General features: G+C 45.0%; 2 protein-coding genes across 2 annotated transcripts in view; both read left to right on the forward strand.

The window, feature by feature from the left end:
* The first annotated feature begins 22,534 nt into the window (after positions 1 to 22,534).
* LANCL3 (LanC like family member 3) lies at positions 22,535 to 48,692 on the forward strand. Its single transcript, XM_069972404.1, has 5 exons — positions 22,535 to 23,065; positions 35,016 to 35,139; positions 38,751 to 38,948; positions 46,032 to 46,239; positions 48,198 to 48,692. The coding sequence occupies exons 1-5, from the start codon at positions 22,535 to 22,537 to the stop codon at positions 48,355 to 48,357; spliced, it is 1,221 nt and encodes a 406-aa protein (XP_069828505.1). The 3' UTR covers positions 48,358 to 48,692.
* Positions 48,693 to 62,996: 14,304 nt separating this feature from the next.
* The window catches only part of XK (X-linked Kx blood group antigen, Kell and VPS13A binding protein), a 16,538-nt gene continuing 7,445 nt past the window's right edge, over positions 62,997 to 72,089 (forward strand). The window contains exon 1 of the mRNA XM_069972406.1: positions 62,997 to 63,458. Coding sequence (XP_069828507.1) covers positions 63,214 to 63,458 — 245 coding nt within the window. The 5' untranslated portion in view covers positions 62,997 to 63,213. The remainder of the gene's footprint in view (positions 63,459 to 72,089) is intronic.

A 72,089-nucleotide genomic window follows, 5' to 3' on the forward strand; every position in this document is an offset into this window, starting at 1 on the left:
GTCCCACTGATCGATCTGTCTTTGTCTGTCTATCTAGCTAGGAGAAGTGCACTGTTGTCTGCTTCCTTTCTCAGCTTGGTGCTTGATCAATAGACTAATCCAGCTTGTCTCCTGTAGTGAGTTGAAGCGAGCATTGGGCCTGGAGGTGAAGCACATTGCCATTTTGACATTGACATTTTTTTAAATGACAGTAATGTTGTCAATGTAGAGAAAAGCTGGAAACATATAAAATAGGTGCTCCCTGGGTGAATCTGTTTCACAAAGTGTAATAAATTAGAAATGGTGCGGATTGTGCTCACCTGGTAGGGTTGCGCTAAGAGCACAACACCTAAAGTTACATGAATGGTAAATGAGCCTCAATGTTGCCGCTCCAGGAGACCAGGACAAGATGCCTCAAGTCGATGGTTTTAGAACATTGAGAGACGTGCGAAGGAGGTAGTGTGGCACTATTAGTGTAGCATAAGATGCATATTATTTTTGGCTTTAGAAAGAGGCTATGTAGCCTAGAAACGCGTTGGCTATTATGCCAATAAACTATACCAATGGTATATACGTGTCCTGAGACCGCCGTGCGCCATGGACAGCTCATATTGGAAGTGTACACTAATAGTGCCACACTACCTCCTTCGCACGTCTCTCAACAACTTGCTTTAAAATGAAATCTTCCACTAATAAAAAAGTGGTCTGTACCTAGCAAGCCTTCTCCCTTTGGTCCTCAATGGTAAAGATACAGGCCAGTTTATAAAGGAGTTCTCTTGTTCTGCAACGTCACTCCAAATCTTACACTGCATGGCTGTAGCAGTCCATAGCCATATAATATGTAGGTTATGCATTGAAATCTATTTATTATGTCAGATGTGATGAATATAAAAAGAGGGGGGTAACTTAAAGTAAAAGTTTCTGCATGAGATTATGAAAGGAGGCTCACTTGGTATTATTCGCTATTTTTACCCAGCATTAATGGTCGTTCTGGTTGATTTCACAACAGATATAGCAGAACAATGACCCTCAATAAAAGCTAGCTGCCCATTACGATACTATAGTTTGGCTGTTTTTAGAGTTGGCAACAGAACTGAGTTGAACCTTTCTTTTTAGTGACCTGCTCAGTCCTATCTGTGTCCATTCACTTTCTCTGTGTAACTCATCCAATAAGATTCCTTTTATGGCTGGGATAGGAAATGTGAGTTCTACATCCAGTGACCTGCATCTACCTCACTAGGAAGTCCTTAGTCGTGACTAGAAGTATAGCAAGGTCCTAAGCTGACCATACATTTCATGTCAGTGTTCCCTAAGCATCCATCGTTTCCGATTCCCCTAACATCCCACCCTGAGCATGCAAGTACTCTGAGAGAGAGCTGCTGTCACACACCACTGGGGTAGCTTATCACCCCATGAACAAAAGCATTGTGCATGTGAAAATCCAGCTTGCCCAACCGCTCCCCCACAACAACATTATATAATCTGGCTGATCCTGCCAGCTTTACTATAATAGGGTCTTGCTAGTTAGGCAGAAACTGTGCAAATCATTGCTCAACAGCAGTCAATGCATTGAAGCAGGGATACTCTGCCAGCGCTATATGCTGCTAAGAGCTGCAGACAAGGTTGTATGACTGTTGGGGTATAAAAGCAAACCATACCATTCCCAGAATTGGTTGTGGTTACCAAACTTCTAAAATATCCTCCACGTTCATCCTCCCCTCCCAGATTGATGTACAGAGCCTTGTATGTAAGTGGAGAAGAGGCGAGATGTGCCAGGCTGTGGCACTTGAGCACCTTGGACCCATCTCCTGCTTAGCTGGGAAATAAAAAGTTGATTTAATAAGTTTGGCAATAGAGTGAATCAGATTCATTTTGCTTCGTACAAAGCAAAACTGATCTGCATTCATCTCCCTCAGGTTGCCGACTCTGTGCAGAGGAAGGATACCGCCCGGGGGCCACCTGGAAGACATGGATACAGCTATGGCTGTATCCATGTTCTCTGTGCAGTCACCGGGCAGTATTCTCCCTCTGCACAGAGCCGGCAACCTAAAGGAAGATGAATGCAGATCAGTTTTCCTTCGTTCATCTCTATTTGGCAACCAGCATCAGCTCTAGAAAAGGAACAGTTTGCTTTTATACTCTAGCAGCTATCCAACAGTATCTGCATCAAAGACCGCTGACAGATTGACTTTTATGTAGACCCTGTTTTCACATAGGTAGACCATAATAAATATATGCCTCTGCAGTCGTGTCGTCTTGTGGAATAGTCGAGAGTATATTCAGAATGTTCTAGAGTGTGACATTTATAAAAGATACTGCTAAGTAAACTGTACAGGAGGCTTAGAGCAATAATAACCTTCCATCCGTCTTACTTTGTATTTCAACATCAATGGTTATATTGTTTATTTATAGAAAGTTCAGGGGTTGTCACTCTGTATTTGTGGTGCTCACGACCAAGGACCAAATCCCCTAGAATATGTTCACCCACTTTGTAAAAAAAAAACTGTGAAATAGACATAGCGTTCAGAGTGTGTTTCAGCCTGACTTTGGCCTTTCCTTAACCTTTTGAAGTTATGTCTGTTTTTTCACTTTAATTTAATTACAGCTTAAAGTGACACTGTCACCCCATTTTACATCATTAAAAATGTTTAAATGACTAATTTAGCTGTCTCCATACCTTATTTCAGATTATTAATCATGGTGCTTGTTCTTGTTAAAAGTGTACTTTTTATCCGCTTGTTACTGTGCCAAAGGGGCGTGGCTTAGTCTCTAATGCACCACATAGGCCCCGCCCCCTTAGTGGTCATTGGTGTGGGTCAATCTAGGGGGTGGGGCCTAGATCTTTAGGCTGGCCCTTTCAATGGCTGCTAAGGGGACGGGGCCTATGCGACAGTGACATCACAGATGGGGCGGGGCTAAGTGGTGCTTAGCCCGCAAAGCCCTGGCCACATATAACAATCCACAGATAATAAAAACCACTTTTTCCAGAACAAGCACCATGACGAATAATATAAAATAAGTAATGAAAGCTGTAACATTTACCCTTTACACATGTGAAGAGCAGTCAAAATGCAAAAAGGGGGGGGGACAGTGTCACTTTAAGGGTATATTCACACGGGCGGGCTCGCAGCGAGTTTCTCGCTGCGAGCCCGGCAGGTCCTGTCAGTTACCATAAACTACATACTTGCTGCGGTCTAAACGACCGCAGCGAGTATGTAATTATACCGCGCTTAACCCCTTCTACTCCCGCCGGCTCCCCCGCTGTAAGCAGCATACATTACCTGTCCTTGCTGCACGGGTCCGGCGTCCTGCTCTCCCGCCCGGCCAATCAGTGGCTGCGGCTGGGCAACACACTAATTGGCCGGACGGGAGAGCAGGACGCCGGACCCGTGCAGCGAGGACAGGTAATGTATGCTGCTTACAGCGGGGGAGTAGAAGGGGTTAAGCGCGGTATAATTACATACTCGCTGCGGTCGTTTAGACCGCAGCAAGTATGTAGTTTATGGAAACTGACAGGACCTGCCGGGCTCGCAGCGAGAATCTCGCTGCGAGCCCGCCCGTGTGAATATACCCTAAGACTGTTGTTCACACACACTATTTTTGCTCAGTATTTTGGTCACTAGTTTTCACCAAAACCAGGAGTGGATTAAAAACATAGGCTATGTTCATACACTGTTAAAATTTAGTGGATGGCCGCCATTTTAATGGCAAATAACAGCCATTATTTCAAGACAATGGCTGTTGTTTTAAAGTAACAGCAATTATTTGCCCCTAAATTTCAACAGTGTGAGCATAGCCTTTCTGTGTTTTCAATCCACTCCTTGTTGTCGTTGAAAAATACTGACAAAAATACTGTTTGGGAACATGGCCTTAGCGTGGGTTCACACTGAGGAATTTTCACAGAAAAATTTTGCGGAATTCCGTCGGCTGTACATGCGCACGGCTGCTCGCCTTTTCGCCGGCTCCATAGACACCATTCTATGGGCCTGCTGATGGGCCTGCTGATTCCGGTGGAATCCGCCCGTGCATAGAATGGTGTCTATCAAGTAGTAAAGTCCACGGCACTCAATGTTATGCAGAAGTGAAAAAGTTTATTTATACAGTGAAAAGAATGATGTATACTCCGACCAATATGAGATACTATGCAACAGAGATCATAATAGTAAGGCAAGCTTTCGGCCCTTCCCGGACCTTCTTCAGGCTAATGGATCTCGTATGCGGTGTGCAGCTGAGGTCTGGTGGAGTCCACCAGACCTCAGCTGCACACCGCATACGAGATCCATTAGCCTGAAGAAGGTCCGGGAAGGGCCGAAAGCTTGCCTTACTATTATGATCTCTGTTGCATAGTATCTCATATTGGTCGGAGTATACATCATTCTTTTCACTGTATAAATAAACTTTTTCACTTCTGCATAACATTGAGTGCCGTGGACTTTACTACTTGTTGGATACATGGTTGAAGAACCACAACCCACTGAGCACCTACTAGCGAGAGGTGTGCAACACTGATTTGCTATACGTAGAATGGTGTCTATGGCACGGGCGGAGAGGCGCGCGGCCGTTAGCACGTACAGCCAACAGAATTCTGCAGAATTTATCAGTGAAAATTCCTCAGTGTGAACCCACCCTTACTGCTTAAGGGTATATTCACACTAAGTATATCAGTTGGAATTCCGTGGCGGGACCCCGCCTGTCTCAGGCCCCATTCACACGTCCGTGTCAGTTTTTACTGTCAGGGAATCCTGATCAGGAGACCTCAAATGTCATCAGGATAGTATCAGGATTTCCTGACAGTAATCCGTTTTTACCATCAGGAAATCATCAGGAAAAACCTTCAGGATTTCCTGATGAGTAAAAAAAAAGTGTTTCCAACAGGGGCATGATGAGAGTTGTACTTCTGCAACCTAGATGGCCACAGGCTGCAGAAGTACAACTCCCATCATGACCTGTCAACAGGGACATGGTGAGAGTTGTACTCCTGCAACCTGGATGGCCACAGGCTGCAGAAGTACAACTCCCATCATGGCCTGTTAGCAGGACATGTTGGGAGTTTTAGTATTGGGGGGGAGAGGGCTGTGTATCTCACCTGTCGGCGGCGGAAGAACAGCGGCGGCAGCTGGTGGGAGTCCCGGGCGGGCGGGTGCAAGCTGCTGCGGACTCGGAGAGGGAGGGGAACAGAGGTCGGGGTGGCGGCGGGGTGATGCGATGCGGCGCGGTCATCGGGCGGCGGCGGCGGGATGATGCGATGCGGCGGGGTCACCGGCGGGGTGATGTCATGCGGCGGCGGGGTCATCGGGCGGCAGCAGCGGGGTGATGCGATACGGCGGCGGGGCGATGCGGCGCGGCGGGGTAATGCGATGCGGGGTCAGCGGGCGGCGGGGTGATGCGATGCGGGGTCATCGGGCGGCGGCGGCGGGGTGATGCGATACGGCGCTGCGGGGTCATCGGGCGGCGGCGGCGGGGTGATGCGATGCGGCGCTGCGGGGCCACCGGGCGGCGGCAGCTGATGTCCGGGTGCAGGGATCCCTTGGGTGGTGGCGGCGCGGCGTTCGGGCAGCGGGGGTGCCGGCGGGCTGTCAACCATCCGGAATCACGGGCACTTTCCTGATGTACATCAGGAAAGTGCCCGTGATTCCGGCGCCCCCATAGCCTTCTATGGGGGCGTCCGGAACGGAATTCCGGACAAAAATAGGACATGTCCTATTTTTTCCGGATATATTTTCCGGAACGGACACCCTTCCGGAAAAATCCGGAAGAGTGTCCGTGACCAATTAAAGTCTATGGGTCCGGAAATCCGTCCGGATTTCCTGATAGGAAATCCGGATGGTTTTTCCGGACGTGTGAAGGGGGCCTCAGTGTGCAATAGTCTGTGGGAGAGCTTGCACGCCGCCGCTCTCTGCTCAAAGAATTGACAGGCTATGGGACACTAAAGGCCCTATTCCACGGAACGATTATCGTCCGTATTCGGCCGATATCGGCCGCTACGAACGATAATCGTCCCGTGGAATAGAGTGCAACGATCAGCCGTCATCGTTAATGTCGGCTGATCGTTGCAGTCGCTTGTTTTTCAACATGTTGAAAAACAAGCGACTGATATAGCAGCGATCTGCTGCCGGCGCTCCGTTAAATAGGAACGTCGGCAGCAGACGCTGCTCTATCCTATGGGCTGCCCGGACGATCAGCGATTACCCGGGCAGCCCCCCCCCCCCGCTCGCCGCTGCCGCGTTGAATAGCGGCGGCAGCGAGCAGGGAACGAGGAGCAAACGAGCAAATTTGAAGCCAAAGCCAGAAACAGACTATGAATAGACATCAGGTTATAAAGGAAAGCCTTCTCTTTTTAAATCCATTGCTGGCTTTGGCTTCAAATCTTAGGCAAATCTGTCAGATAATTGCATTAGGCTTTTTTTCACATGTTTATTCGTCACCACTTATTCTAAATAAAGCCCTAGAGGTTACCCCCAAAACGCCTCCGCACACACCCACACTTAACATACATTTTATAACCATTCAAATACAGATTTTAAAGCAAAGGCACATGAGAAAACATGACATATGAAATAAAATAATCTGGGAACAGGTGAAAAAGGCCGTACGTTGCGAAAGCAGGTCATAAATTACGGCCGTGTTTATTACTTCTATGCTCTTATATAATCATTTACAGACATTATTCTATACAGAGTGTGCACTGCTGGCCAATTTCCCATCGACTTCAATGGAGAGCATTATTACATTAAAAAGACTGCCATATTTAGGTATTTTACTGTGTGTGAATATAGCCTAAAAGGTTTCAGATTCGTCCCTGCATTCAGGAATGGTCTCTATATACTGTATGATCTATGTATTGCTCCGTTTAAGGTTCTTTTAACAAACCAGTTACCTTATTGTGGATTAGTCAGTCCATACTTCTACATCTTCATAGTTATGCAGCAAACTAGAAGTTTTAAGTAAGCTGGCTACAGATGCAGTACTTCATGTTTGTTGTAGGAAACAAAGAGGAAGACTGATCTGTCCAAGGTAGAGGGGAAACTTTTTTTCACAGGTTGTACTCAAAGACTGACTGAAGAGTATATGAATTTAAAAAAATACACACAAGCACAGATTTATGATTATATCTGAAATAAAGACTATTGTTGTTTGCTCATAGCAACCAATCATAGCACAGCTTTCATAGCTTGATATAATAAGGAGTTCTAATAAAGTGAACCCTGAGCTGTGATTGCTGGTTGTGGGAAAATTACATGTAGATTTATAAATCTTTCCCAATATTTTCATTTAACATTGTTTTTTTATGATTACCTCTATGAATATATTACATAGTTTTATAATATTTGCTCTGACAATAGCTTTTACCAATTTTTTTATTTGATGAGAAATGCTATTTTTTTTTGTAAGTTTGATAACATTTACATTAATTTTTTTTAAATTATTGACTGACTAGTATCATTTGTGCTGTAAGACATTGTATTCAAATAAAGCTGTCTTTTGTCAAGACATTAAACATGCACATGGGTTCAGGCCTTGACTTTATTGTAGCATATAATGGGCTGTTGTATTGTCCGTTGCAAATATCCTCATGCAGAAAATGACTAGAAAAGTATTTATCTCACATCTCAATAAAGCCCTGTACACAGTTTTTTGCACCCTGTTGAAAGGTACGGTTTTAGGTATGTGTGTTTTTGTTTTTTAGGTCTTTTTTTAAAGTCTATGTAACTCCCAGGATTCTCAATTTAAAGCGACTGTATCCACCAACTCACCCAATCAAACCACTAGTACCATCTGTTTGTGAGTAAATCCTTGCCAGTCGTGTCTTTTAAAATGGATTGTATGAGCATGTTGGTGGATACAGAGTGATTTTAAATCTCGATTTTTATTTTTTTTTCAGTTAAATAAACATTTTTCTCCTTGCAGGCACCTCAGTTACTATTTTAATGGTGTTTGAGGCAGCAACTGTATTGCTTCACATAGCAACAATGCCCCCTCTGTGCCCAATATAAGCAGTTACGCCTAATATGTGCCTCCTAATATTATTTGTGCCCCATATAGTAGACAACCCCCCAGTGTTACCATATTGTATAGGAGGTCTCCTGATCACCCATACTTAGGCCCCATCTGCATTCATGTAGGTAGCCCCCTACCCCAATGATTGTTAGCCCACCCAATAAGTAGAATTCAACCATGTACCAATCCTCCATGTGTTGTCGGTCCCCCTAGTAAGCCAACCCCCACCCCTAGATATTGTATCCTGCTGTTAAAGGCTCCTCCCAGTAGTAAACACCTTCCCCTGTAGGCAATTGTCTCTCCCACCCCCAGGAGGCATCTCCTCCATTTTAAAAATTAATACCCCCTCATACTTACCTGGCTTCTGACCTATGGAGAGCTGGAGGAGACAGTGTGAAGTCAAACTTGCAATTTAAAAAAAAAAAAAAATCTTATTTGTCTCCCCAAGGGTGAATTCATTGAATTTATTTGATTTAATCGCCCAGCCCTACCTAGGCCCTAGCACCACTACCCCTCATGCTGCTACATGCACAGTGCATGTCACTGATTATGCAAGGGCAGGCATACAACACAGTGAGGTGCAGAGGTGCTGAAGCCCAGGAAACTGTAGGCTCTACCTCTTGGAGTGGAGAGTGACTGAGTTCAAAAGCAGCTGGCTGACATGCCAAAGGCTGAGCTTATTAAAGAGCTTTACTTCGCTAGCACTGTAAATTTGTTCATCCCTATTTTTTTTTTTTTTTTTTTTTTTTAGTATCTATCCAGACTCAGTAGGCAGTCAGGGGGTGACAGAGGTGGCAGCATGATGGCTTAGGGGTTAGCATTGTTCCAGGCTGCAAAACTACAACTCCCACCACGAACTGTTAGCAGGACATGGTGGGGGTTGGAGTTCTATGGGGATAATCTCACCTGTCCTGGTTACTGCTCTGGCCGCCTGTGGTCCTCAGCCCTGCCATCTTGGATGGCTGGCATTGCTCTGTTTAGGTCCAAGGGAGGAAGGAGGGGGGGGGGGGTTGGTGCAGGTGGCCGGGTGCTCGAGTGTGACAGTAAGCGATGAGGGGTTTTTTTCGGGGGGGGGGGGGGGGGGGGGGGGGGTGTTGTTGCGGAATTCCGGACGCTTTCCCTTTGTGCATCAGGAAAGCCCCTGGGATTCCAGCGCTCCTATAGACTTCTATGGGGGAGTCAGTGCTGGAATTCCAGACAAAAATAGGATAAGGAGCTAACAAACCCTGATTAGTGTCCATCACTAATGTAAGCCTATGGGTCCGGAAATCCGGACAGATTTTCCAGATGTGTGAAGGGGGCCTGAGGCCATATCTGGATCAGGGAGTTGGACTTGTATTCATATAAGCTGCCTTTTGACCTGTTTAATGTTGCTCTTTTTTAGGTAATGTGTGTACGTCATCATTATTGTTTAACAAGATAAAAGTATGCATGGGCAGAATGTGACTGTATATAGCAGCGTTTCCCAACCGGGGTGCTGGGAGAACCCTCCAGGGGTGCCGCGGGATCCCGGAGGGAAATGTGCGCTGTCAGTTTAAGCATCCCGAGAAGCAGCGGCCGCGCAGCTTCTCGGGATGCACAGATCACTTTGGGCAGAACATTAAAGTGAGCATAATGTAGGAGCAGGAAGTGTTATCATCCTGCTCCTACATTCACTCCCATAGGCTGCCGGCACATGCCAGCAGCCTATGGGAGGCCGGGACGTGACCTCTCTGGTAGGCGTGATGATGTGACGTCATCACGCCTGCCGGAGGTCCCGTCCCTGCGGCTCGCAAGATGGAGCCAGAAGAGGAGGAGGAGAGCTTCTGCCTGCAGCCACAGCGCGGATTAGGTGAGTAGGATGTTTGTTTTTTTTAGGGGCAGAGCAGGGGGCATTATTAGTTCATGGGGGCACCTCTGGGGGTGTTATTAGCTCATGGGGGCACAGCAGGGGATCCTACATACAGGGGGCATCCCACATTCCTACTCGCTTTACTGCACATAACACCAGACAGCGCAGTTACTTTGGGAGCCGACAGGAGGGAGAAAGGAAAGGAAGTTGCTAGAAATGTGCGGAGCCTAAATTGTTTGACTCGCAGGTTCTGAGGATGAAACGTATGTGGAAAAAATCATCATGGAGGACTGGACTGGATGGAGAGAAAAAGGGAAAGTGACGCCTCAGATCAAAGAAGACGTCACCTGTGAGTCACTGTATGACAGTTTTCTTATTTTGTAGAACATTATTTAGTAGGGGTGCCCCGAGGAAATTTTTTTCCCCAATGGGTGCCCTGAGGTGGAAAAGGTTGGGAAGCACTGGTCTAGAATAAGATGAAGTATGTTACCCCACCCAGAAAGTGGCAGACATAACCTCTTCTTGCTGAAGGTCCTCTGTGTTGCTATGGTATAGTGTGAAACCACACCAATGAATGGAGTCTAAGAAGCCCCTGGTTCTCCAATATTAAAGGGGTTATCCAGCGCTACAAAAACATGACCACTTTTGCCCCTCTCGTCTCCAGTTCAGGTGCAGTTTGCAATTAAGCTCCATTTACTTCAATGGAACTGAGTTTGAAACTCCACCCAATCTGGAGACAAGAGAGGGGGAAAAGTGGCCATGTTTTTGTAGCGCTGGATAACCCCTTTAACCCCTGCAAGAGGCTTTTCACTTTTTGGGTAGGAATGTCTAAACTACTCTTAAGATGCCTATACACTTTTGAAAGCTGTTGGCCAAATGTTCATTCAATCAATGGCTATCTCTCCTTACCTCCCCATACACGTGGACAATAATTTACTGATGACACAACTGACTTTAAAGGTGTATTCCAGAGACTAATGGTCCCTTTACATGGAGCGATAATTCACCCAATCGATCGTTTAACGATTTTGAGGCAACGATTTTGTTTTTTATAACGATTAGCGTTTAGATGGAAAGATAAATCGTTTGAAAATTTTTTACTGTGATCGTTTATAAGATTGTTTAGCCCATCTCACACATATGGTGAATCTATGAAAGACTGTTCACACGAAGCGATCTGCGAATTTTCAGCGAATGACCAACGATGGTTTGAGAACATGTTGAAAGACCAAAATGAACGATTTCTTGCTCATTGCTTGATTGTTCTGTTTGCACAAGCCTATTATCGCTCAAATGCGATTGTTATCACGAAAATTTGAACGATAATCGCTTCGTGTAAAAAGACCATAACTCATAAACAATTATGCTCAGGCAGATGGTAAGAAGGAAAAAAGGCTCTTCCTACCGTTCTCACTCCTCCACTGCCAGTGGAATAATCCAAGGTCAGAGTCAGCACAAGGAATTGCCCACCTCAGCCACTGTATTTTTTTTTAGCACCTGCCGGACCATAGCTCTTCATAAAAATGAATACACCTTTGGTCTATGTTCATACAACGTAAGTTCCATACTAATCACGGCCGTTGTTGCAACGGCCATGATTAGTGCGGAACTTACGTTGTGCTGAAGGGTGAGAGAATCCTGGCTGGATTGTATACACTCCGGCCGGGATCCCTAGTGGCGCCGTGCATGCTCTATTGCGAGCAATGGGGAATTCTGATGCGGGGACGCACGGATGCGCCCACATCAGAATTCAGGGGTGCTAAAGATCACCCGGCCGGTACTGTCTGAGAAGTATGATGATATGGAGATGGGCAGGTTCATTGGTATTGTAGAGAATTCATCAAGCAGTAACCTGTCACCTTGTGGGACTAAGAGTAATAAAAAAAGTGTTTAAAATCTAAGAATAATTCCCTATTATAAAAATCAACACCTTTTTAAAATAAATAAATAATATATCAAAATTCACAAAAAGTGGTATCAACATTTATTAACAACCAGAATATGGGAATGACCAGCACTTTTTTAAGGTTAGAATTTTGTAAAAGCAGAAAAAAGACAACAAAAACCAAATAAGTTGGTTGTATTTGTGCTGACCCCCAGAATAAAGTGAACAGGTCAGTTTATCTCATTAGTGAACTTGTCATTTCTACAATCCCCCCCCCCCCCCCCCCCCCCATCGCCACACTCTCTAAATTTTTAGGGTGCTATTGAAAAATACAAACCTTATGCTTGAACTCTATATACAATTATATTGCAATTATATTACAACAAGAATATTTCCATATAAAATATGTATTCGGTATGTTTCTTATTAAATGCATTCCATACCTGTCCTTGCCAGTGGTACATCTGTTTCTACATGACAGAATGTTGGTTCATGCATGACAAAATACAAAACCATGTCTATGCGTGCCTGAGGCCATTGTAAAGTGATTGGTTGTCAAGAAATTGTCATTATCTAATGTACATTGGAAGGTCTCATTCCAAATGTTGCATCTTCATTAGTGGTATTGTATGTGATGTTTCTTTACAGGTCTGGACTGTGAAGCTTTGCAGTCAGATGTAGTGTGTCTCCTAAAGGGACATTGCAAATAAACTAGATTTGTATTTCCAGGGAAATATATAGTGCTTGAAAAGAGCGCCTCTTTAAGGGTATGTGCACACAAATCCGTTGCGGAATCCGACGTTCGTGGACTGCGGCGGGTGCGTGCGTCTCTGCCAGTGTCATAGACTCCATTCTATGTACAGGCGGATTCCGTCATCCGTCCAAACAATGAATGTGTTCATTCTTTGGACGGGCGATGGAATCCGTCCTCTACATCTTCTATTGGCCAATGTGATTGCGTGGATGTTGTCAGGCATCGACTGACAAGAACTTACAAATTCTATTGGCTGCTATATTTCAGTTATATGCATAAGTGCTGTGATTGGCTGTTAGCGTTTACAGTGTGGCCATTATTTTCTATGGGAAAATAGGGGTCTTTAAACGTAAATTTCTTAAAAACGACAAATCCGTTTGAAACCAAAAATAGAACACCTCACTGCCGAGGGCTTCGAAACGCAGTTTGAACTGAGTCTGTGCGCAAAGCGGTTCGGGCTGTATTAATCTCAGCAGAATGGCTGGAAGAAGAAGGAGGAGAAGAATACGGATTACAATATAGTGCTTATATAATGGCATCATTAATAGTATAATCGTAGACATCATTGACAACATCACTGATAACAATGATAACTTTATCAACAACATAGCCGTTGACATCACTGATGACATCATCGATGACATCTTCGAATAGTGATGACACAATCGATGACATCTATTACATTATCAATGACATCACTGAGGACAATCATTGACAACAATGATAACTTTATCGACAACATCATAGTTTTCAATTGGACTTTGGACGGTTGGGATCCCGTTTGGTGAGGCGTGCACCCTGCTATTTTTTGAACATCATCGTTGACATCACTGATGACATCATTGATTACATCATCAATGACATCATCGAATAGTGATGACTTCTCCGATGACATCACTGATGACAATCATTGACAACAATGATAACTTTATCGACAACATCATCGTTGAGATCACTGATGATCATCAAAGAGTAGCTTTGGTACAGTCCGTTTCAGAGCAACTTTGGTACAGTCCCCTAACATCACTGATGACATCATTGATTACATCATCAATGACATCATCAGTGACATCATTGTTGATAATAATTGACAACAATAACTTTATCGACAACTCGACAACACTGATGACATCATTGATTACATCATCAATCATCGAGTAGTGATGACATCGATGACATCATCTATGACATCATCGATGACATCACTTATGACAATCATTGACAACAGTGATAACTTTATCGACAACATTAACGTTGACATCACTGATGACAATTGATTACATCATCGAATAGTGATGACATCATCAATGACCTCACTGATGACAATCATTGACAACAATGATAACTCTAACGACAACATCATCATTGACATCACTGATGATCATCAAAGAGTAGCTTTGGTACAGTCCCTTGCAGAGCAACTTTGGTACAGTCCCTTTAAGAGCGGCTTGGGTACTGTCCCCTCTGCTTTACTACTTTACTGACTGACCTCTGCTACGTGATGCGGGTATCGGCTCTATTACATCACTGACTGACCTCTGCTACTTATAGTGGTAAAGATCATTGCTCAGTTACCATGACAATCTTACTCATGTCAGTGAGACAAAATTGTAAAGGACCTTCCATCTTCTATTGGCCAATAGTGGACATGTGACTGTGTGGATGTTTTGAGGCATTGACTGACAAGACCTTAGAGTTCCTATTGGCTGCTATATTTCATATTTGCATACAGTATGTGCTGTGATTGGCTGTTAGTGTTTATAGTGTGGGCATTATTTCCAATGGGCCATTATTTTCTATGGGAAATTAGGGGTCTTTAAATATAAATTTCTTAAAAACGACAAATCCGAAACCATAAATAGATAGCACACCTGTCACCACCGAGGGCTTAGAAATGCAGTTTGAACAGCGGCTTGGGCTTGGGCAAAGCGGCTTGGGCTGTATTAAATGCAGAACAATGGCTGGAAGAAGAATACGGATTACTATATAGTGCTTTTTTAAGCACTATAATGATTACTTAAAGGACAAGTGCCATGAAAAACTTTTTCCCAGTAATTGAAGCACATTACAAAGTTATATAACTCTGTAATATGCTTCAATCACCTATCTGCCTCCCTTCCCTGTATTTTCCCCCCTCCACCCCCCACCAGGAAGTGTCCTAACTCACACAGACCTGATTACTGCCGTCACCGTCACCAGGCAGCTCCTTCTTGTGAGGATGAGTCATCAGCAGGAGGGCTGCTCTAGGTCCTGTTACAGCAGCGCCCCCCCCCCCCCTCCCCAGTCCAAGTGATGGCTTGCATTTGTTCAGCCAATGGGAGCTGAGCAAACTGAGTCACCTGAAAAGGCAGGGGAGGGGGGGGGGGGGCTGCTGTAACAGGAGAAGGAGCTGAGAAAAGAGCTTGGTGACGGTGACGACAGTAATTAGGTCTGTGTGAGTTAGGACACTTCCTGGAGGGGGGAAAAGACAGGGAAGGGAGGCAGATGGGTGATTGAAGCACATTACAGTTATATAACTTTGTAATGTGCTTCAATTACTGGGAAAAAGTTTTTCATGGCACTTGTCCTTTAAGTATATAAACATCAGTGTGGTGTGATAAGCTGACTGGAAATCTACTATATCTGCTTTCTACATAAAGTATTTATATTAGGAATTCCTAATGGTAAAGAGGGCAGGTAGGAGGGACGTAGAGGTGGTGCAAGACTAGGGCACAGACACTCTAGGCCACACCAATTTAACACAGAGCTGCAAGATTAAAAGTTGTTTTTAGGACAATAACTGCATCACCTGCCAAACGGACCCCAGGACAGATCTTAGATTCAAAGCAGCTATCCAAAGACAGCGGCAACCAGAAGCTGTCTTCTCCAGCAGTAACAAGTGATTGCCAGGGCTCAGAGTAATAAAAGGACCTGCAGAGAGCAGCTGTTCACTGGGCTGGCGTCCATTTGTGAAGAAAATCCCATGAGTGATACAGTTTTGTATTAAATAATTATCAATGACATAGTCAACATTGCAATTAACTTGCTAATTTGGCTTTTGGAGGAGCACAGAGTATGTAACACTTTTTTCTAAATACTAGTTAAAGAACATATCTGTACACTGACTGCCAGATGGCGGTTACAGAAGGCAGACCTCTGATCGGGAACGCTGAGTTCCAGAGCAAGAAATATCACCAAGTTAGACCTGGTAGCAATGCAGGACACTTCACAGTAAATGGAAAGAACAGTTCAAAATGACAGGGGTGAGGAAGTCTCTGGTTAGAGACAGAGTGTAGGGTCCAGTGGGCTGCTACCACCTCTCTATCTTCTTTGTTATCCATACATTTATGTTTTATTCATACATAAATGACAGTAAAATGTCCTCTTTAATAATACAGTGAAACCTTGGATTACAAGTAACTTGGTCTAACAGCATTTTGAAAGACAAGCTAACAGTTTTTAAAAATTGTAACTGTAACCGGGCTAGATTTGTACTGGGTAGGGCGCCCTCTCATTTTAACCCACTGCTTCTTGATCAACTCTGCTAGTGATCAGACGCCTTTTGGCTCTCCTGATACCCATCCGCGTCAGGGACCCCGTAGAACTTTGGAGAGCCTCCTGTGGAAGCGAGCAGCTCTGCCTCCTTTTCCTGCTGCCAGAGGAATGAATGTAAGTGAGGACGTGGCACTCTCCTACGCGATGTTCAGGCAGCCTAGATCCTGTGTACACAGATGTAACCCTAGCAGTGAGTGCTCCAATTTCCCTGGGCCTTGGCCGGACATCTCCCGCCACTGATGTACACATGTCTCCGCCATCTTGCTTACATGTGGCGTTGGATGGTGTATGATGGCTGCTTCCCTCTGAGCTCTTAATTAATCCCTTCACCGATATCTACTCCAGGCAATCGGCACTAGTACCAGCAGGTTTGCAGCCACCTGGGAAGTTATAGGTGGAGAGTTAACTGATTAACCTCTTCTTTACTGATACAGAGTTCTTTATTCATACAGATCACCTTACCTACCTTATTTTTGAGCTGTGGAACAAATCGTTTGTGTTTCAGTTATTTCTTATGAGAACATTTGCTTTGATATACAAGTGATTTGGATTACAAGCATGTTCCCAATGAATTATGCTTGTAATCCAAAATTTCACTGCATAGTATTAGCAATTAGAGGTCTTTAATACCTAATGCAACAGTGCTGCTGTCTTGTCTTGCCAGTAAAACAGAAAATAGTCATGGCTAGGGATGGTCCGAATCTGCCGAGGTTCGGGTTCGTATGAACCCGAACAATCGGCATTCGATTCCCGCTGTCTGCCCGCTCCGTGCAGCGGGTGGATACAGTGGGAGGACCGCCTGGAAAACTGGGATACAGCCTATGGTTATGGCTGTATCCCAGTTTTCCAGGCGGTCCTTCCGCTGTATCCACCCTCTCCACGGAGCGGGCAGACAGCGGGAATCATTGCTGAGAGTTCGGGTTCGTACGAACCCGACCCGAACCAGGTTCGGACCATCCCTAGTCATGGGTAAAGGTCACGGTTACAGATGGTTTAGAAACCCCATTGTCAAATACCCTGAATAAGTAGAGGAAGACTGGATGTTAATTATCCATGTTAAAACAAACTACCTTTAAGGGTACCTTGACACATACCGGATTCGCAGCGGATTTCAGCCAATCAGTGAAGCCGTGCACTGATTGGCTGATGGGGACCCGGGAGCTTCACCCACAGCCGCGGTGCCAAGCAGGTAATTTATGCTCCGGGCCGGTTGCTGCGGGTGGTTAAGGGAGCCAGGTTACATGTCAGCAGTAGAATGAAAATTCCGCTGCGGATATGTAACGCCATAGAACTTCACACAACATGGATCCGCTGCGAATCTGATACGTGTGAAGCTACCCTTAAGGTGCTTTGTCTTTAGGCCCTATTCCACGGACAGACAGTGAGGAGCAAACGAGACCTGTGAGCGCTCGTTTGCTCCCCGTTCGTTGCCGCCACTATTACACGTGGTAACAGCGAGCGGGTAAGTCCGGGGAGGGCCGCGGGAAGCTGCCGGGGGGGCTGCCCGGGTGATTGCTGATCATCTGGGCAGCCCACAGGATATAGCAGCAGTCTGCTGCCGCCGCTCCTATTCGGCGGAGCGACGGCAGCAGATCGTTGCTATATAAGTTTTGTCTTTTAACATGTTGAAAGACAAACGACTTCAATGATCAGCCGACGTGAACGATGTCGGCTGATCATTGCCTCCTATTCCACCAGACGATTACCGGCCAATATCGGCCATATACGGACGATAATCATTCCATGGAATAGGGCCTTTTAGACTACCTTGTCCAACTTCGCAATCATTTTTTTTTTTGTAACTCTACACCTTTTTAAAAAATAAACACAAAATAAACATAGAGAAACATTGGTCAACATAGGAGCTGTAAACACAAAGCAGGACATATGATTTGAAGGGGTTGTCTGATCACAGACAATGGGATCTAACATTAGAACTGTGATATCAACAGAGACTTGTAAGTTGTTGTCAGCTGCCCATTTAGTAGTACTTATATACTATAGACCATAATGTCAGCTGCTTTCTGCTCTGAACGATAGAGAAGGATCCCATGCTGAGAGCCAATCTTTAATGTTCATATTAACATATTTAACAGGATGTATGGAAAGAGGGTATCAAGAGGAAATAGCTCATTTATAAGCAAAGTTCAGTTTCTCTTAAATTATATGCACATGTAATAAAACAACAACAAAAAATAGTCCTAGACAATTATAAAACAACAAAACGGCTGTGTAGGTGTAAGTAATAGATTGATGGGCTTTGTACCTTGATTATGAATCATATTAATTATGGTAACCATTTCTAAATTATACATTCTGAGATGTAAAAAGATAAACTCATCTGGAATCATTGAATGCCGGGCCTCATGTATAAAGATTTCCTATCTTGATTATAAGTGAAGGAAACATTTGTAAGCCTGAACTTCTTCATGATCATTTTACATCAAGAATTTAGTATAATCCGTTAAGCTGAACAGCATAACCTCCCTGCAGTTTGTAATTCCAGGAAAGGACATTGTAAAAGTTACAGCTGTCTTTGCACATCTCCTGAGAATTACAGTGAATGTAGAGATATTTATAAATCTGGTTTTAGAACATTATTATACGGCTTGCAGAGCTTCACTGTAAATCAAGAATTAAAGGGGTAGTGCGGCATTTAACTTTTATTCATTAAGTATCAAACATTACAAAGTTATACAACTTTGTAATGTGTGTTATTTAAGTGAATGGCCCCCTTCGCCATGTTCCCCCTACTCCGGAAGTGTGGTGCATTATACTTATGTATTTGCTGTCGACCCCGGCCGCCATCTCCAGCCATCCCTCATGCCGCCCCCCCCCCTCTGCCGCGTCACCAGCTGCTCAGCCGCGATTGGTAAGTTTTTATTGCTGTTGTTAAAGGGGAACTCCAGTGATCCCTCAAAAAATAAAATGCACAAAAAGCATATAGGTGCACTCACTGATCCCCCACCAATCGTTTGACACATTTCCCGCTTGTCTGCGCTACTCCTAGCCCAGGACTTTTACAAATTATGCCAGTTTTTCATCATGGCACCCAGCCAGGAAACTACATCTCCCACCATGCATTGCACCTCAGAGCCAACTGAATATCTGTCCGTCACTGGCTCAATCCGCTTCTGCTTTGCACAGTAAACAAAGCATCTGTTTACCTAGCTTTCTAGATTAGAAAAGAGAGAGAGAGATGAAACAACAGTGTCTCATTTCCCCTATACTACTCAGGAGCTGCTGTTGTTTCCCCATCCCTTGGCCATTAAGGTAAAAAACCCAAAGCAGTGTACTTGGTGATAAATTCACTTGAAGTACATGTAAACATACCCTGACAATTGGCTGCTGTTTGTCGGCCAGTTATGTGCTTGCCCCTAGGCTAAAATTTGCCAGCTAGCCCCTGTCCCTTTAAGTGTCCCGTTAATCGTTTTGTGCAATAGGGCCTTTAGATAATGGTTGTCACACCCAAGGGAGCTGCTGTGACATCACTAATGAGTTTCAGTGAGGTGGGCTGCAGTGACATCACTAATGAGTTTCAGTGAGGTGGGCTGCAGTGACATCACTATTGAGTTTCAGTGAGGTGGGCTGCAGTGACATCACTAATGAGTTTCAGTGAGGTGGGCTGCAGTGACATCATAGATGAGTTTCAGTAAGGTGGTGGGCTGCAGTGACATCATAGATGAGTTTTAGTGAAGTGGTGGGCTGCAGTGACATCATAGATGAGTTTCAGTGAGGTAGGCTGCAGTGACATCATAGATGCGTTTCATTGAGGTGGTGGTCTGCAGTGACATGATAGATGAGTTTCAGTGAGGTGGGCTGTAGTGACATCATAGATGAGTTGCAGTGAGGTGGGCTGCAGTGACATCACAGATGAGTTTCAGTGAGGTGGTGGGCTGCAGTGACATCATAGATGAGTTTTAGTGAGGTGGGCTGCAGTGACATCACAGATGAGTTTCAGTGAGGTGGTGGGCTGCAGTGACATCACAGATGAGTTTCAGTGAGGTGGGCTGCAGTGACATCATAGATGAATTTCAGTGAGGTGGGCTGCAGTGACATCATAGATGAATTTCAGTGAGGTGGTGGGCTGCAGTGGCATCATAGATGAGTTTCAGTGAGGTGGGCTGTAGTGACATCATAGATGAGTTTCAGTAAGGTGGGCTGCAGTGACATGATAGATGAGATTCAGTGAGGTGGGCTGTAGTGACATCATAAATGAATTTCAGTGAGGTGGTGGGCTGCAGTGACATGATAGATGAGTTTCAGTGAGGTGAGCTGCAGTGACATCATAGATGAGTTTCATTGAGGTGGGCTGCAGTGACATGATAGATGAGTTTCAGTGAGGTGAGCTGCAGTGACATCACAGATGAGTTTCAGTGAGGTAGGCTGCAGTGACATGATAGATGAGTTTCAGTGAGGTGGGCTGCAGTGACATCATAGATGAGTTTCAGTGAGGTGGGCTCCAGTGACATCATAGATGAGATTCAGTGAGGTGGGCTGCAGTGACATCATAGATGAGTTTCAGTGAGGTGGGCTGCAGTGACATGATAGATGAGATTCAGTGAGGTGGGCTGCAGTGACATCATAGATGAGTTTCAGTGAGGTGGGCTCCAGTGACATCATAGATGAGATTCAGTGAGGTGGGCTGTAGTGACATCATAGATGAGTTGCAGTGAGGTGGGCTGTAGTGACATCATAGATGAGTTGCAGTGAGGTGGGCTGCAGTGACATCACAGATGAGTTTCAGTGAGGTGGTGGGCTGCAGTGACATCACAGATGAGTTTCAGTGAGGTGGGCTGCAGTGACATGATAGATGAGATTCAGTGAGGTGGGCTGTAGTGACATAGATGAGTTTCAGTGAGGTGGTGGGCTGCAGTGACATGATAGATGAGTTTCAGTGAGGTGGGCTGCAGTGACATGATAGATGAGTTTCAGTGAGGTGGGCTGCAGTGACATCATAGATGAGTTTCAGTGAGGTGGGCTGCAGTGACATCATAGATGAGTTTCAGTGAGGTGGGCTGTAGTGACATCATAGATGAGTTTCAGTGAGGTGGGCTGCAATGACATCATAGATGAGTTTCAGTGAGGTGGGCTGCAGTGACATCATAGATGAATTTCAGTGAGGTGGGCTGCAGTGACATCATAGATGAATTTCAGTGAGGTGGTGGGCTGCAGTGACATCATAGATGAGTTTCAGTGAGGTGGGCTTCAGTGACATGATAGATGAGTTTCAGTGAGGTGGGCTGCAGTGACATCATAGATGAGATTCAGTGAGGTGGGCTGCAGTGACATCATAGATGAGATTCAGTGAGGTGGGCTGCAGTGACATCATAGATGAGTTTCAGTGAGGTGGGCTCCAGTGACATCATAGATGAGATTCAGTGAGGTGGGCTGTAGTGACATAGATGAGTTTCAGTGAGGTGGTGGGCTGCAGTGACATCATAGATGAGTTTCAGTGAGGTGGGCTGTAGTGACATAGATGAGTTTCAGTGAGGTGGTGGGCTGCAGTGACATCACAGATGAGTTTCAGTGAGGTGGTGGGCTGCAGTGACATCACAGATGAGTTTCAGTGAGGTGGGCTGCAGTGACATCATAGATGAGATTCAGTGAGGTGGGCTGCAGTGACATCATAGATGAGATTCAGTGAGGTGGGCTCCAGTGACATCATAGATGAGATTCAGTGAGGTGGGCTGCAGTGACATCATAGATGAGATTCAGTGAGGTGGGCTGCAGTGACATCATAGATGAGATTCAGTGAGGTGGGCTGCAGTGACATCATAGATGAGTTTCAGTGAGGTGGGCTGCAGTGACATCATAGATGAGATTCAGTGAGGTGGGCTGCAGTGACATCATAGATGAGTTTCAGTGAGGTGGGCTGCAGTGACATCATAGATGAGATTCAGTGAGGTGGTGGGCTGCAGTGACATCATAGATGAGTTTCAGTGAGGTGGTGGGCTGCAGTGACATCATAGATGAGATTCAGTGAGGTGGTGGGCTGCAGTGACATCATAGATGAGATTCAGTCAGGTGGGCTGCAGTGACATCATAGATGAGATTCAGTCAGGTGGGCTGCAGTGACATCATAGATGAGATTCAGTGAGGTGGTGGGCTGCAGTGACATCATAGATGAGATTCAGTGAGGTGGTGGGCTGCAGTGACATCATAGATGAGATTCAGTGAGGTGGGCTGCAGTGACATCATAGATGAGATTCAGTGAGGTGGGCTGCAGTGACATCATAGATGAGATTCAGTGAGGTGGGCTGCAGTGACATCATAGATGAGATTCAGTGAGGTTATAAGTAGTGTCAGCATGTGCTGTTCTTCCTCAGGGCTGGCCATAGTGTGTGCCCCCGCTGTCTCCATCCCTCTCCCATCCCGTTACAATGATGCCTGGTGATGGAGTGCAGCATGGCTGAGAGCCTCCCGCCTCCCGTGTACCGAGCGCTCCGCCCCGGTCCAGCACACAGAGCTCTGCCACCAGCCTCAGCGGACACACCGCTCCAGACACCGAGCGAGCACCTGCAGAGCCCCGGCAGCGCCCGGCACAGCCAGGATGGAGAACCGGCGCTGCTTCACCAACCGCTTCTCCGACTACAAGGGCAGCCTGGTCCCCGGCCAGAGCAGCGACCTGGGGGCTCCGCTTATCCTCAGGACGGTGGAGCGCATCCTAGGGAAGCTGCCGGCAGAGGGGGGACAGGAGGGCGGGCTGTACGGAGGGCTGGCCGGGGTGGCATACATGCTGTACCACGTCTCCCAGTGCCCGCTCTTCAGCGCTCAGAGGGACAGCTACCTGCGCCGCGCCGGCTCCATCATAGAGACGTGTGTGCTGTACTACGACCAGGAGCAGGACCGGGACACCCGCGCCTCCTTCCTGCTGGGCGGCGCTGGGGTCTACGCTGTGGCCGCTCTCATCTACCAGGCGCTGGGGCGGGCGGACGTCAGCCAGGTGCTGCACAGGTTCCGGGCGCTGTGCGATGTGTGCGAGCCGCTCGGCTTCCTGGAGTGCGGATCTGACGAGCTGTTCGTGGGCAGGAGCGGCTACCTGTGCGCTGCCCTGGTGATGAGGCAGAAGCTGGGCATGGAGGTAAGAGGATTCTGCCAGGGTTAGCCTGTGGAGACCCCGTGCTGCCCTGTATATACCACTGCATAGAGACATACCATACACCACTGTATACACCACTGTATAGAGACATACAATACACCACTATATGTACCACTGTATAGAGACATACAATACACCACTGCATAGAGACATACCATACACCACTATATGTACCACTGTATAGAGACATACAATACACCACTATATGTACCACTGTATAGAGACATACAATACACCACTGTATACACCACTGTATAGAGACATACAATACACCACTATATGTACCACTGCATAGAGGGAGAAATACACCACTGTATGTACCACTGTATAGAGGGAGAAATACACCACTGTATGTACCACTGTATAGAGACATACAATACACCACTATATGTACCACTGTATAGAGACATACAATACACCACTGTATGTACCACTGCATAGAGACATACCATACACCACTGTATACACCACTGCATAGAGACATACAATACACCACTATATGTACCACTGCATAGAGACATACAATACACCACTGTATGTACCACTGTATAGAGACATACAATACACCACTGTATACACCACTGCATAGAGACATACAATACACCACTGTATACACCACTGCATAGAGACATACAATACACCACTGTATATAACACTGCATAGAGACATACAATACACCACTGTATGTACCACTGTATAGAGACATACAATACACCACTGTATACACCACTGCATAGAGACATACAATACACCACTGTATACACCACTGTATAGAGACATACAATACACCACTGTATGTACCACTGCATAGAGACATACAATACACCACTGTATGTACCACTGTATAGAGACATACAATACACCACTGTATACACCACTGCATAGAGACATACAATACACCACTGTATGTACCACTGTATAGAGACATACAATACACCACTGTATGTACCACTGCATAGAGGGAGAAATACACCACTGTATGTACCACTGTATAGAGGGAGAAATACACCACTGTATGTACCACTGTATAGAGACATACAATACACCACTATATGTACCACTGTATAGAGACATACCATACACCACTATATGTACCACTGTATAGAGACATACAATATACCACTATATGTACCACTGCATAGAGGGAGAAATACACCACTGTATGTACCACTGTATAGAGGGAGAAATACACCACTGTATGTACCACTGTATAGAGACATACCATACACCACTATATGTACCACTGTATAGAGACATACCATACACCACTATATGTACCACTGTATAGAGACATACAATACACCACTGTATGTACCACTGCATAGAGACATACCATACACCACTGTATATACCACTGTATGTACTACTGCATAGAGACATACCATACACCACTGTATGTACCACTGCATAGAGACATACCATACACCACTGTATGTACCCAGGGGCGGCCTTGGCATTTCTGGGGCCCCAAGCGGAATTATGTCTGGGGCCCCCCCCCTCGACACGCATTCCAAAACAATAGACTGCTGTGTGTTGCACCCAGTAGTATATACCCCTTGTGCGCTACCGCCAGTAATATATACTCCTTGTGTGCTGCCCCCAATAGTATATACCCCTTGTGTCCTGCCCCTAGTAGTATATACCACTTGCTTGCTTCCCCCAGCAGTATATAGACCCCTGTGTGTTCCCCCAGTTATATATAGCCCCCCGTGTGCTCCCCCAGAAGTATATAGACCCCCTGTGTGCTCCCCCACTAGTATATAGGCCCCCTGTGTGCTCCCTCAGGGGTATTTAGCTCCCCTGTGTGCTCCCCCACTTGGATATAGACCTCCTGTGTACTCCCTCACTTGGATATAGACCCCTGTGTGCTCCCCCAGTAGTATATAAACCCCCTGTGTGGTTCCCCCAGTAGTATATAGACCTCCTGTGTGCCCCACCAGTATTATATAGACCCCTTGTGTGCTGCCCCAGTAGTATACAGACCCCTGTGTGCTCCCCGAGTTATATATAGACCACCTGTGTCCCTCACAAGTAGTATATAGACCCCCTGTATGTTCCCCCACTAGTATATAGACCCCCTGTGTGCCCCACCAGTAGTATATAGACCCCTGTGTGCTCCCCCAGTAGTATATAGCCCCCCTGTGTGCTCCCCCACTTGGATATAGACCTCCTGTGTGCTCTCCAAGTTCTATATAGACCCCATTCTGCTGCCCCAAGTAGTATATAGACCCCTCTGTGAAGCCCCAGTAGTCTATAGCCCCTTTGTGTGCTCCCCCTGTTATATAGCCCCCCTGTGTGCTCCCCCCATTTATATAAACCCCCGATGTGCAGTCCCCCAGTTAAACAGACCCCTGTGTGCTCCCCCTCCCATATAGTATATAACTCAATAAAACAAACACTTATACTCACCTGGGTCCCGGAGTCTCCTCTTCTCTTCACTCTTTTGGCCGCAGGAAGGGTTTTCCCTGCGATCACAAGAGGCCGCACTCCTCTTGTCCTGGTGCCGATGCTCCAGTGATGTCACTGGAGCGCCGGCACCACAAGACAAAGCTGCCACTTGTGACCCCAGGGAAAACCCTTCCTGCAGCCACAAGAGTGACTGACAGGAAGGGAGCCAATGTCTCCCGCCCTGTCAGTGCTGCTGCATGTAACTATGAGCGCTCATTACGAGTGCTCATAGTTACAGTTCAGATGGCAGCAGTGAGCGGTGCAGCGGCCCTGTCCAGCAGTCTTGAGCACAAGAGTGGAGCGTGGGGGCCCCCCTGGATGTTGGGGGCCCCAAGCGATCGCTTGGGGTGCTTGGTGCCAAAGACCGCCACTGTATGTACCACTGCATAGAGACATACAATACACCACTGTATATACCACTGCATAGAGACATACCATACACCACTGTTTATACCACTGCATAGAGACATACCATACACCACTGTATATACCACTGCACAGAGACATACAATACACCACTGTATATACCACTGCATAGAGACATACAATACACCACTGTATATACCACTGCATAGAGACATACAATACACCACTGTATATACCACTGCATAGAGACATACAATACACCACTGTATATACCACTGCATAGAGACATATAATACACCACTGTATGTACCACTGTATAGAGACATACAATACACCACTATATGTACCACTGCATAGAGGGAGAAATACACCACTGTATGTACCACTGCATAGAGACATACAATACACCACTGTATGTACCACTGCATAGAGACATACAATACACCACTGTATGTACCACTGTATAGAGACATACCATACACCACTGTATACACCACTGTATAGAGACATACAATACACCACTATATGTACCACTGTATAGAGACATACAATACACCACTGCATAGAGACATACCATACACCACTATATGTACCACTGCATAGAGGGAGAAAAACACCACTGTATGTACCATTGCAGAGACATACAATACACCACTGTATATACCACTGCATAGAGACATATAATACACCACTGTATGTACCACTGCATAGAGGGAGAAATACACCACTGCATAGAGACATACAATACACCACTGTATGTACCATTGCAGAGACATACAATACACCACTGTATATACCACTGCATAGAGACATATAATACACCACTGTATGTACCACTGTATAGAGACATGCAATACACCACTGTATGTACCACTGCATAGAGACATACTATACACCACTACATGGGGGCATACTTGGCTGAAGGGGGTGTAGCTAGCTTCAGAGGGAAACTCTGGATACAGGGGGCATATCTGGCCACATTGGGTAACTGACTACAGGAGGAATACTTGGCTGAGGGGGCATATCTGGTACATGGGGCATAACGAGCTGTAATGGATATAATAATCTGCAGGGGGTGGGGGGTATAACTGGCTGCAGGGGGCAATCCTAATTGAGACACCCAGACCAGACACTTTGTTAAGGGATGGATATGATCTGGGAAGGAAACAATAGTCAGACTTGATAAAGATCTGTTTCCCTTTTATATACAATGTGACATCGATGGGAAAATGTTCATTCTTTGAGCAGAGAGAGTGAAGGCGCACAAGAAATTCCATTGAATCAATAGGACAGGCAGAATTTCAAGTGGTGTCCACAGGGTGGACTCCGGTCGGAATTTCTGCCTGTTTTGATCTGTTTGCATGGGCCCGAAATGGGATGTTCTCTCTCTTTCAGTATTGAGATATTAGGTATAATGTTTTAACACATTTACATAAATGTCTGTCTGTCTTTTAAATCCTTCCATATATCCACCCACCCCATGTCTATCTCCTAACATATTAAGGCTGGGTTCACACACAGTATATTTCAGGCAGTATTTGGTCCTCATGTCAGGTCCTCATTGCAACCAAAACCAGGAGTGGATTGAAAACACAGAAAGGATCTGATCACACAATGTTGAAATTGAGTGGATGGCCGCCATATAACGGTAAATAACTGCCATTATTTCAATACAACAGCCGCTGTTTTAAAATAACAGCAAATATTTGCCATTAAATGACGGCCATCCACTTAATTACAACATTATGTGAACAGAGCCTTTCTGTGTTTTTGATCCACTCCTGGTTTTGGTTGCAATGAGGACCTGACATGAGGACCAAATACTGCCTGAAATATACTGTGTGTGAACCCAGCCTAAAGGGGAACTCCGTAAAGAAAAACTTTTTTTCTGTTAAAAGTACATTAAAAGTTATATAGATGTGTCTATACAATGTATTACTGTATCTGTACAGTTCTGACACACTGGTAGCTGATAGAAATCCAGGAAGTGAAAAAAATGGCCCCTGTACCAATTCACATTGTCTCCTGCTCCTTCTGCTATCCCCCCTTAGGAGACAAATCTTCCATGCCTCTGTCTCACATTGGGTAGAAAAAAAAAAAAAACAGGCAGAGGACGGCGCCTCGTGTGATACCGCAAAGGTTGTTGGTAATGAGAAAGGGAAGGTAGCAAGGCTCACCTTGTTGCCCCTTGGGCTTTATGCATATCACCCTGAGGTAGGGTAGGTGGATGGAAGGTTGATCCTGACGTGGGTCCAGGCGGAAGTCCTTCTGATGTGATGTTAGGCTGCAAGAGCTAGTTGAGGGTACATGAACGGGATACTCCCAGAAAAAAAGGGGCCCGTATGATACAAGAAACAAACGTAAAAACAAGAAGTGGCTTGAAACAGCCGTGCCCGAGTGATAACCAGCGCTGCCCAACACAGTATTCAGGAGTAGAGTGCAAATAAAAATGTAAAAGTTTATTGCATGCTGCACATATTACGCGTTTCAAGAGTACTAGGCTCTCTTCATCAGATTAAGTGCAACATGCACTTAATCTGATGAAGAGAGCCTAGTACTCTTGAAACGCGTAATATGTGCAGCATGCAATAAACTTTTACATTTTTATTTGCACTCTACTCCTGAATACTGTGTTGGGCAGCGCTGGTTATCACTCGGGCACGGCTGTTTCAAGCCACTTCTTGTTTTTACGTTTGTTTCTGTCTCACATTGCGTGTGTTTGCTGATGATACAGACAGGGGGGCAGGGTGTGATGTCATAGGAGGCTTGGCTGGATAACCCAATCCCCTGAGTGATCCACCATCTCTGACCAGCCATGCAGCTGCTGCACTAATTTTACTACCAATTTTTTACTGATTGTAATGGGTGGGGGCTGTGATGATCACATGAGAGAAAGCATTGCATTCTGGGAAATACCAAACCAGGAAGAAAGGAAACACAAAAAAGAGCTTATCTTACTGGTAAAAAAAAAATAAAAGAATTGGGGAATTTGGGGACCTTAATGTGTATGTATGTCTTCTTGTGATAGAAAAATTAGGTTGTGAACTCTATTTTTGACATTGTCATACAATACAGTCCATTAAATCCTGCTGTGGTGTCCTTCGACATACTGATCCTTTGTCTCTCTGTGAGTTAGGACTCCTCGGTCTTAGGGCCCTATTACACCAACAGATTATCTGACAGATTTTTTAATCTTCATCATTAGGAATGCTCCAGGCACATTGCCTCCTATTCCCCACCTGTGTCAGCCTGGCACATGGGCTGGATCGTTAAGGACCTGTACAATGTTCAGCATGGAGAAAATGTTTCAGTGGCATTCCTAATGATGAAGAGGGTGGGGAGGAGGAACGGAGAGGTAGTGCAAAGTTAGGGCACAGATACTCCCGTTTGGCACGGGGCTTCAAGTTTAAAAGTATTTTTTTAGAACAATAACTGCATCATCTGCCGAATGGACCGCAGGACAGATCTTGGATTAAAAGCAGCTATCCGAAGGTACAAGTGGTTTGGGGGGGTCAGATTGTGGGTACAGAGTCACTTTAATAGATCAGATGCTGATGTTTTAGGTACCTTAGGACACCTTTTGATTTCTTGTGGTGTCCATGCCATATCAAGCCAGTGACCTACTCAATATTAGGCTTTGTTCACATAGTCAATACTGTTCTTCCTTACATCACAGCAGCAGAACTATAAAATATTGGCTATCCAGATCTATTGCACTTTGATTTTTAATTGGATCTTTCATGGTGTCCATCAATTTGATGGGAATAATAGGTCAGCATGCGGCAGCAGAATATGTGCTCCCAACTCAGATATGTTATGGCTGATCACTACATATAATACATGCTCACATACCGTTTCAGCTCCCCCTCAAGTACATTTCTAATAATTCCTTCTGCGCTGTGACATTCAGGTTTGTAGACTACAACAAAGTGTTTTTGCGGTAAGCATTTTATGACCACAATCTACAACTGCAATGTCAGAACCAATGTATAGATAGAATGGCCGTGTATATCTGTTGTATATGAAAAGGCTGCCCTATTTTTTACTTATATGCTCTTTCATCCTAACACAGTTGACATTTTCATCCATTAAAGCAGCACTGAGAAATCAAATTCCACCATGGTGGAATATGAAGAGCTGTACAACGTAGATATAAGAAGAAGAAGCATAACAGCAGTTGCAAATTTTACATATTCTAATTTTTTTAACAATGCAAACCGTAAAAAATAAATCAAAAGATGGAAACCAGTTGTTTGTATTATGAGATAGTTTTATAGGGACGTGTGCAGTAGTAAAAGTGCTGACCTCTATCAGAAATCCCTTTGATTAGTCACTGCTTGTGAATCAATAGCTTTTAATGTTTTATGTGATCCTATGTGTTGGCAAGACCAACCACCAAGATTCTTCTATATAAACTGCATGGCTATGTACATCAATAAGAAAGCTTTTAAGGGATTACTTTTGACCATGAGAACACAATAGGAAGAACTTACTAGAAGGAATCTTATGCATTTTATACAAACTTGGACTCTCATTTACTTCTGTTTTATATGCACCTATTCCTTGCCTTTATTACTTTTCCACATAGAGTCAATAGCTAGCTATTAAAGTGTCACTGTTATTAATTTCAAAATCTAAATCAACAGTAGATGTGATAAAGCAAGTTTGCAATATACATTCATTATTTTTTTTGTTATTATGCTGTAAAACAAAGCTGAACTTACCAGAACTCCAGGTCCAGTCTCCTGAAGGTTTTTTGACTTGTGTTGATTGTAAAAGACAGACTAAACACAGGAATTCTGGCCAGTACAGAGAGTCACGGTTCAATGTGTGCATCAGTCACATGACTGCCTTCTCTCTGTGAGCGCTTAGATGGCCTGGGGAACACAGGACTTCCTGTTTTCTGACTCTGAGAAAAAAAGGGATCCTAAACTGTCATTTTCAATGAGACTACATACTCGCAGGGGGATTATCATCCTGCTGCAAGTATGTAAATGATGCCCCCCTTAACCCACCGCTGCCCAGAGCATACTGTACCTGGGGCATCTGAGGCTCCCAGCTCCCATAGGTCCTGCTCAGCTAATCACTGCACGGCCCCGCCCTAGTCACTGATTGGCCCTGAACCTCAGATGCAGCCAGTGCGGCGGCAGGTTAAGGGGGCCGTCATTTACATACTCGCAGCGGTATGTAACGTGAAATCTGCTGCGGATCCGTCCTGTGTGAGGGTACTATTACACGGAACGATAATCGGCCGAATTGGCCCGATTCGGCCGATTATCGCTCCATGTAATAAATGCAACGATCAGCCGATGACAACGATCATCGGCTGATCGTTGATATAGGTTAGGGTGGTATTACACGGGCCGAGCAGGGCCCGATAATACCTGTAAACGAGCAGCGATCTGCTAGATCGTTGCTCGTTTACTGGACCTATTACACGGCCCGATAATCGTTTGACAAGAGCTGCAAGGACATCGTTACCGATGTCCTTGCAGCCCTTGCTAAACTGGCATACATTACCCATCCACGTTCCAGGGCTGCTCCTGCGTCCGCATCTCCTGGGGGTCCCGCGCGCTCTCTAGCGTCACAGCAGCCTGTCAGCTAGTAGGCCGCTCAGCCAATCACAGGCCGGGACCGCCGCGGCCTGTGATTGGCTGAGCGGCCTATCAGCTGACAGGCCTCTGTGACGCTAGAGCGCGCGCGGGACGCAGGGAGAAGCGGACGGCAGGAGCAGCCCTGGAACGTGGATGGGTAATGTATATCGTTAGTCGCCGGCCACGCACCGCTATTACACGCAGCGGTGCGCGGTCGGCGCCCAACGAAAATAGGTTCTAAATTATATCAACGATCAGCCGATGATCGTTGTCATCGGCTGATCGTTGCATTTATTACATGGAGCGATAATCGGCCGAATCGGGCCAATTCGGCCGATTATCGTTCCGTGTAATACCACCCTCAGACCCTATTTTCGTCAGGCGCCGACCGCGCACCGCTGCGTGTAATAGCGGTGCGTGGCCAGCGACTAACGATATACATTACCCATCGACGTTCCAGGGCTGCACCTGCCGTCCGCTTCTCCCCGGGTCCCGCGCGCGCTCTAGCTTCACAGAGGCCTGTCAGCTGATAGGCCGCTCAGCCAATCACAGGCCGCGGCGGTCCCGGCCTGTGATTGGCTGAGCGGCCTACCAGCTGACAGGACGCTGTGAAGCTAGAGCGCGCACGGGACCCCGGGAGAAGCGGACGGCAGGAGCAGCCCTGGAACGTGGATGGGTAATGTATGCCAGTTTAGCAAGGGCTGCAAAGACATCGGTAACGATGTCCTTGCAGCTCTTGTCAAACGATTATCGGACCATGTAATAAAGCCAGTAAACGAGCAACGATCTAGCAGATCGGCGCTCGTTTACAGGTATTATCGGGCCCTGCTCGGCCCGTGTAATACCACCCTGAGTCTACCCTTACAAAGCACAAATCTGATATGTCACCCTGAAATGCTGGAAGAGATAGGTCTGCTAATAGACATCCATCTGTGCAATGATTTACATGTAAAGTCTCCTTTGTAGACACATTTCCCGCACTTCATGATGTATAGAAGGCTTCAACAGAGACAATATGAAAGATAATGCTTGATTTGTATGCCACAACATGCAACTGAATGGGGGCCGATTGTTAATAAAGTCAATAAATGAAATTCTAATTCTAAACTAGGTATAATCTTTCCGTAATGAAGCAGGTCCAGCATGGTTCAGACTATCAGTTGCATGTTGCCCTTATACTTATTAGATGTATTAGTGTGCAGAGTTGCAGGGAGGGAGCATCAATTCTAATGATGAGATGGGGGGTGCATCTTAAAGGGAATCAATCAGCAGGTTAGACATTCCTAACCTTCTAACAGGCATAATATAGCGGGAACGGGAGGACCTTTATTATGTTGGTGTGCTGCTGCGTTATGAATAATCTTAGCTTTTATTAATATGTAAAGGAGGGCATGGGGTCCCCTCTGATCTCCAGGACAGGGATTCCGCTAACTTGCTTCTTCTCCATTCAATGTCTAGGGAGATGCCAGAAGAAGATAGGTTCTATAGAAAGTATATGAGCCTGCTGCAAGGATACATGAGGAGAAACCGCACTAAGCTAAGTGCTTTAAGCGAGCAGGGTGCACACTGACAAACTCTTTAGTCTACTCCAAAATCTGCATCTTTTTGCTTACTAACCGCTGGAGTATCATTGATAGATGCCCCCTAAGCTTAGATTCGTTTGATCAAAACAAAGAAAAAAACATACTTTACTAAAAAGTATACCCTTGCATCCATTTTAAAATGTACAATTGTATCTGTTTATATAAGCCATATAAGTGTGTGTGTATAGGACTACTCCTTTCCCATTCCTGGGTAAACATGGTATGTGGTCCTCTCAGTATCATGTCTGCAACCATTGCAGTGGACATGTACTACCTTGTCACATTTATCATTTTGTGTACACTTGTTTCATTCTTACCATCTTGCGGTGTGCTTTCCGCCTCTCCTAATAGGCTCCTGAAGTTTAAGGATTCCCATTCAGTCAGGCAGTAAAGGTCCCAGTTGGTTCCCCGGCCTCTGCTAAGCCACTGTACAACCCCCAATTCTGCAGCCACTCAAGAGTTGTTTGTTAATGTATGGTTATCTCTGGATATCACAGAGTAAGGCGACATTCACGCGTCCCTTGTTCTGTCAGCAATTGCTAAATTACATTTACACTCTCTTCTTTTCAATGCACTTAAGCTAGAAAGCAGAGGTAACGCATTGATGAATCTTCACCACTGTGTGTGTTATTTTTTTCTTCTCCCATAAAAATGTACAGTATGTGCCAGCATCACATGGCTCAAGTATCTAGTAAGTGTCACATATATTTATTTTACAGTATGTAGAACTAATAATGAAACAAGTTCTATATAGTGCCCCTTGAACATCAAATAGTATTCTGCCATCTGCTGGACAAACCTATTACTGCTGAAGTACCACAGATGCAAAACTGACCATTGCGTATCCTCATCCCATATAACCATATACCGCATGAATGAACCTGCAGAAGCAGCTTCGCCCAAAAGATATCAGAATATTGTTTTTTGGCACACTGACACAAACTCCTGTTATTCATAATAATTCTATTCTCTGGAGTTAAACAAATATTCATGACACTTTGTCCAGGATGTACATTTACTGTATGAAATGGTTCACATCACTCTCTGTGGGTGAAGAAAAAAAGACCAAGTTGTATAAGAACTTACATGGTGCTGGTTAATGTCTATTATCTGCGTACTCTGTAGCCTTACTTATTAGTGATATTTAATAATCCCTGTGATGGTGGCCATGTCATCGATGTATCCCTGTAAATGGGAGGGACCAGTATCAGCACAGGAATATGCTGGTAAACTGTATGACTGTTTATGTGTGATGATCTGTGTTTGACGATTTATTGTTGAAAATCTGCAAAAATACATTTAAGGGTATAAACCCACACACCGTATACGCAGCGTATTTACTGCTGCGATACGCAGCAAATACGCAACAAATACGCAGCAGATTAGATCTAAATAACTGAACACAGCATCAAATCTAAACCATCAAATCTGCTGCGTATTTGTTGCGTATCTGCTGCGTATACGGTGTGTGGGTTTGTACCCTAAGGCTACATTTACACATTCCGTATTGCTGTATGTGGCTGCAGATCTGTAGCTATATCAATAGTTGTCAGTAATGCATGGACCTAGTCAGAGATAAAAAGGGATCCGTGCCACTAGGACCTGTCAGTTTTTTATACGGATCAAGGCCCTGTAACTTGTACGGACATGTGAATAGGGTCATTCAAATGTATGGATCCCTAGTCTGTGAACAGATTTTGCAGATGTGTGAACGCAGCCTTTACTTTCCTCCTTTCAAGTTGAAGGGATACATCTGCAACTAATCTGCCCCACAGTCAAAGTTCTGTGCAGAATAACTGCAGCATGCGGCTGAGATTTGTAAAATTTTGCCTTCTACCGTACCGGTATGCTACAGATTTTACCTGTGCCAAATAGCCCAGAAGAGATGATGATCCTTACTACAGATGATGATGTTTCTTACTACATTTACCCTACCCACAGGTGTTAACACCCGCACAGATCAGGTCAATCTGCCAAGCCATTCTAGAGTCTGGGAAACAGTATTCAAGGAAGAAGAGGAAACCCTTTCCACTTATGTACTCATACTATGGGACAGAATACCTAGGTAACTTCTCTTTTTGTCCTATGACCATATGTTTTTGCTTTTGTAACACACAGGGGCGTAACTAGAAATGGCTGGGCCCCATAGCAAACTTTTGATTAGGGCCCCCCCCTCCTCGACCAACCACTATGCCATCAACACACCCAGCTCTACACAGGTTCTATACACCATATAAATTACACTGCAGTTATATTAAGTGACTCACAGGGGACGCCTTCTCTCATTAGAGTTGTTTCCTTTTCATTTTCTTCTCCATCTGTCCTGGGCCATTATAAGAACTCCGAGCCACGAATCCACAGAATCTGCCAGACAGACAAATTAGGCTCTGTGTAGACAGCTTATAGATTGCCCCTTGTTCAGTCCTCCATATAGATGGCCCCATGTGCATCTACTATAGTAGAGATCCCGCTCTGTGTAATCCATTTATAGTAGATGACACCCTCTGTGCATCACCTATATCAGAGGTAGGGAATCTCTGCTCTCCAGCTTCTGCAAAACTACAACTCCCATCATGTATGGACAGTCAAAAATAAAGCTGTAGTTTTGCAATAGCTGGAGAGCCAAGGTTCCCTATCCCTACCCTACAGTATATGGTCCCCTCTGTGTAGTCCTCTTAGATGACCCCTCTGTGTCAACCCCCCCAGTGTAGTTCCCCTTATAGATGCCCCCTAGTCCCCTTCATAAATGGCCCCTCTGTGTAGTTCCCCTTTTAGATGGCCCACATTCCCCATAAAGGTAGCCCCCAGTGTTGTCCATCCCCGTCCCGCATATAGGTAGCCCCCAGTGTTGTCCATCCCGGTCCCGCATATAGGTAGCCCCCAGTGTTGTCCATCCCCGTCCCGCATATAGGTAGCCCCCAGTGTTGTCCATCCCCCATATAGGTAGCCCCCAGTGTTGTGCATTCCCATCCCCCATATAGCCCCCAGTATTGTGCATCCCCCCCATATAGCCCCCAGTATTGTGCATCCCCCATATAGCCCCCAGTATTGTGCATCCCCCATATAGCCCCCCAGTATTGTGCATCCCCCATATAGCCCCCAGTATTGTGCATCCCCCATATAGCCCCCAGTATTGTGCATCCCCCCATATAGCCCCCAGTATTGTGCATCCCCCCATATAGCCCCCAGTATTGTGCATCCCCCCCATATAGCCCCCAGTATTGTGCATCCCCCATATAGCCCCCAGTATTGTGCATCCCCCATATAGCCCCCAGTATTGTGCATCCCCCATATAGCCCCCAGTGTTGTCCATCCTTAGCCCCCAGTATTGTGCATCCCCATCCCCACATAGCCCCCAGTATTGTCCATCCCCTTCCCCACATAGCCCCCAGTATTGTGCATCCCCTTCCCCACATAGCCCCCAGTATTGTGCATCCCCTTCCCCACATAGCCCCCAGTATTGTGCATCCCCTTCCCCACATAGCCCCCAGTATTGTGCATCCCCTTCCCCACATAGCCTCCAGTATTGTGCATCCCCTTCCTCACATAGCCCCCAGTATTGTGCACCCCTAGTCCACACATAGCCCCCAGTATTGTGCACCCCTAGTCCACACATAGCCCCCAGTATTGTGCATCCCCTTCCCCACATAGCCCCCAGTATTGTGCATCCCCTTCCCCACATAGCCCCCAGTATTGTGCATCCCCTTCCCCACATAGCCCCCAGTATTGTGCATCCCCTCCCCCACATAGCCCCCAGTATTGTGCATCCCCTTCCCCACATAGCCCCCAGTATTGTGCATCCCCTTCCCCACATAGCCCCCAGTATTGTGCATCCCCTTCCCCACATAGCCCCCAGTATTGTGCATCCCCTTCCCCACATAGCCCCCAGTATTGTGCATCCCCTTCCCCACATAGCCCCCAGTATTGTGCATCCCCTTCCCCACATAGCCCCCAGTATTGTGCATCCCCTTCCCCACATAGCCCCCAGTATTGTGCATCCCCTCCCCCACATAGCCCCCAGTATTGTGCATCCCCTTCCCCACATAGCCCGCAGTGTTGCTCCTCTGATTAAAAAAACAAACAAACACATAACTCACCTAACCCCACGCTCCCCCGTCGGTCGCCGGTCTCCTCTTCTCTCTGCCTCCGCCCGATGAGCAGCCCTCTGGTGAAGTCCCGGCAGCGTCATCGCTGAGCACTCAGTGTGCGCCGCGGCGGCTGGGACTTCCGGTTTGTGTTCTTAGTACCGGAAGTCCCAGCCGCCGCGGCGCACACTGAGTGCTCAGCGATGACTCTGCCGGGACTTCACCAAAGAGCTGCTCATTGGGTGGGACACTCTTGTGATCGCAAGCAGAATGCTTGCTTGCGGTCACAAGAATCATTGACAGGGCGGGAAGCCTATGGCTTCTCGCGCTGTCAGTCAGAACACTGAACACCCGGGAGGCCCGCTCGGCCGCCGGGTGTTGCAAGCGGTCATCTTCGGGGGGCCGAGGCCACGGGCCCCCTGATGTTAGGGGCCCCGTAGCAGCTACGGCGGTAGTTCCGCCCCTGGTAACACAATACTTGTATAACATACGGTGAAATGCACTTTATAAATTAATATTTGAAGCTTTGATACTTTCTGTACATTATATGGATTCAGTTATCTGACTGGTGTTGTGAAAAATATAGATGATTGCTTATATTTATCCATATATGTTAAAATCCTGCTGCATAATCCTCCCATAAAATCTTGATACATTACAGGGCAACACAAACCTGCATTGTCGGCACTGTGACTGTGCAGTGATTAAGCATGGCATTTTGACATGATGGCTAGACAAGTTGTCTTTGGCCCAGGATTATCCTTGGCTTTGACATCAATGTTAGGAATGTAGGTGACCCACAGCACCTTTATTGTTGGTGAAGATAAGATATAGGTGAAGATAATTTTTTTATTTATTTATAATGCAAGGTGAAATAACAAAGTCTTTGTTCCAAGCAGAATGTATACAAAAAAGGTTATAAGACCATAAATTCTGTGTGGCAGAATTCAGGACATAGGGTCTCTGGGCATACTGGAGAGAAAGTAGAGATGAGTGAATCACCCATCTAAATCAAGCAAAGCGCTTTGTTTCATTGGCAAGCGGCTTATCAACCACCTGCCTTTCATCTCTGTTCCACTCCCCAGGTGTTGGGAAAAGCTGGATCCACTCCTGGGAAACTTCTCATATTCTACATTTTCCATTGACTTCCATTCGAAAAAAAAAAAAGGTTAAAACACATGTTTTGATATGTTTTTGATGTTTGTTTTTATAATGGTAGTCAATAGAAAAATGGATCGAAACAGATGCACACAAAAGCATCTGTTTTTTGCAAAAACAGATGGAAAAAAAACGTAGTGTGAGCCGACTTCAAAAAGGCCTTGTAAATTTCAATTCTCCAGCCATGTTGTCCTTTGAAATTGCCAATTTTTCAAGCCATACTAAACCAAAACAGGTGATTTTAATCTCATGCTTTGCAAAAGTTTGTACTGTCATTAGAGACATCTTGTGTAGTCCTAGAGGTCATCTTTAAATGAGCTTTTTCCTTGTTGCAGGTAAAACAGTACATAAACTAGACTTTGTTAGGGACTCACAGTGATTTGAGAAACTTTATTTTCTCAAACAGTTTTGATCATGTAGTTTCTTCTTGCAGGGGCAGCTCATGGTCTTTCTTCTGTACTCCAAATGCTACTGTCCTTCCAGGAGCACCTTCAACCAGCTGACAGGGACCTTGTTTGGCAAAGCGTCGACTTTCTTGTGAACCAGGAACAAAATTGTAACTGGCCACCAGAAATCGGGGAAGTGATAGAACGTGAAAATGAACTTGTCCATTGGTGTCATGGAGCCCCAGGTTAGTCACCGTCTTTGGTCATTGTTGGTTAAAGGGGTACTCCAGCGGGGGGGGGGCACTTTTTTGCTGGGATCGCAGCGCTCTGGTGCCTGGTTCCCGGCCGCTTCCGGGTGTCTGACGCGAGCCCGAGACGTGACATCTCAGGTCCGCTCAGCCACTCAGTGAAGGAGGTGGGATCCGTTTCAAGTCCGCTCAGATCCCGCCTCTGTCACTGAGTGGCTGAGCGGACCCGCCGCTGGAATCGGGGAGGTGAGTGGACGTCTTTTCCCTCGGCCACCTCCTCCCCGGTCCCAGCAAAAAAGTGCCCCCCCCACTGGGGTACCCCTTTAATCTATCTGTCTACCAATGGGAAACAGTAGTCATGCCACATTCTAAAAAGTAGTGAGGGCAGTGTAAGGCTATCTTTCCAAGCCGTCTTATTTTTGACTGTTTGACAGCTGTCTTTTAGGGAGGTCGTCATTTTGAGTCCAAATAACGACCGTTATTTAATAATGACGCCAGTGATTGTGAAATTTGCAAAAAAATTTTAATTTTTTTATTCTAGAACACTGGTGTACACCTTAAATAAGTTCTCTCCATTGTTTTTGTTTTTTCATTATACAGTATATCTGTATGTATTTTCTGTTTTCTGGCAGCAGAACCTGCTAATCTAGTCTAACTCTTTAAAAGCCATATGGGTTGTGCAAACTGCCCTTATAGCCCTTAATCTGCCTACTTAACACAATTTAAGTTTGCAAAACTCTATTTTACTTTAATGGTGTTGGACATTTTATAGGGCATTTTTGTAAAATATGTGCCCATGATCAGTCACTTACTGCTATTAGGACTGTTAGGCTCAGTCTGTGTAATGAGAAGCTCTTCTCTTCTCATCCAATCCCCTGTCCTTCTTACATAGTACTGTTAAAAAAAGACACATGTCCATCAAGTTCAACCAACTTCTAACACAGCCAGATGGAGGTCCTGTGCATATCATGGTGTCCTGTGTAGAAGCATATGCCTGTACAAGGTCCTTGTGCACAGCTCCTTCATAGGACCCCATGATGTTGATGGAATTATTATCTGACCACATTAGAAGCAAGGGTTGTTTAACCCTTTAAGGACATGGCCCATTTTCGTTGTTACGTTTTCGGTTTTTCCTCCTTGTGCATAAAAGGTCATAGCACTTGCATTTTTCCACCTAGAAACCCACATGACCCCTTATTTTTTGCGTCACTAATTGTACTTTGCAATTACAGGCTGAATTTTTGCATAAAGTACACTGCGAAACCAGAAAAAAATTCAAAGTGTGGTGAAATTGAAAAAAAAAACGCATTTCTTTTATTTGGGGGAAATGTGTTTTTACGCCATTCGCCCTGGGGTAAAACTGACTTGTTATGCATGTTCCTCAAGTTGTTACGATTAAAACGATATATAACATGTATAACTTATATTGTATCTGATGGCCTGTAAAAAATTCAAACCGTTGTTAACCAATATACGTTCCTTAAAATCGCTCCATTCCCAGGCTTAGGCTGGGTTCACACTATGTATATTTGAGGCTGTATTTGGTCCTCATGTCAGGTCCTCATAGCAACCAAAACCAGGAGTGGATTGAAAACACAGAAAGGCTCTGTTCACATAATGTTGAAATTGAGTGGATGGCTGCCATATAATGGTAAATAAGTTCCATTATTTCAATACAACAGCCGTTGTTTTAAAATAACAGCACATATTTGCCATTAAATGACGGCCATCCACTCAATTACAACATTATGTGAACAGAGCCTTTCTGTGTTTTCAATCCACTCCTGGTTTTGGTTGCTATACAGCCTCAAACATACAGCCTCAAATATACGTAGTGTGAACATAACCTATAGCGCTTTTATCCTTTGGTCTATGGGGCTGTGCGAGGTGTCATTTTTTGCGCCATGATGTGATCTTTCTATCGGTACCTTGATTGCCCATATACGTCTTTTTGATCGCTTTTTATTACATTTTTTCTGGATTTGATGCGACCAAAAATGCGCAATTTTGCACTTTGGGATTTTTTTGTGCTGACGCCGTTTACCGTACGAGATCAGGAATGTGATTAATTAATAGTTGGGGCGATTACGCACGCGGCGATACCAAACATGTTTATTTATTTATTTATTTATTTGTTTACTTTTATTTATAACCTGGGAAAAGGGGGGTGATTCAGACTTTTATTAGGGGAGGGGGCTTTTTACTATAAACAACACTTTATTTTTTTTTTTTACACATATACTAGAAGCCCCCCTGGGGGACTTCTAGTATATACACTGTGATCTCTCATTGAGATCTCTGCAGCATAGATATGCTGCAGAGATCCATGAGATCGGCACTCGTTTGCTTTCGGCTGCTGCAGCCGAAAACGAACGAGTGCCGAGCCGAGGACGGCGCCATCTTGGACGCGTCCCCGGCCGGCATCAGTAACGGAGATCGCTCCTCCGGGACAAGGTCCCGGAGGAGCGATCTCCCCCACTAGACACCAGGGAAACGTTGCCTCCGGTAATCGGAGGCAGCTGTCAACTTTGACAGCTGCCTCCGATTAGCTAATTAGCGGGCACGGCGATCCGACCGTGCCCGCTAATAGCAGCGGTCCCGGGCTACTCGCGGCACCCGGGATCGCGGCACGTCAAAGCGGGGCCGCCGCGCGGCCCCGCTTTGAAGTGCAAGTGAGGACATATGACGTACCGGTACGTCATATGTCCTTAAGAGGTTAAGAGCTTCTCATTGTGCAGAGTGGGGATTGAGCCTAACAGTCTTGATAGCACTAAGTGACTTCAATATAGCCAAATATTTTACAAAAATGTCTTATAAGTGTCCAACCTCTTTAACCTAAATGCTATGGACACTTTAAAAAAGGAATTTTTATTTACATATGTTAATACTTGTGTTTAAAATGTTGCACTAACTGCAATTTTCATTCCTTCATTTATTTTCATGCTGCTAGTTTCAGATACTTCTCATGTGGAGGTGTAATCCTGGTAATACATGCTAATACACATAAGATCTGTGTGTTCTGGCGTTGGCGTCTGCAGTGGGTGCTCTGTATTCTCTCTTCACTAGTACACAGTCTCTTTGCACACTGTCATTTGTGTGCTTTCCTTGCCTTCAATGTATGTCCCCGTACTGACTACACTTTAAGGCTATGTTCACACAATGTTAATTTTCCATTAATCAAAGCCGTTATGGCAAATTGCAACACTGGCCGTGATAAATTGAAAATTTCCATTGCACTGAAGTCAATGAAATCCTGGCCAGAGTTTATACACATAGGGGGGGATTTATGAAGACCGGCATACAAGTACGCCAGTCTTATATTAGGCCCCGTCCCCTTTTCCTTGGCAGGATTCACTAAGAGGCGCACGCCAGGGAGAAGGGGCGAATGTGCACCTTCTCCCTGGCGTACGCCTCGGGAGGACGCTTCGTAAATGCCCCCCATAGTATAGACTCCGGCCGGGATTCCAAGCGGCCGCACCGAAAACTGACATGTCAGTTTTGTGCAGCCGCTAATCATTGAATAGTGGTCGCACAACACTGACAGTTCACGCAATGTAGAGTGTGGCTCTGACTGCACTTTACATTGTGTGCTATGGGTAATTGGGATGCGGGCACACATGAATACGCAAGCATCCCAATTATAAAGAAATTAAGTTCATCTGGCCGATACTACAGTACCGGCCAGGATGAACTTCACTGACACCGGCCATTCTGTGACACGGCTGTGTCACAGAATGACCGGTGTCTTACGTAGTGTAAAGCCGGCCTAAACTAGTATGTAACTCCCTTCACCTACTTGCTGCCAACTCTAAGGGTGGGTTTACACATAGAGATTTATTTGACAGATTTTTGAAGCCAAAGCCAGGAACAGACTATAAACAGAGAACAGGTAATAAAGAAGTGACTGAGATTTCTCCTATTTTCAAATCCACTCCTGGCTTTGGCTTTAAAAATCTGTAAAATGTATAAGGAAGATTATTGAGATGGCTTTTTTTGCATTCAAAGCACAAATAAAAAAAAATAAATCAGTGCAAATTGTCCATAGCTGTTAATTCTTTGTAGAACAATAAAAAAAATTGACATTTAGAATCTCAGCAGCATGCTGAACTGAATCTTAAGGCCCCAGATAACGGCCCAGTCACTGGGAGAACCAGAATATCTATTACACACAGGGACACAAACATGTCTTTCTTCATTATAGTTAATTGCATAGAAAGGAATAAATAGCTAGCGAAAGGCGTATAGGAGTATAGTATACCAGGGCGATTGCTGGGCATAACTGCACCCTCCCCTTGACAGAGTAATGAGTCTTATCAGTGCTGGAAATTACAACGTGTAGATTAGCCATATCGTAATTCTTTGTACTATTGTTAGCTATGAAAGTAAAATAATCTCAGTGGCTAAAATGACATAAAATAATCTGTTTGGCCTAATAGCCTAAGCTTGTAGCTAAATTAAATTAAAGATTTTGCTAGCAGTAATGAATGAGTTAATCTCATTACTTCTTACCAGCATATTGTGCCAATTACGCCCTCTCAAGACTGAACATTAAACAATTAGTTCTGTTGCTGTGCACTGATTCCCAATGAACCTGCTGGTGAGACATTGTCTATAAGAGAATATATTGGAAGTGAGCATTATTGTAATGACTCATGGATCTGGCCATGAGACTATTCAGATTCGCAGGGAGCGATTAGAGTACTATGGCTTTGTATTTATCAGATTTTTTGCAAAAATGGCTTTTATACTGCTATTTCTTTGTCTAGATGTATATGTGATCTTTGTTACTGCATACATGGGAACTGTATGGCCTTAATGCACAGCCAAGCTGGATGTATTTAACCAGTTCCGGTGGGCATTGGGCCTAAGGACACAGAACATAGTTTGTTATTTAGTCTAGTAAAACTGTCCAAAAGAAATCAGAATTTCATAAAAGGATTTGTCAGTTTCAGCTCTGTGACATTCGCACTTTATTTCTGAAAAGTTTCCCAGATAAGAATCCTCAGAATTACTTTAATTAGCCATATACATTAGATATGTGAAACTGCCGATTTCTGTAAGGCCACCTGGCCATTTAATGTATTTAGTGGACTTTATAATAGGCTTCTTTACGTACTGAGATACTGAGCCTGTGTAGTGTACACAGCACCAGCTGAGTCAATGAGGTGTTGCCTAGAGCTTCTGTGCCCTATGCCACGCTACATTGACTCGGCTGCTGAAGATTAAAAGATAATTTTTTTACCTTACCCAAGGCACCAGTTGCATTTTAAAAGACACAACCAGTAAGGAGTTACTGTCATCAAACGGATGGTACCAGCGGTTTGGGGGGTGGGTTGGTGGATACAATATCGCTTTAAATATAGATCACAGTGTACAGTTAGAAAGATGCCTTTTTAGTTAGATAATATTATTATTGGTTTGGATTTCTTCTGGTATTCTGCTAAAAAATCTAATGCTGTATAATGAGAAGGTTTTGTAGATGTGCCAGGAGCCTGAAAAGCTATGCTTCAGTTCCTATGCATCAGTCTCTGATGTTCCATCATGCAGTCACTCCTCATTTGATATTAATGCAAATCGCGCATTAAAGCGTTAGTTCACAAAAAAATCTTTCAAATCATCTGATGCCAGAAATCGCCAGAGATTTGTAATTTACTTGTATTAAAAAATCTCAAGTCTTCCTGTACTTTTCCTGCAGGACATTCAGCAGCTGATACAGTGCTCTCTGCTGACACCTCTGTCCATGTCAGGAACTGTCCAGAGCAGTATCCCTATAGAAACACGGACTGGAGAGAAAGGAACAGCTGCACATCCCATCTATGGCTGATACTAATGCCACTAGGCCTATATTAAAAATCAACACAAGAATGTCTGTATATGATTTGATCAAGCCACAATATCCCCGTGTACCAACATGCAGGTCCTCCGGTCCACATGGGTCCCCACGCCAACTCCACACCGCGCCGGTCAGAGACCGCCACCCCCGAAAAGCGTGCACTTGCAGGGAAGGCGGGCCATGGAACGGCCCCGCAACCCCCATGTCACAGGACCAGACCCAAAAAGTCCCACCAGAACCCGGCCAGCACCACCAGCGGGGAAGGCCGTCCCCAAATGACACAAGTATGGATATGGTACCACACCCACCACTGCCACTCCCACAGAATGGGGAAGACATAAGGTACTGACATTTGAGCACAGGCATATCCTGCTAATTTTGGTCATGTGGGTCTTATAAAGGAGTGCGAGCTGTTCAGAGAGGGAGAACTGTAAAACACGAACTGGAGAGAATGGAACCGCTGCACATCCCATCTATGGCTGATACTAATGCCGCTAGGCCTATATAAAAAATCAACACCAGAGTGTCTGTATATGATTTGATCAAGCCACAATGGCCCGTGTACCAACGTGCAGGTCCTCCGGTCCACACGGTCCCCACGCCAACTCCACACCGCGCCCGTCAGTGACCGCCACCCCCGCAAAGCGTGCACGTGCACGTCCCCATAGAAAACCTCTCCTGCTCTCCAGACTGGAAAGAATACACCAACACCACTTCCCAATGGACATACAGCAGCTGATAAGCACTGGAAGACTTGAGATTTTTTTTTTAATAAAAATAAATTACAAATCTCTGGCACTTTCTGGCATCAGTTGATCTGAAATAATTTTTTTTGGGTGAACTACTCCTTGAGGCTGGGTTCGCACTACGTATATTTCAGTCAGTATTGTGGTCTTCATATTGCAACCAAAACCAGGAGTGGATTGAAAACACAGGCTCTGTTCACACAATGTTGTAATTGAGTGGATGGCTGCCATTTAATGGCAAATATTTGCTGTTATTATAAAACAACGGCTGTTATATTGAAATAATGGCAGTTACTTACTGTTATATGGCAGCCATCCATTCAATTTCAACATTGTGTGAACAGATCATTTCTGTGTTTTTAATCCACTCCTGGTTTTGGTTGCAATATGAAGACCACAATATTGACTGAAATATACGTAGTGTGAATCCAGCCTTAAGCAGTTGCTTGAAAAGGTATACAGTGGTTCTGCAACAGTGTAATGTATTCTTACATTTTGTAGGTATTGCCTATCTTTTTGCAAAAGCATATTTATTGTCAAAGAAGCCATGCTACCTGGACACTTGTATCCGCTGTGGAGAACTGACCTGGCAGAAAGGGCTGCTGAAAAAAGGACCTGGGATCTGTCATGGAGTTGCTGGCAGTGCATATGTTTTCCTTTTACTTTACAGACTTACAGGCAACTCCAAGTACATCTACAGAGCTCAGAGGTTAGTGACATTATAGCATCCTGGGATTCACAAATACATTTGGAAATTGGAAGTTTAATTCTTAAGGTGCAGAAATGCTTCTTGAGGACTAGACATGCATTGATTTTGTATATGGCCATTTCAGTCATAATACATATAGGCTTGACTATTGTCACTTGTTGTTTAAACAGAAACTGATTCCCCAGCACTTTACATATTTTGTCAATTAACTGCTTTAGAAATGAACAGTAATCACTTAATATTAGGCCCAACTAAATCTGTGCAGTGATTGGCTGGCTCATTATGGCCACAGGCAGCTACCGGATCATGTGTTTTGACCCTAACTGGATCCAGGGCAGCACACAACAACAACCTTTGCATTTAAAGGGGAACTCCAGCATTTTTTTTTCTTTCAAATCAACTGGTATCAGAAAGATATATAGATTTGTAATTTACTTATATGTAAAAATCTCAAGACTTCCAGTACTTAATAACTGATGGATGTCCTGTAGGAAGTGAAGTTTACTTTCCAGTCTGACACAGTCCTCTCTTCTGCCACCTTTGTCCGTGACAGGAACTGTCCAAACCAAGATAGGTCTTCTATCGGGATTTACAACTACTTTCTGTCATGGACAGAGGTGGCAGCAGAGAACACTGCAGACTGGAGAGACTACACTTCCTGCAGGACATACAGCAGCTGATAAGTACTGGAAGACCTAAGATTTTTACACAGAAGTAAATTACAAATCTTTATAACTTTCTGAACTCCAGTTGATATAAAAGAAAAAACATTTTCGCCGGAGTACCCCTTTCACATTATTTTGCTATTTTCCTACCATTTCACCTTATTAAGTTGGTTCCATCACCCTACACAGTGGTTAGATCCCTTCAGTACTGTTTGGTTATATTGTAACTCAAAGTCTGTGTCTGTTTGCACTGTTACAGACACACTAAGGGTTCTATTACACAGGCCCAAAAAGGTAGCACATCATAATGAAACTTTATTGAGACAATAACAGAATATACAGAAAAATACCATAAACTATGCAGGGGTAAAGCAATAAGGGAGACAAACCCCAAACACTACCCTACATTAAAAACACTTAAAATGTCAACATAGGACCCGCCGGCGTACCAGCAAGGTCTAACAACCACTCTGACCCCGGACCATATGGGTTTAACAAAGCTGCCTAAGCAGTATCCCTATGACATATGACATCAAGAAAAATAATTAATATGAACAAAGGGTAGATTAATGAAACGATCACCATGTGTAGTCCAAAAAATAATAAGAAGCGGGTCAGATAGGCAACAGTCACCCCACGCGTTCCGCCGCGTGGGGTGACTGTTGCCTATCTGACCCGCTTCTTATTCGGCAGTAAGGGCTGCATGTACATTGTTAGTGATGTCCATGCAGCCCTTGCCCAAACACCTGATATCTTACCTCTCCCGGTCTTTTATCCTGTGCTCCGCAGCTTCCCGGGCCTGGCATCAGCAGTGTCTGAGTGGCCTATCAGCTGACATGCTGCTCAGCCAATTACAGTCGCGGCCGCATCCTGTGATTGGCTGAGCAGCCTATCAGCTGACAGGCCGCTCAGATGCTACAGCCTCTGGGGTTGGGAAGCTGCGGAGCCCAGGAGAGAAGACCAGGAGCGGGGAGAGGTAAGATATCAGGTGTTTGGGCAATCGGCAGCTGTTGGCCGTGCATCGCTATTACACGTAGCAATGCGTGGTCGGCGCCCCACAATTTTAGGTCCAAACCTACATCAACGATCAGCTAATGATCTTTTTGTTGGCTGAGAGTTGTCTTTATTACACGGAGCAATAATTGGCCGAATCGGCTCTATTCGGACGATTATTGCTCCGTGTAATAGTGCCCAAACATTCTATACTTAAATACCGGGGCTGTATGCTGCTAGTATTAGTAACTGTGTCCAGTTTAATTAAATATTTATGCAGACATATATTTTTCTCCCCAGATTTGCAGAATTTTTGTCTTCAGAGGAATTCAGAATTGGATCATGCACTATTGAAAGTATTTACAGTCTCTATGAAGGTTTGTCAGGGACTGTCTGTTTTCTGGTTGATTTACTGCAGCCAAACCAGGCTGAATTCCCACTTTTCAGTGTCTTTGTGTAAGTTCTTGCAGATGTGTTATTCAGGTGGTTTTACATTTACCATTCACATATCACTGCAGCTGTCTAGGTGGTAAAAATGATTGCTGGTGAGCACTTTTGTAAATATACTGTGTAAGAGCTACTGATCCAAAACAAGAAGGAACTTCTATCCTCAAAATATAATGGGGCGATATGACGAAATCAAAAAGAGACTGACTGGAAAAGTAATTAATGATCCCATAGAGCCAGCGTATTATTGTATTATTATCACTGCTGTTTATGAGAGTAATGGTGCGTTTACACTGACAGATCTTTGAAGCCAAAGCCAGGAACAGACTATAAAGGTCATAAAGGAAAGACTGGGATCTATCCTCTTTTCAAATCCATTCCTGGCTTTGGCTTCCAAAATCTGTCAGAGCAATCTCTCTGTGTAAACGCACCTTGAAGGACAAACACAGTAAAGCAATGGCAAGCACAATCATACTAAACATATGTGAGGTAAACAGCAAACAGAAAAACCAAAGAGAGGTAGTGCATAAATCTTTCAATGACAGTTTACCAGTGTGATAACAATACAGTCTGCCTATGAACTTCTCCAAGTAGTCATGTAGTAAAAGGTTATGTAATAATAAAATAAAAAATATATAATTATTAATAAATCAGTTTCTATGCTAGACATTCGTTTATCATTTCCATGGTAGAATATATTATACCAGTGCCAGTAAATTAAATAACTTTATAAAACATAATGTATATCTATTGTATCTCCCATTCAGGTCATTGTGCTTTACCAGGCACATGGTTAATAACTCGTACATTCAATATATTATTTAATAACTGTGAGTTATTCTGCGTTTACACAGAACGGTTATTGTTCAAATTTTTGCAATAACGATCGCATTTGAGCGATAATCGTTCAGTGTAAACACAGCAAACGATCAAGCGGCGAGCGATAAATTGTTCATTTTGATCTTTTAACATGTTCTCAAATCGTCGTTCGCTAAAAATTCACAGATCGTTTCGTGTAAACAGTCTTTCAAAGATTCACTCTATGTATAAGATGGGCTTAAGCGATCTTAGAAACGATCACAATAATGATTTTTCTTACTAATTTTCTAACAATTATCTAACGATTTATTCATCTAAACGCTGATCGTTATAAAAACCAAATAGTTAAACGATCGATTGGGCGAATTATCACTTCGTGTAAATTCAGCATTAGCCAATGGTCTCAATTACTCGGCTGTGCTACATTGTGAATCAACAGCACATGTGCGGGATATTAGCAGCGCTGAGCCCTGCTTGTCTGTCAAGGAGGGGGGAGGGCAGTGGACATAGAGCACTTGAATGACACATAAATGTTCATTTTCGCTTAAAAGAAGACACAGAGACATGATTTATTCAGGTATTGGGGCTGATTGACTAACGTGTTTCCGGCAGCAAATTATTGGGATTTTGGGTTTAGTATTCCGACATATTTACTAAAGCTGCGACAGAATTTTTCCAAAAACTCGACAGACCAATCATTTTTGTCCTTTAAAACCCACCACAGCCAACAGGTTTATTAAGCAAATTATTATATTTTTTTTTTAAAGTTTTGTATTCTAAAAACCAGCCACTTCTAGTGTGGCTGGGTGGTTGGGTTTTAGTTTTGTCCTGTGAATAACCTTCCAGATTTACGTAGGGCACGAGCCACATTAATGAATTTCGTCGAAAAAAAAAGACCCAAGCAACAGTATAACGGCTTAAAATTAAGGAGTTGTTAGTAAATGAGGCCCATTATTTTTACAGTTGCATTGCCATGTACTTACTGCAGTTATTCCTAGGAGTGACAGAAACAGAGGATTGTTGACAGAAAAAGATCACCTGGTCCATCTAGTTTGCCCTTATGTTACCGTCACAAGTGCCAGCCTGACCATGTTTCTGATGACCTGAATGTACATCCCTGCTGCGAGTTTGTCTGCAGCCCTCCCCATTAACCCCCCGGCCGCCGGAGCTGATACTTCACCTGATCCCGGCTCCGGCGGTTCCCGATGTCTTCAGCAAGCCGGAGCGGGGACCAGGTGAAGTATATGCTCCAGCCAGCCGCCCGCAGCCCCGGCCGCCCGATCGCCCCCCCGCAGCCCCGGCCGCCCCCCCGCAGCCCCGGCCGCCCGATCGCCCCCCCCCGCAGCCCTGGCCGCCCGATCGCCCCGCAGCCCCGGCCGCCCGATCGCAGCCCCGGCCGCCCGGCCGCCCCCCCCCCCCCCCCCCCCCCCCCCCCCCGCCGCCCCGGCCGCCCGATCGCCCCCGGTCCCCGCTCCGGCTTGCTGAAGACATCGGGAACCGCCGGAGCCGGGATCAGGTGAAGTATCAGCTCCGGCGGCCGGGGGGTTAATGGGGTGGGCTGCAGACAAACTCGCAGCAGGGATGTACATCCCTGCTGCGTGTTTGTCTGCCATTAAAAGCATAGGGCCGGGATCTGCAGCGAGTCTCGCTGCAAAAACGCAGCATGGAGACTCGCTGCAGACCCGCCAAGTGGGTTTGTAACCTTAGGGTCCATTACACCTTAGGGTCCACCTACAGGATCTGCTGCTGATTTGATGTTGCAGATTTAAAGCTGCAGATTTTATGCTGCAGATATGAATGTAACTAAATGATTGAACACAGATTAAAAACTACAGCATCAAATCTTCTGCAAATACTGTATGTGTGAATGGACCCTTAAAGATTCATCTACAAAAATGTGTAAGGCTGCATTCACACGTTCCGTGAAGTTGTCCGTGCGCACGCATCCGTGCACACAGACAAATTTATAGCCCATGGCTTTGTATTCGGCTATTCACATGTTCAGTATTTTTACAGATCTCCAATCTGTTCCGTTTAAAGGTAGAACATGTCATAACTCAGAACTTAAAATAAAACAAAAAACTTGTTATTGCAGCTCTTAAGTGTCAGAGGGGTGTGGCCAGAGCACTTCAGTGGACTCCAGAGCCCTGATGACATCTATATTTTTAGGTAATTGCAGCCACAGACAACTACAATAAAGGTATAGATAATCTTACTACTAAAACATCAGATTTTATTCAGCATATGTGAGAAAAAAAGTGCGATACTAAAGGCTGTTTGGATGGGTGGTTTTAGGAGCAATAACAATAAAACAGGGACACTATATAGAACGTATTCTCAATAGTTTTAGATATTCTCCCGGGCACTTTTATGTTATAAAGATGTAAATGCAAACGGTTCATTTCGCAGTTTAGTACTTATATTTTCTGCATATTTATATCACAGATTAGCCATCTGTTCAGATTTAACTGCCACTAAATCTAAAATGCAAGTTACTGCTGAATTACTTGCCCAATATAGTTTGGATGTTAGGATGCCAACACTGCATATAGGAGCTCTGTGGATTGCAGGACAACTTATTTCTCTTAAATGACATCCCTGTCTGCAATAGGAACTGTTCCTGTCTCAGACAGAGGTGGCAGCAGAGAGCACTGTGTTAGACTGAAAAGAAAGCAACATTTCCTGCAGGGAAACTACTCCAGGGTCTGACTGGACAGCTGGTTAGATGCTTCTTACCTACTGTTAGTTTTTCTTTAAAGAGGTTTTGCTAGTAAATATTTTTTAACATGTAAAAGTGCTCAGAAAGAGGAAAAAAACAAACAAACAAAAAAACCATGTACTCATCTGCCACTGAACCCCCACCAGTGTTGTTCCATTTGTTCTGTCCCCACTGCTTCTCTTCCCTTAGATGTAGGAAATGCCTGATCAACCAGAAGTCTGAGTTGTCTGAGCCCAGGGGACAGCGACATTGGAGAAGAACAGTGGCAGATGAGTATATGTTTTTGTAATTCTGCAACCCCCCCCCGCCCCACCTAAAAATATTTTAAAATATTTACTCAGAGAACCCTTTTAATACTATTTAGTTGAGTTTAACTTTGTTGCCACTTCAGTGTGTTTAAATATCTTCCAAAGATGTTAAAGAGGTTATCCAGGACAGTTACTTTATTGTATTGTATTTATTTACTATAAAAACAGCATCATCCTTGTCATCATTCAGTTTTATGCAACTGAGCATCAAAACCATGCCCCAAACTGGGGACTGGAGTAATACTGGAAAATATCCATGTTTTTCTAAGCTTGGACAGCCCATTGGAGTTATTAAAATGGTTTAAAGGATCTACTGTAATGTGACAATGTATGATTATAAAGCCAGTCCTGGTTTACACTGTATGCAATATATAATTTACAAGCTTTAATATTCTATTATCTTTAGTTGTGTGAATAAAGACCCTTAAGGTGCAAAAGGATCGTAAATCTTCCCTACAAACCTGCTCCCTGTAAGAGCTCTTGTACATGTGGGAACCCACAAGGTACCAGTGACTGTGTATGCCCTCCTGCATGCAGCCTAAGGAGCACAGCCCATGCCTTAAACCACTATTACATGGGGCAATGTGGAGAGCAAGCGAGCTCCTCATTCCCCCTCCCGCTGCTGGCACTATCACACGCTGGGGGTGGGGGGGGTTGTCTGCCCGGGTGATCGTCAGATCATCCGGGCAGTCCATAGGAGACAGCGGCGGTCTGCTGCTGCCACTCCTATTACATGGAGCGGCAGCCGCAGATCGCTAACAGGCTGATCATTGGTGTTTCAGCCTGTTCTATTACACAAACCGATTATTGTCCAAATACGGACGATAAGCACTTTGAGTAATAATGCCTTTAGTTACAGGTTGTAATACTTAAATACACTGTCATTATGCCAGGTCTATGTTGCTTGTGTTCAATGAGAGTCCACTGCCTGCAAAAAAAGAAGACTACTATAGTACTGACATAACTTGTTGGCTGGCTGCTATATATCTAGGCGTCTTTTGCCTTCTATTTTCCCTCTGAACCCACATTTTAAGTTGTATGAATTCTGTAGTCTGCATTTGGCATCTGATGATGATTTGGTCAGCAGGGAACTCGTGGAAATTGTAGTGCCTTTCACAAACCTCTATGTTCCTAGCGTCCTCTAGATACTCTAGTATTTTATGGATCATTTCAGCATTTAGCTCTAGTTTGATAGGTGGCACTACGTTATACTTAGGTCATTGTGTCTTCTGGTGCTTTTAACAGGGAGTATTGTGGGTTTTAGTATAAGCACATTACTGATCTGTTACTGCCATAGTGAGATTCTTAAGTAAGCTTAGTTCATTTCAGGCTTTTCCCCCAAATTTCACTTAAAACTTCCACTTAATAAGAATTCATAGAATAACTGTGATTTTATATATTGTTCAAAATAAGTGTGTTATTTTATTATCTACATTACTGTGAGGTTAATCGTATTAAATAGTCTTTCTGTATTGTATCCTCTGCAGTAACGCCCTTAGTCACAGGTACCTCTGATGGAAGGCTCTGATGTATTGGTATATAGAGACATATATCGCTCATTGACTACAATTGTAAAAAAAAAAAACATTGTTTAGTATATGTTTTTTATTTTGTCCATATACATTTGAAATATAAGAACTTTTCCTTGGCAAATATGTCAAACAATGAGTCCAAATTCAGTGTGTACAGAGCCTTTCAACCGCTTCTATTTTTCAGGAGTGCACTGTAACAGTGACCTCTAAAATGGGGGTACTGTGGCCCTACATTAACATTAATATGCTGGTGCTGTACAAGTAAGTTTTAATCACAGAACCATTTTAAGCCAACTACTAGGCTGGTCTAAACCAGCTACATTGATAAATCTGATGCATTTTAAGATAGTCTAGTCTAAGTTTACACTGCCTATGAATTACATAGTAACAGTACAGGTGAATCTGCCCCAAAAAGTTATATACAATCTTGTGACCTGCAGCTGTCAATCTAGCACTGCAAAAAGTCTCAGTGTAGCCCAGGGTTTAATCTTCTTCACTTAGGTTCAGATTTCTGTTGTACAGTTGTTTTAATACAAGTTGTGTAACATCACAGATGCAAACACTTTGTTTTCACAGTAAATTATGTAATCTTTGGAGGTATATTAGAAATTGTAGTGTTTGTTGTCATTGTAAATCCTTAGACCGGCGTATCTTTAATATTATGTATATTTGCTAACTATTGCATTGTGTAATTATACCTGAAGTAATCAATTGCTAATAAGAGTTTTGTACATTAATTTCATATACATTGTTTTATTTTTGTATATTTGATGGATTTTGTTTCTCTAGAGAATTTTCTATGGCTTATTGTGTTACATATCATCTATTCAGGTCTGTGGATAATACAATAAAACTTATAGTCTGTAAAAAATGTAATTTGTACAAATAAACATTTTGTACAATGGTTTTGTCTTTGATTTATTCCAGGGTCTTTATTCGTCATGTTTTATTTTTGAATCATAACTCTGAAAGAAAAAAAGTTTCCCATCATACTCTTTCCCTGCTCCCAGCATATTGGAGTTGCCGCCGTGTGGGGAAGGGGGATATTCCATTACAGGTCTTCCATGCTGTGTTGTACATGGAATTTGGGAATAAGGCCTTAGGGTGCTCTTACACACAGCACTCACTACGAGCCACATCGGCCATGTGTTCCTTAGTTGCACCTAATTGCCACTAGTGTTGCCACTGTTTATTGATAATTGTGGGCTGCACCTAGACTTGCCATTTCTTAAAGTGGAAAGTCCAAGTTCCACCCGCAGTTAAGGAACACACTTGACAGCTTCAGGCAGTAGTGCTGCTTGTAAGAGCACCCTTAAAGGGCAACTCCAGTGATCCCATTAAAAAATTAAAATGCACAAAAAGCATATAGGTGCCCCCACCGATTGTTTGACATCTTTCTCACTTGACTACGCTTTTCCTAGCCCCAGATTCAAACATTTAGAAATTATCCCCGTTTTACATCATGGCACCTGGCCGGAAACATCTCTAAACGTGCATTGCACCTGTGTCGGTACCCGTCCCTGTCTTGTAGTATCTGTACACAGTCAATCTATTCATCTACAAAGTTAGATTAGCGAGAGAGAGATGAAACGGCAGAGTCTACTTTCATTTATACTGCTCAGGAGAGGCTGCTGTTTCCCTGCCCTTGGCCAGGTGATCACTGTGTGATGTCAGTTCTCATTAACCCCAGACCACCAGTGGAGGTCAACTTAGGAGAAGTTGTACATGTACATTTTCTGTGCATGGACCACTACAGAGGGAAATGTAGTATAGCATGGTGGCATTTTAAATATATGAAATGCATAGCCAGCTTAAGGGCTCTAAATTGGGCCTATGGGACGCCCTTGCAATTATAAGACAGGATACTTTTAAAAAGCCTCTGATGCAGAGACAGCACCACTCTTGTCTCCAGTTTGGTTGTAGGTTTTGAAAATTAGTTCCATTGAAGTGAATGGAGCTTAATTGCAAACCACACCTGAACTAGAGACAAGAGTGGTGTTGTCTCTGGAAGAAAGTGGCCATGTTTTTTGTAGCGCTGGATAAACCCTTTAATATTCGTCCAGATGAGTACAATAGGCACATATGGATTCAATGTAACCGCCGAACCACTTATTGTAAACAAGCTCTTACATTGAACAGTGCCTTGAACAGAACTAAATGCAGTGACATTGCACAGGTCGTACCACTCGAACATTCATCCAGAGGACACAGAACTAATACTCATCTACAGCATCCTGCAGTCATTCATGCATTACAAATACATACAAATACTTTACACAAATGATTTGGTTCTGTCAATGGCATTCTTTATCATACAGTAATACTGCTGGCATATCTTGATTGCAGGTTATAGCAGAATGTGATATACAAATTACTGCCCGTCATGTTACTGTCTATAGGCTGCCTCTATAAATGAAGGGGAATTCTACATTTCCTTTCCACTGATTTGTTTCAGAGACATATTAATTGTATAATACAGCCCACTGAATTTGTTGGCATTTCCTAACAAGCAGCCTATATTACTTTTATTACACACTCCTCCGCATTTACATCATGATTAATTTGATTATTTCAGTATGGAGTATGAGCATCATGCAAGCCTTGGCATGCTATCAATGAGGTTATTAACCTTATGCTATCAATGAGGTTATCTGCCCCCCAGAGAAACAAACCCTCCCACGCTATCCTCCATCAATCTGACACCCCAACCTGAAGAGGAAAAGTCTGCAATGGTTGACCAATGACATCTCGCATGTGCTTGATAGAAGATTGGACATCCAGGGCTTCTGCAGACCATGGTAACATTGTAAGGTTGTTCATAGTAGTGGCAAAAACATGGAGCCCTGCACTGTCAGGTTGAAAAAGAAATCCTAGGACATGTCAGACTCCCTGCATGGGGCTACCATTGTCTACAACAGGGATGGGGAACCTTTGGCCTTCCAGCTGTTGCAAAACTACAATTTCCATCATGCCTGGACAGCCAAAGGCCGTCCAGGCATGATGGGAATTGTAGTTTTGCAACAGCTGGAAGGCCGAAAGTTCCACATCCCTGTTCTACAGCATTTCTGGACTTGTTTCCCATCGAGCACATCTGTTATGTCATTGGTCTGGAAATGAACAGCAGCGAATCTGGCGTGGCAGAAAATTCCTCAAATAATTAATAACCTCATTGATACCATGCCATAATGCCATGACTTTTTCTTGTTCCTATGTTGAGGAGTGTAGTGTATTGATTTCTAAATTGAACTTCTACACTGAACTTCAAATATGGTATAAAGTGAAAGTGGCTCAGTTGCCTCTAGCAGCCAATCAGATTCCACCTTTCATTTTCCAAAGAGTGTGTGAGGGATGAAAGGTGGAATCTGATTGGTTGCTAGAGGTTTTACTTTACACCATGTTTTATAAATCTCCCCCTGTGCTTGTTAATGAATGGACATAGCAATAGAATTATAGTAAATGTTAACTGCAATGAGATTTGGAGAAAACATTGTAGAAATATTACTCATCACTGTTAATGAAAAGAATTATTATACAAGGCTTTAAAGTGTATTAGAGAAGGCAGACATATTCATAAAGGGTTCACCGGCCCACATGTCACAATTCTTACTCAGACTTTTATTTTATATAATTGCCATTGAGATGCATCTGTCATCCTCACAACAGAACCAGCGCCAAGTAATTTAGTCTGCTGGAAGAATATATATGACAAGAAATCCATCCATTTGTGTGCTTCTCCCTCTCAGCATATGAAATGCAAGTGCTGGAACCCTGATGTATTCTACAAGGAATAGCCCAACCGTGCTGCCACCATAAATGAGGTTAATATTGAATCCAAGCTTTTCTTGAAAGGCACTTGACTAATGCGATCAGTGTGTAGGCAGAAAGAGGCAATGTAGCATTATTGTTGTTCATAACAAGGTACACAGTCACAGCTCCTTCAATATTACAGTACATGAAATGAGAACCCAGGTGTTGGGTCACAGCTTTAGTACATGGATATGCCATTGATGTGGTATGTAAAGAATAATAACATATGCTGGTAGTACACAATATAGGGGGATTTAGCATCCCTGCGCTTTTTGTGCTAAAATTGAATCTACACCCTGCTCTCTCCTGGGGGGCCATGGACACGTCAGAATAATTATTTTTGCAAATACATTCATTTAACAAACTTGTCTCCTTCTCCTGATATCCCTGCTCCTTTCCTCCCATTGTTGACCGCTCGTTGTCTAGGTTACAGACCACCACTCTAAAAAAAGTGGTATGACTGATGTGTATATAGCTATTATGTAGGTGCATAGCAAGAGAGTGTGTATATATACTATACTGTATAATATTTAAATATGTATAGTATAGCTATATACCAGCCAGATCACTGCTTTTACAGCAGAGTGGTGGGTAACCTAGACAATAAGCTGTCAATAGAGGTTGGACGGGCATTGTTGTTTGTTGGTCTATGTTTGTTGTTTTGGGACCCTATGTGTGATCCTTTGTTGATCTTTACGCTATTGTTAATTCCTGCATATATTCCTGCTCCCACTGCGTTCAGGGACATTGCTAAATTATTCTTTGTTGTACTGCGTATACTTAAGAAAACTACAATAAAAACTATTGAAACAGAGAGTAAGCTGTCAACAATGGGAGGGAAAGAGCAGCCTATCGGGAGAAGGAGACAAGTTTGCTAAATAAGGGTATTTGCAAAAATATATTACTCGATAAGTCCTACAAGTATTATACTATTATATTATAGTATTATATTAGTTGAATGGGAATACATCTTAAGGTGCAAAATTCAAACTAAAAGTCATTTAGAAAAATTATTATTAGGCACAGTTCCACTTCAGTGCTGTCATAGTTACAAAAGAGGGGTGAGCTTTGTAACCAGCCCCAGGCCTATGATACACTTAACACCCGTTGATGGCGCAAGGTGAGGTATGCTAGTTCTGGTGCCTTCAACTATGTATAGAGCTCAGGACGCGAGCCCACTAAATCCATGGTACCACTCGTAACCCCCACTATCATCAACCGGGGATCATGGCTCATTAACTATTTAGATGCCACTGTCATCAAAGCATTGGTGTTATAAAGATCACATTATCAAGTACAAGTTTTAGTAAAATGTTACAGCCAAGCAGGTAGTGCACTTCAAAATTTATTTCGGCTTCAGAAGAAATTCTTACCTCAAGCGGAACTTCTGCAGCAGAGACTGGTTGCAAGTGGTGTACCTAAAGGGTCTGGTCTGGATGCATTTCCTTTTAGGCTATGTTCACACTACGTAAAATAACGGCCATTGTCCGCGTCGCAAAACTACGGTCGTTGTTTTGAGGTTCCCTATAATGACTGTAATGCAATGTAACTACGGCCGTTGAATTCACACTACGTATCAGATTACTGTTGTTGTTTATACGGGGGGAGAGCGCACAGGGGGGCTATATACTGGGGAGATCACACAGGGGAGCTATATACTGGGGAGAGCGCATGGGGGGGGCTATATACTGGGAGAGAGCGCACGGGGGGCTATATACTGGGGCAGAGTGCACAGGGGGCTATATACTGGGGGAGAGCGCACGGGGGGGCTATATACTGGGGGAGAGCGCACGGGGGGGGGCTATATACTAGGGGAGAGCGCACGGGGGGGCTATATACTGGGGGAGAGCGCACGGGGGGGCTATATACTGGGGGAGAGCGCACAGGGGGGGCTATATACTGGGGGAGAGCGCACAGGGGGGGCTATATACTGGGGGAGAGCGCACAGGGGGGGCTATATACTGGGGAGGGCGCACGGGGGGGCTATATACTGGGGAGAGCGCACGGGGGGCAATATACTGGGGGAGAGCGCACAGGGGGGCTATATACTGGGGGAGAGTGCACAGGAGGGCTATATACTGGGGAGAGCGCACAGGGGGGCTATACACTGGGGGAGAGCACACGGGGGGCTATACACTGGGGGAGAGCACACGGGGGGCTATATACTGGGGAGAGAACACAGGGGAGCTATATACTGGGGGAGAGCGCACAGGGGGCTATATACTACTGGGGGAGAGAACACAGGGGGGCTATATGGGAAGGGGAGAGCGCACAGGGGGGGGCTATATACTGGGGGAGAGCGCACACGGAGGGGCTATATACTGGGGAGAGCGCATAGGGGGGCTATATACTGGGGGAGAGCGCACAGAGGGGCTATATACTGGGGGAAAGCGCACAGGGGGGCTATATACTGGGGGAGAGTGCACAGGGGGGCTATATACTGGGGGAGAGTGCACAGAGGGTTATATACTGGGGGAGAGCGCACAGGGGGGCTATATACTGCAGGGGGAGATAGCACAGGGGGCTATATACTACTGGGGGAGAGCACAAAGGGGGGCTATATACTACTGGGGGAGAGCACACGGAGCTATACACTACTGGGGGAGAGCGCCCCGGGGGGGCTATATACTACTGGAGGAGAGCGCGCAGGGGATCTATATACTACTGGGGGAGAGCGCACAGTGGGGGCCTATATACTACTGGGGGAGAGCGCATAGAGGGGCTACATACTACTGGGGGAGAGTGCACAGCGGGGCTATATACTACTGGGAGAGAGCACACAGGGGGCTACATACTACTGGGGGAGAGCACACAGGGGGCTACATACTACTGGGGGAGAGCGCACAGGGGGCTATATACTACTGGGGGAGAGCGCACAGAGGGGCTACATACTACTGGGGGAGAGTGCATAGGGGCTATATACTACAGGGGGAGAGCAAACAGGGGTGCTATATACTACGGGGGAGAGCACACAGCGGGGCTATATACTTCTGGGGGAGAGTGCACAGGGGGGCTATATACTACTGGGGGAGCCCACAGGGGGGCTATATACTACTAGGGCAGTCACCTCCTTTGTACCTAATTTCAAAGGGCTGGTGAGAGAAAATGCCAGTTTTCTCGCTAATAAGCATCAATTCTGTATGTAAATAGTTCAACACCCTTTGTGAAAAGTAACAAAACACGTTTTTCTACTGATGATCAGCTCGGAACTTCACCCGACGATAGACCCCGGTAAGTGGACCTTCACTAAAAGTTGTTGAGTATCCCTGCTCTATCTGAGTATTGTACTTACAATTCTGTATATTAAAAGACTGCAGAAGAGAAGGATTTAGGGGTAGTGATTTCTGACAGCCTTAAAATGAGTCACCAGTGTAGCCAGGTGGTAGCAAAAGCTAATCGAATCCTTGGCTGTATAGCTAGAGGTATAACCAATAGGAAGACGGAGATTGTTATGTACTGTATAGAGCTCTAGTCAGACCACATCTGGAATACTGTGTCCAGTTCTGGAGATCTCACCTTAAGGCTATGTTCACACTACGTAAAACTACGGCCGTAGTTCTCGCCGCAGAACTACGGCCGTAGTTTTCAGGGGTGGAACATAGCCTTATTTTCAATGGGATCCCGGCCGGAGCGTACACACATCGTATACGCTCCGTCCGGGATCCCATACGGGGCCGCAAATAACTGACATGTCACTGAATTCCGGCCGCAGAAAGACCTGTCAGTTCACACAGTGAAGCAAGCGGCTACGGCCGCTTGCTTCACTGTGTGCTATGGGAAGCTCTGATGCGGGCGCGCGCTGAGCTCTGCGGCCGGAAAGATCATCCGGCCGGTACTTAAGTACCGGCCGAAATGATCCAGCCAGAGACCGGCCGTTCCATGACCGGTCTCTTACGTAGTGTGAACATAGCCTAAACGTGTAGGGAACATCAAGTTGAGTTTTTTTGTAAATATCTTTTTCTTAGTGAATTTGCCTTCTTTTCTTGATATACCCACTCTTTTCTTCCCCTTGTTCACAGCTCCATACCTCCATACATTGACATTATAGCTATCCTGATTGGAAATGAACTAATTTACAGTAATAACAAAGCAAAGCACTTTATTAGCTCAGCAATTGGTTTAACAGCCTGCTGCCGTTGAAGCCTGTGCTGCTCCGCTCCGGGTGTCTGGTAAAGCTGGATCCAGTCCTGGCAAACGGGAAGAAGTTTATCAGAAATGGATTCAGCTTTTCCAGCAGGCTGATAAGCTGACTGCCGAGCTAACAAAGTGCTTCGCTATTACTGTAAAGCCACTAATCTCTCATTCTAAGAATCCATAGGCTTTTTTCACACAGAGTAAAATAAAAGTAAAATATGGCCACCATTTTAAGGCAAAAATACAACCTCATTTTTAATAATGCACGCCATTGAAATAAATGGGAAATTGGTCTGTAATGCAGTATAGCAGTAATGCAGTATAGAATAACATCCGTAATCCATTACAACTGTCCAAAAATGACTTGCTTTTGCAAAATACGCCCTTTTTTTATTTGTTCACACATTGTTTTATTTGAACAATGTCCAACAATAAAATAAGTATATGGCACATGCTTACATAACAATAAATTAAAACACAGTGAACGTATTAATAGAAACATGCCCGAAATAATTACAATACTAAAATAGAAGATGAAGTAAGGAGGAGGAGTGGTTCCATCAGCTACATGCAGACTTCCTCCAGGTCATGCATAAATAAAGGTTATTCTTTGCATCCTGGCAACTCCTATAAGATTCTCATACTCCTATATCTTATACTATATATATTAACTCTTTGTGGCTTTTAGTATCTCTGTTTGCTGTCATTCAATAAGAAACTTTAGTGCTCACTTCTAGTGGATAAAATCTGTCCACAACCTGTGATGGACATACAGATACCTGTCTGGTTAGAGGACAAAGCTACATTCATGTTGTTGCTTCTGGCAATCCTGGCCTATTTATAAAAATACAGCCATTATTATTTTTACTGTTAAAACAATGGAGACCAGTATGGCGCCCCGATAGACCCTATTATATTGGTGTATGATGGATTGTCACAGCAGAAGCTAACGCACATATGTGATCCGAGCCCGATTCCAGAGTCGTACGCCTGTGCGTCCATCACATGACCAGGACAGATTGTTATCCGCTATACGTGAACAATGAAGGTTCTGAGTGGCGGCATCATCTTGAAAATTGGGATGAATTGACACATAAAGTATTTTATATAATTTCATTATACAATTAGTAAGATTTATTTGCTGAAATTGCAATGTGTGTTGTAATGATGCACATGACCTGACTACACAATGCAGGGAGATCTCTCATAGCTACAATCTGATGCTCCCTGCCTGCATTGCTGGGGATGAGGATTTGTTAGAGAGTGACAGGAGAAGCTAGGTTATATGATATAGCATAGGTTATATGATATAGCATAGGTTATGTGATATAGCATAGGTTATATGATAGGAATAGTATGGAATCCATCCATCTATCCCTGATACAGACACTTGATGTTCCATAGGACTGGAGCATCCAGCTGAGAGCTGTACCAGCAGCATCACTGCAGTGTGTGAGGGGCCAGAGCCAAATGCTGCTGCTGCTGCTGGGGGAGGGCAGGGCCGGGTGTGTCAGGCTCCGGGGCTCTCCACAGCTCAGCTCTCCGGCAGGATGAAATTCCCGGGCTCGGTGCTGGTGTCAGTGTCCCTGTTTGTGGCAGAAACCGTGACCGGCTTGTACATCAGCAGCACATACAGCTCGGCCGGAGACAGGACCTGGCACTGCCTCACCCTGCTCTTCTGCCTCCTGCCCTGTGTCCTGGTGCAGCTCAGCCTCATCTTCATCCACAGGGACCTGAGCAAGGACAGACCGCTGCTGCTGCTGCTGCACCTCCTGCAGCTGGGACCCCTGGTCAGGTGAGGAGGGCTGAGGGTGTGGGGAAGGGGCTCATGGCCTGCAGCACATCAGACTACACACAGCCATGCTGAAACACTGTGACATATGCAGTGCTGTGCTATACAGTGTGTACCTGCCATGCTGGAACACTGTAACATATGCAGTGCTGTGCTATACAGTGTGTACCTGCCATGCTGGAACACTGGAACATATGCAGTGCTGTGCTATACAGTGTGTACCTGTCATAGCAACATTGTAACATATGCAGTGCTGTGCTATACAGTGTGTACCTGTCATAGCAACATTGTATCATATGCAGTGCTATGCTATACAGTGTGTACCTGTCATAGCAACATTGTATCATATGCAGTGCTATGCTATACAATGTGTACCTGTCATAGCAACATTGTATCATATGCAGTGCTGTTCTATACAGTGTGTACCTGTCATAGCAACATTGTAACATATGCAGTGTGTAGGGATCTTCCCGGGGGATGGTGTGTTAGGACACAGTTCAGGCAGCAAACTTGGACTTAAAAACAGCTTTGGTGTTTATTTGTAGCATAAACAGTCCAGCAAAATAAATACAGCAACACCGTGCAGTGATAATAAAACAAAACAAAAAGTCCTGCCCGACTGGGCGCTTACTAATACAACAGGTTACCTCTGTCACTTCACTTGGCAGGTAATATTGCAGGGTGTGCATAAGCCCCAGCTCCCAGCGAACACACCATGCAGGCTGTTCACTCCTGTCTGAGAGACTCCCCTGCACACTGAGCTCACCTTTTGCCTTCTCAGGCTGATTGGGATCAGAGCTCACCTGATCCCAAAACCCACACTGGATCGAGGGGGAGGGAATGGCAGATCCCACTACCAACCTATCCACCATTCCAGTAAATCCAGGCCCGGTAAAAATAAATAATAACTCAGCAGCATAGCACTGCTGAGCAACAGATCCCTCCTGGACTTACCATCTCACACTACGCATCAGCCTAGGTGAGATGTACACCCCCTCGAACACATCTCCAGTGACATGTCCACATATCCCCCCCCTCTTCTTCAGACCGGAGGGCTGAGCGTTTTGTCCCCACAGGCAGTGTACCCTTGATAGGGCGTCAGCATTCGCCTGTAATTTCCCTGGCCTGTGTTCCACAGTGAAATTGAAGTTTTGTAGGGACAGAAACCATCTAGTCACCCTTGCGTTTTTTTCTTTGTTAAGCTTCATCCATGTTAGGGGGGCATGGTCTGTCACTAACTTGAATTTCCTGCCTAGTAAGTAGTACCTCAGGGATTCTAGGGCCCACTTCACTGCCAGACACTCTCGCTCCACAATGGCGTAGTTTTTCTCGGCCGGGGATAGCTTTCTGCTCAAGTACATCACCGGGTGCTCCTCGCCATTCACGACCTGTGAGAGGACGGCACCTAACCCTGTATTAGAGGCGTCTGTCTGTACTAGAAACTCTCGCCTAAAGTCAGGGGTAACTAGCACAGGCTGTTGGCACAGGGCAGACTTAAGGCTTTGAAAAGCCTTCTCGGCCTCTGGAGTCCATGTCACCATTGCGGACTTCGCACCCTTTGTCAGGTCAGTTAGTGGGGCTGCAACTGACGCAAAATTTGGCACAAACCTTCGGTAATAGCCGGTAATACCCAGGAAAGCCCTGACCTGTTTCTTTGTGAGGGGTTGAGGCCAATTCTGTATTGCCTCAATTTTATTTAGTTGTGGTTTCACTAACCCCCTCCCAATAATGTAGCCCAGGTATTTGGCCTCCTCTAAGGCTAGTGCACACTTCTCTGCATTGATGGTTAACCCCGCATCACTTATGGCATCTAACACCGCCTGGACCTTACAGAGGTGACTTTCCCAATCCGGGCTAAAAATGACCACATCATCGAGGTAGGCAGCGGAGTAATCACGATGTGGTCGCAGAATCAAGTCCATCAACCTCTGAAAAGTGGCAGGGGCTCCATGTAACCCGAATGGCATCACTACATATTGGAAGAGCCCATCAGGGGTGGAGAACGCAGTCTTCTCTCTAGCCTCAGGAGTGAGGGGGATCTGCCAGTAGCCCTTAGTGAGATCAAGGGTAGTTATGTACCTGGCATTACCCATCCTTTCTATCAACTCATCTACCCTGGGCATGGGGTAGGCATCGAACTTGGAGATCTCATTTAACTTTCTAAAGTCATTACAGAACCTCCAAGTTCCATTGGGCTTTGGGATTAACACAATCGGGCTGGACCACTCGCTCTGGGACACCTCAATGACTCCTAGGTCAAGCATACGTTTTACCTCGGTTGATACCGCCTCCCTCCGTGCTTTTGGTATCCTATAGGGCTTAAGGTTTACTCTGCTTCTAGGCTCAGTTTCAATATGATGACTAATGAGATGCGTACGCCCTGGGAGGTCAGAAAACTTGTCTTTATTTCTCTGCAGGAACTCCTTAGCTTCCTGCTTCTGGGACACTGATAGGGTGTCACCAATCCTGACCGGAGGGATTGGTGGTGACAGATGACCAACAGGATTTGTCGCCACCAAGGATTCCCTGTCTTTCCAGGGCTTGATCAAGTTTATGTGATAAACTTGAAAAGGCTTCCTTCTACCTGGTTGGTGTACCTTGTAGTTGACCTCACTGATCTTCTCTACAATTTCATAGGGACCCTGCCACTTTGCTAAGAATTTGCTTTCTACCGTGGGAACAAGTATGAGTACCCGGTCACCAGGGCTAAATGTCCTGATTCTTGCAGAACGATTGTAAATTCTGCTTTGGCCCTCTTGCGCCCTCTGGAGGTGTTCCCTTACTAGCGGCATTACAGTGGCTATACGGTCCTGCATTTGTGCTACATGCTCTATAACACTCTTGTATGGGGTGGACTCACTTTCCCATGTCTCTTTCGCTATATCCAACAAACCCCTAGGGTGACGACCATAGACTAATTCGAAGGGAGAGAACCCTGTGGACGCTTGGGGTACTTCCCTAATAGAAAACATCAGGTAAGGTAGTAAGTGATCCCAATCACGACCATCCTTTTCCACCACCTTTTTTAACATATGTTTCAGGGTTTTATTAAACCTCTCCACTAACCCGTCTGTCTGTGGGTGATATACAGAGGTACGTAGGTGTGAGATTTTAAACAGTTTGCATAGCTCTTTCATTACCTTTGACACAAATGGGGTACCTTGGTCGGTCAAGATTTCCTTGGGGATCCCCACCCTGGAAAACATATAAAACAATTCCCGTGCAATTGTTTTAGAGGCAGTGTTTCTTAGGGGTACAGCCTCAGGATAGCGGGTCGCGTAGTCCAACACAACTAGAATGTACTGGTGTCCCCTAGCCGACTTTACAATGGGACCCACCAAGTCCATTGCGATCCGGTCAAAAGGTACCTCTATGATGGGGAGTGGGACCAAAGGACTGCGAAAATGCGACACTGGAGCGCTAAGCTGACATGTGGGGCACGACTCACAGTATTTTTTTATGTCAGCATAAATCGCAGGCCAATAAAACCTCTGGAGGACTCTCTCCTGCGTTTTATCTGTCCCCAAGTGGCCCCCAAGGACATGATTATGGGCCATGTCGAGTACCTGACGCCGGTACGACTTAGGCACCAGAAGCTGTTCCACCACCTCATCATTAATCCTAGTGACTCTATATAAGAGATCATTAGTCATAGAAAAATGTGGAAATTTTTTCTCAGCTTCTGGCTCCTGAGGTACCCCATTCATAACAGTGACCTGCTCTCTAGCATTTTTGAGAGTGGGGTCCTGTAATTGTGCAGTACCAAAATTATCCCTAGACACCTCTAAGTCTGGAACATTCTGCTCAGTAGGAGGAGCCTCTTCCTCACCAGCCAGGACCTGCAAAGGAAAAGCATCATATTCCTCCTGTACATTTTTATCATTTACCGTGGGTAATGCAATAGACTTAGGGGTCTCCTCACTCCTTTCAGGGGATTGTTGTTTTCCCCATAGAGCCCAGAACAAAGGAAAATCACGCCCCAATATCACATTATGCATAAGGTTTTTAACCACACCCACTTCATATTGTACCGTGCCTAGTTCAGTCCCGACATTAGCCAGCACTATAGGGTAAACCTTTGTATCGCCATGTATGCACACCACACTCATATGTCTTTTTGGCACAAAGTCCCCAGCCACCAGGCTGGCATGCACCAGGGTGACAAGGCTTCCTGAGTCCAGCAATGCCTTAACAGGAAAGTCATTTACAGTAATGTTGCAGACTTGTGGTTCAGTCTCTAGTCCAGTGACTGCAACAAAAGACGGCTCCGCAAATAGCGACTGACGCCGGCTAGCGTCACACTCCATGGGCTCAGTGGTAAGAGGGCAATGGGCAGACATATGTCCCGTCTCATGGCATCTCCAGCACTGGATAGGGCCTGGTCTCCTTGGCAGGGAGTCCTTTTTAGGGCCACTTAGCCACCGGGGACCACCACCAGTCTTTTGCCCCTGAGACACCTCCTGAGCGCTCTTCCCTCTATCAGCACCCCTCCACACTCCCCCAATAGATGGAAGTCTCTTACCAGCTGAAGGCACAGGTCTGGCACTCCGGGGAGGTGACGGAGCTGCAGGAACATCACGGAGGTAGTCCTCAGTCGCCTGGAACCTCTCCACAAGGTTGACAAGTTCGTCGGCACTCTTAGGGTCGCCTTGTCCCACCAAGCGTTGAAGATCAGCAGGAAGTGCACGGAGGTAGCGATCCATTACGACCCTCTCTAGGATCTGGGCAGGAGTAGAGGTGTCTGGCTCCAACCACTTTCTTGCCAAATGAATCAGGTCGTACATCTGGGACCTTGCTGACTTGTCCAGACTGTAGCTCCAGTTGCGGACCCTCCGGGCACGGACAGCAGCAGTAACTCCTAGTCGGGCGAGTATCTCTGCTCTTAGCCGAGCATAGTCCTTGACCTCTTGCTCACTGAGGTCATAATAGGCCTTTTGAGGTTCGCCTGTTAAATAGGGAGCAATGACCTCTGCCCACTCAGTGGAGGGTAGCTTCTCTCGCTCAGCCACCCGCTCAAAGACAGTTAAGTAGGCCTCAACATCGTCATCAGCAGTCATCTTTTGCAGCGCACGCTGCACGGCTCTTCTCACAGACAAAGTCTCTGGCGCGGCTGCTGCCACCAGCTGGGGATTAGCACCTGCAGACGCCTCTTGCTTCGCTATCAGGTGCTCAATAAGTCTCTGTTGTTGAGCCATCGCTTGCTGATGTGCAGCCATTGTCTGTTCATGGCGCAGGTTAGCGTCTGTCAGAGCCTGTTGTTGCTGCCGATTAGCCTGTTCATGGCGCAGGTTAGCGGCCTCCTGATCCTGTTTAGCGGCTGCCTGAGCCTGTTGTTGTGCGGCCAATGCCTGTTGTTGTTGCAAACTCACTTGCATTAACTGCTTCATCATCTCCTCCATGTTGCTTGTCTGTTTTTGGAGTGAAGCAGCAGCCTTCACCCAGGACATAAGCAGCTGTAGCCAAGTCGATGCACACCGTTGCCCCTAGCAACCGTTTTGCCCGCTCCGCAGCACCAATTGTAGGGATCTTCCCGGGGGATGGTGTGTTAGGACACAGTTCAGGCAGCAAACTTGGACTTAAAAACAGCTTTGGTGTTTATTTGTAGCATAAACAGTCCAGCAAAATAAATACAGCAACACCGTGCAGTGATAATAAAACAAAACAAAAAGTCCTGCCCGACTGGGCGCTTACTAATACAACAGGTTACCTCTCTGTCACTTCACTTGGCAGGTAATATTGCAGGGTGTGCATAAGCCCCAGCTCCCAGCGAACACACCATGCAGGCTGTTCACTCCTGTCTGAGAGACTCCCCTGCACACTGAGCTCACCTTTTGCCTTCTCAGGCTGATTGGGATCAGAGCTCACCTGATCCCAAAACCCACACTGGATCGAGGGGGAGGGAATGGCAGATCCCACTACCAACCTATCCACCATTCCAGTAAATCCAGGCCCGGTAAAAATAAATAATAACTCAGCAGCATAGCACTGCTGAGCAACAGATCCCTCCTGGACTTACCATCTCACACTACGCATCAGCCTAGGTGAGATGTACACCCCCTCGAACACATCTCCAGTGACATGTCCACAAGTGCTATGCTATACAGTGTGTACCTGTCATAGCAACATTGTAACATATGCAGTGCTGTGCTATACAGTGTGTACCTGTCATAGCAACATTGTATCATATGCAGTGCTGTTCTATACAGTGTGTACCTGCCATAGCAACATTGTATCATATGCAGTGCTGTGCTATACAGTGTGTACCTGCCATGCTGAAACACTGTGACATATGCAGTGCTGTGCTATACAGTGTGTACCTGCCATAGCAACATTGTATCATATGCAGTGCTGTGCTATACAGTGTGTACCTGCCATACCAACATTGTATCATATGCAGTGCTGTGCTATACAGTGTGTACCTGTCATACCAACACTAACATATGCAGTGCTGTGCTATACAGTGTGTACCTGTCATAGCAACATTGTATCATATGCAGTGCTGTGCTATACAGTGTGTACCTGTCATAGCAACATTGTATCATATGCAGTGCTGTTCTATACAGTGTGTACCTGTCATACCAACACTGTAACATATGCAGTGCTGTGCTATACAGTGTGTACCTGTCATACTAACATTGTATCATATGCAGTGCTGTTCTATACAGTGTGTACCTGTCATAGCAACATTGTAACATATGCAGTGCTTTTCTATACAGTGTGTACCTGTCATAGCAACATTGTATCATATGCAGTGCTGTGCTATACAGTGTGTACCTGTCATAGCAACATTGTAACATATGCAGTGCTGTGCTATTCAGTGTGTACCTGTCATAGCAACATTGTATCATATGCAGTGCTGTGCTATACAGTGTGTACCTGTCATACCAACACTGTAACATATGCAGTGCTGTGCTATTCAGTGTGTACCTGTCATAGCAACATTGTATCATATGCAGTGCTGTGCTATACAGTGTGTACCTGTCATACCAACACTGTAACATATGCAGTGCTGTGCTATACAGTGTGTACCTGTCATACCAACACTGTAACATATGCAGTGCTGTGCTATACAGTGTGTACCTGTCATAGCAACATTGTAACATATGCAGTGCTGTGCTATACAGTGTGTACCTGTCATAGCAACATTGTATCATATGCAGTGCTGTTCTATACAGTGTGTACCTGCCATAGCAACATTGTATCATATGCAGTGCTGTGCTATACAGTGTGTACCTGCCATAGCAACATTGTATCATATGCAGTGCTGTGCTATACAGTGTGTACCTGCCATGCTGAAACACTGTGACATATGCAGTGCTGTGCTATACAGTGTGTACCTGCCATAGCAACATTGTATCATATGCAGTGCTGTGCTATACAGTGTGTACCTGTCATACCAACACTGTAACATATGCAGTGCTGTGCTATTCAGTGTGTACCTGTCATAGCAACATTGTATCATATGCAGTGCTGTGCTATACAGTGTGTACCTGTCATACCAACACTGTAACATATGCAGTGCTGTGCTATACAGTGTGTACCTGTCATACCAACACTGTAACATATGCAGTGGTGTGCCACACGCTGGTATCTGTCATAGCTCTAGAACACTATAACATATGCAGTGGTGTGCCACGCCCTGGTATCTGTCATAGCTCTAGAACACTATAACATATGCAGTGGTGTGCCACGCCCTGGTATCTGTCATAGCTCTAGAACACTATAACATATGCAGTGGTGTGCCACACCCTGGTATCTGTCATAGCTCTAGAACACTATAACATATGCAGTGGTGTGCCACGCCCTGGTATCTGTCATAGCTCTAGAACACTATAACATATGCAGTGGTGTGCCACGCTCTGGTATTTGTCATAGCTGTAGAACACTATAACTTATGCAGTGGTGTGCCATGCCCTGGTATCTGTCATAGGTCCAAAACATTGTAACATATGCCTTGCTGTACTATGCCCTGTGTACCTAACACTGTAACATATGTGTGAGACTGCTCATGAGGAATAGGTGGAATATCATTTAGCAGCCTGGCCTCCCCTTAGTGCAATGACTGGTGTTTGAACATTTTTCTAGTTCAGGTCAACTAACTGAACTTTGGGTGTGGCTTAATAGAAAAGTCCATTGAATTTAATAGTAAAAACAGAGAGAGAACAGTGACAAAAGAGAAACTGTGTGTGAACAAATAATAAAAAACATCCTCTGTTTGCAAAAGACGTCCGAAAATAATGATTGTGTTCATTATTTTGATGTCCATGGTAAAAACTAGGGATGGTCCGAACCGAGTTTGGTTCAGGGTTCGTACGATCCCGAACCCTCGGTAATGATTCCCGCTGTCTGCCCGCTCCGTGGAGCGGGCGGATCCAGCGGGAGGACCGACTGGAAAACTGGGATACAGCCATAGCCATATGCTGTATCCCAGTTTTCCAGGCGTTCCTCGCGGTGTATCCGCCCGCTCCACAGAGCGGGCAGACAGCGGGAATCTGCTGCCGAGCGTTCGGGTTCATACGAGCCCGAACCTCGGCAGGTTCGGACCATCCCTAGTAAAAACGTCCGTTATTCAATGCATTGTGTGCATTGGACGTCCGTCTTCCCATTGACTTCAGTGCATTGCCATTGCAATCA

Source organism: Dendropsophus ebraccatus, chromosome 5, assembly GCF_027789765.1.
Source record: "Dendropsophus ebraccatus isolate aDenEbr1 chromosome 5, aDenEbr1.pat, whole genome shotgun sequence".
Lineage (NCBI taxonomy): Eukaryota > Metazoa > Chordata > Amphibia > Anura > Hylidae > Dendropsophus > Dendropsophus ebraccatus.

Coding starts and splice junctions, on each gene's coding strand:
- LANCL3 (XM_069972404.1), top strand. CDS start 22,535: ATGGAGAACCGGCGCTGCTTCACCAACCGCTTCTCCGACTACAAGGGC. Junction 35,140..38,750: donor CTATGGGACAGAATACCTAG/GTAACTTCTCTT, acceptor TTCTTCTTGCAG/GGGCAGCTCATGGTCTTTCT. Junction 46,240..48,197: donor TACATCTACAGAGCTCAGAG/GTTAGTGACATT, acceptor TTTTCTCCCCAG/ATTTGCAGAATTTTTGTCTT.